The 72,089-nt window shown below is 38.2% G+C and overlaps 1 protein-coding gene and 1 long non-coding RNA gene across 5 annotated transcripts; both read right to left on the bottom strand.

Moving 5' to 3' along the window:
• Nucleotides 1–5,340: 5,340 nt before the first annotated feature.
• Nucleotides 5,341–12,787, bottom strand: LOC149933953 (uncharacterized). 4 transcript variants are annotated; one of them, XR_016472295.1, is made up of 3 exons: nucleotides 12,435–12,787; nucleotides 5,838–5,974; nucleotides 5,341–5,766 (listed from the first exon to the last, which is right to left on the bottom strand). XR_016472295.1 is itself a non-coding variant. In XM_090154134.1 (2 exons), the coding sequence occupies exons 1-2, from the start codon at nucleotides 12,442–12,444 to the stop codon at nucleotides 5,595–5,597; spliced, it is 390 nt and encodes a 129-aa protein (XP_090010260.1). In that variant the 5' UTR covers nucleotides 12,445–12,780; the 3' UTR covers nucleotides 5,341–5,594. The 4 variants fall into 4 exon arrangements, 3 of the variants coding, with proteins under 3 accessions (XP_090010260.1, XP_090010261.1, XP_090010262.1); XM_090154134.1 differs by having other exon boundaries at nucleotides 5,341–5,974; nucleotides 12,435–12,780; XM_090154135.1 differs by lacking the exon at nucleotides 12,435–12,787 and adding an exon at nucleotides 9,051–9,221 and having other exon boundaries at nucleotides 5,341–5,974.
• A 1,448-nt stretch (nucleotides 12,788–14,235) lies between these two features.
• On the bottom strand, nucleotides 14,236–24,748 carry LOC149933952 (uncharacterized). Its single transcript, XR_016472343.1, has 3 exons — nucleotides 24,700–24,748; nucleotides 14,483–14,563; nucleotides 14,236–14,401 (listed from the first exon to the last, which is right to left on the bottom strand). It is a non-coding gene; the product is annotated as an uncharacterized LOC149933952 (long non-coding RNA).
• Between the last annotated feature and the right edge of the window lie 47,341 nt (nucleotides 24,749–72,089).

Here is a 72,089-nt window from a genome sequence, read left to right as displayed (position 1 = left end):
GTGTGGCGCCTGGCGCCACCGAACGGACCAGCCCCTTGATATGCCGTGGAATTCGGATGGTGGAAAGTTCCTCGGTGTATTCTTAGGAAACACCCCCGATTACGAAAAACGGAATTGGCCGGATCTGATGACTCGACTTAGTCGCGTCTTAGGGCGCTGGTACAGACTTAGACATCTCTGTTCGGCCTACGGTCGCGTCCTATTAATCAATCAATTAGCCTCCTCCGTGCTCTGGCATAGACTTAAAGTTCTCGACCCTCCGAAGGATTTCGTCTCCGACGTCCAGAGGTCCATGTCTCAATTCTTCTGGGACAGTTTCCACTGGATCTCGGAGAAAAAACTTACCTTCGATAAGAGGTGTGGTGGTCTCGGTCTTGTCCACATTGAAACCAAAATTAAAGCATTTCGCTTAGCCCTCTGTGCCGACCTAGTAAACGCCAGCGTTCCCAAGCTCCCGCACGTTATAACCGCGGAGGCTGTATTGAGGGGCCTGCGACCTTCCTTAAACTCAATTTCCGACATTTTTCTTTCCATTTTACCTCTGGGTAGTCTTGGCCGCACGGTCTACGCCTCGTCTCTGCGTACGTGGGCTGAGTCGCCAATCGTGTTGCAAACTGACGATCTCTCTTTCGATACTGTCGGAAATCTGCCAATTTTCGACAACCGTTTCATCCTTGACCCGGGCGGTGCCCCTTTTAGCACCGTCCTTCATTCTCGTTTCGTTTCTGCAGATCGCTGTCGCGTCCGAGACCTCATAGATCCTCTTTCCAACGCGTGGTTTCGCCTAGGAGAAGCCATTCCAATGTCCCATCCTTCTCGTTTTATCATTCACGCCTATAAGGCGATAGTTGACGCCATCATAAAGGCTTTCCCGAATCTCTTCAACGCAAATGGCTGCATTCATGCCACTAACGACCCATCCTCCATTTTGAAATTCAATCTAAGGGCCTCTACTTATTTCGGAATAAAATCTTTAAAACTTACTGATTTTACACTGACCCGGACTATTTATCAACTCCTTGTTCACCACGACTTTATTCCTCCCAAACCTTTTTCCCCTATTAATATCGCGAATGGCTTTTACGGTCGGAGAGTCTCTCTGACGTGGATGGTTTCGCGGGTGTCCAGTCTAACAACGCGCATGGAAAACGCCATTCAGTGGCGCCTTCTACACGGAGCACTGCCTTCTCCCTCTCGGCTGTATCATTTCCCGGACGGTTGCGATACCCCGTCGTGTCACTTCTGCCCGGCTTTGGGTGACCTAAGTCATATTTATTTAACTTGCCCTCTTGTTGAAGGTGTAACTGAAATGGCTTTTCTTTGGATCGAAGAGCTTTGTGGTCATAGGCACTCAGCTTGTGATTATTGGCTGCTCGTCCAAAACCGGGAACATAAATTTTGTAATTTCATCTTCATCATAATTAAACGTGTGCTTTTAGAGTACTACTATTCCCTTTCCAAAGAAAATATAATGATTTTTGAAAACTTTTCGATTAACGAAAAAACTGCAAATATTTTTAATAAAATTAAGCGCATTGTGATAAGCCGTGTCTTAATACTCAAAGAACGTGAACCTAGTCAAGAAGCCTTTCTAAAAGAACTTGGCATCACAAAGAACTTACCCTAAGTAATTTCTAAATTAAACTGTATGGTAACCATCATTATTTTGAAATATTTGTTTTGTAGTATTGTTTGAAATCGTTGATAATTAAAGCTTTTCTCTCTCTCTCTCTCTCTCTCTCTCTCTCTCTCTCTCTCTCTCTCTCTCTCTCTCTCTCTCTCTCTGTTTTTTTTTGATATCGCGCTTGTAGTCAGCTTTATTAGATAATAAAAGTTTCGTGCAAACCTAACTCGTCAATTCGCAAGCTTAACTTACGTAATATTCGTCAAGTATTGTATTCTAACATGTTATGGGGCCAACACTCTTCCACTGCGCAGACCAAGACGAAGTGTAAGTTCTACTTAATATTGATCGCCATAGAAATGATAGAAGTAATACGTGAGTGCAGACGAGGTTTAGAAAAATGACGACTCAGTCAGACGAGTTTAGAATCACGAGACTATCGCCCGAGAAAAACCACTATCATGCGTGGGCGATACGGACGAAAGTGGCACTAATAAACAAAGGAGTGGGAGGCTATAAATCCGGGATTTGGACCTACAATGACGCTTGCCGAAATCAAAGTAAATGGTAAAGCACTGTCATTCCTATACCTAGTAGTGGAAGATAACTATTTTGATGCCATTGGAAGGGCTAGCGAAGCATGGCATGCACTAGAAGATTTGCACACGAAGTATGGACTCCTGCATGTACTGCAACTATTTAACGCCAATAAGAAAAGAGACATTCATCGATAATTTCACACGGCATACTTCGATTTACTTGAAAATTTTCAGGAATATAAGAAACGATCAGAAAATGCTCTCGGTTTGAAGATCAAAGCGCTACGAACAGACAACGGTTCTACAACCACTTTGACGACTATACCTAGAAAAGAACGGTATTGTACGTCAACTGACAATTCCAGGCACCCCTCAACCGAATGGAGGTGACACGATGTCTCTTAATAGATTCAGGAATACCAAAACAATTTTGGGCCGACGCACAGTGGGGCAAACTGAGCCCAAACCTGGCCAAAAGTCAAAAAAATAAATCGCGCGTATGAATTTTATTTTAATTTATAATATTTGTTTATAAACCACCGCACACTTTACCGGTGTTTGATTTGTGACTGCAAAATTTTATTCTCCACCAGGCTCCTTAGAAGTAGTAGATTTTTTTTTAGAAATTTTAAGTAGGAGTTTTGGCATAGTTTTTAGTATACATTCAGGTTTGATTTAAAAGGTAAAGATATTTTTTTGCAGACTTTAGTTTTGGAAATATCAATACCAAGTAGATATCGATATTTTAGAGTTATGAAACTATTATAGAAAGCCGCGTAATTCAAATAGTATGAATTCTGGAAAACGACGTTAAACGTCTTAAACTAATATATTCCTTTTAGAATTAATGTGACTTTTAGTTATGAATTCAGGTAGATTAAGTTACAATTTTTGATTTAAGTTAATGAATGTTCATTATCACAATATCGTTTAAATATTTGGCCAATATTTGCCTATTTTCTATTTTTTGTATAGATTTTCAAAAGATATATGAAATTAAAAAGGGTGTCCAATTTAAAAACGATCCATGGCGATAACATCGAAACCGTTTCTTGTGCTAATTTAAAATTTTTGTAGAACTTAACACGTGTTGGGGGCAAATTAAAAATGATAACATCGATGACCTTGAACCGTTTCTTCAAGGTCATTGAAAAATTATCTCGAGTACCATTAGATTTAGAAACTTTGTTCCAATTAGAAAATTGTTCCTCATCATATTTTATGTCTGAATAACTTTAACCCATATTCATTTGATCAATTGAAAGTCGAAAGTTCACACTTAAAACCAGTTGGTCATCAAGTAAATAATGCTAAACTGACTACAGGAAAGTTCTTGTGAATCGGACATAACGTATGTTCTGTTATAATGGATATTAAAAAAAATCCAATTAGAAAAGGGTTCTTCGCCACTTTTTATGCTAAATGGGCGTTGATATGATTCAATTTGTAAAAAAAAAGCCAAGTAATCGAAAATTTATTTTCTTTACAGTTCGTCGATTCAACTTAAAACTATGCTAAGTTAATGGGTGAATTTCTTTTATGAAATAACTTTGTTTTTGTAATACAAAATCACGTGAAATCCCAGCGCACGATAAATTATCACGAGCTATTATTACATATTAAGTTTAAAGATCCAGTTATGGTTATTTAATGGCTGCTAGTTTCCTGCTTATAAAATTATTCAATCCGCCAAACAGCTTTGTTATCCCGAAAGGGAATTTATATCCGTGTCAGAAAATCGCGTTGAAGTTACATTACAAGCCTTGTTTGATTACACTATAAAACGATTACTTTTATCACTGGAATCTGAAATTGAGCATATTGAAAATGAAAAACTTGAAAGTCTCTCTTTAATTTCAAAATGGGGATTCGATGGCTCCTCTGGACACAGTTGATATAAGGAAGCCTTTCATGGTAAAGAAGCTACGGACTCTGCAGTTTTTATAACCTGCAATTGGCCTTGTTAGTGGTGACCTTCCCACTGTCCCTATCTAAATTCCCACTGTCCCTATCTAGTGGTGTGATGGGGTCACTGGAGCCTGTGGGGGGCTCCATACCCGGCTCTCAAGGTCATGTGATCGGGGCGCTGGGTCACTGGAACCTCATGGGTGTTCCACACTCGTCATTCTGTGACGTACTAAGGAGGGTAGTTTGCAGTGGAAGAGGAAGCCACTCTAGTCCTCAGCTGTGCGAGGGTGGGTCTCGGGCAGCCCATGGTGTCGCCTTTTGTTGGGCCGTGATGAGGGCGTTTGTTTGCTATATGTGAGGCGGTCAAAATGGCTGTCTCACTGGCCGAACGTTGTTTCGCAAAGCGCACTTTTGTCCGGGGCTGGTTGTTTTGGTGGCCGCTGTAGTGCTTAAGGCGGAGCAGCGGGGTACAAATACATATACTTATGTTAGTGGTGACCTGATCATTTGGCAAAACCCGCGTCCTGCTTCTGCAAGATATTGCAGACTTCTAAAGCTTGAATTTATCAAAGAGTCTACACCTACGTACCTACTGGAGAAAATTTGGCAGACATGTTTACAAAACCACTGGGAGCGCAAATAGTGAAGAACAGTTGTACAAAAATAGGACTCGACCACCCAAACCCCAAGCACGTCAAGGGGAAGTGTTAGATATTGAATAGCGCGCCCTTTTTATTATGTAGTGTGCCGAGCTCGGGATATAGATGTCGCGAGTTTCAAGGCCACAGCTCAGTCTCTTGTTCTGTTGGAGTTTATGTTTTATAAACTCTAGGTTTAGTGATAACAATGGACTTTATATATTTCTATTCTTCTACTACAATATTGAGTTCAAATAGCTCTTACAAAATATAGCAAAATACGGATTTAAATAAATTCAGTATCCCAAAATGAAATGTTGCATAATCAAATTACACATTTCAAAAAAGAATAGTCAGTTTAAGCTAGTGGCTAGGCTTGAAAAAGTGTAAGAGTGTACACATAGTTTTATTGTGTACAATCTACACACTAACAAGCTCCCCCGTTTACGTTTTCAAGAAGGTAGCTTAACCCGTCTACTATTGTTATTTTCCAATTAATGACCTTCGATTTAAGTTTCTATTTACGCCAATATTAGGAATCTATTAGTTTAAACTAGTAAGAAAACTACTTCGTATCAAACAAACAAAGCCATTTAATCGAGCTTAACAATACACGTTTATGTTTACATGTTCATAGTTGTTCCGATTCTGACGCCGGCTTAGGTGGATTTTTCTTCTATTTTATTTATTTTACGATGTTTCATCATATTTTCCCACGATAGAGTACCCCCTTTTGAAGTCCAATGGCTACGGGCCATCATCCACAGTTTAATTACAAAAGGGATCGTACATGAAAAGTCCAATGTTTTAAGGGTCCAAATTTATTTTTATAAATTTCCGTTTCTTTCTTAACTACTATCTAAGGTAATATTAATTTTAGTCATGTCAATCGTGCTGTAAGCAGTCCTGCATATACGAGGACTCAACATGACTGTAATCTTGAAATATCTTATCCGGCCACGTCTTGTGATGATCGAACTTGGAAGCACTTTCAAAAGGCTGAAGCCAATCGAGAAGCTCCATGGCGACGCAATGCACGAGCGGGTTTAATTGCTTCCTTAAACATTCGGGTAATGGAAGTTGAGGAATTTCCTTAAGTACATCATTTTCTTGTTTTCGTTTCTTCACCATGAACCCCGGGGGTTTAAATGATTTAGTAGTTTTGGGTGTGTTAAATAAGATTCGAACTATTCTATCAAGTGTCAGGTCTTTGAGCGATTGTAATTCCACTGAGAAGTCTACAGGTTTACTCATTACGTTGGTTTCTAGAAAAAAATTAAATATTTTTATAAATCAACTAAATCGAATACTGTCGAATAGTCTTAAGTTTAGGATCCAATGACCATGTAGGTCGGCACTTTCTCTTATAGGGTCAAGGGAGCTGGCCACCCACTCCGCGTCAGCTTCACCGGGATCTATTGAGGCGAGGCATACGCCCCCTCAACGGGTGACGAGGACCGTGGCTACTTGGGGTAGTGGAAGTGCCCCACTCCCCATGTCTTCCAGGGGTGTACGGGGGGACAGGAGCTCCAATGGTGTCTCCTTCGGTGGCTGTACCTATGGTGCAGGGGGTTCCCGTTTGCAAGTCAGTCGAGCCGATTCCGGTTGCTGAGCTTACCCCCCCCCGAGTTTCAGGATCCGTATTCACGATGGATTTGGAGACTTTGTTATTGGGGGATAACAACGTATCTCCTCTCGATAGCGGTGACGAGCACTTTCTCGACGCTTTGGACCACCTTAACCTCACACCCGACGCCTAATTTTTGGGTGGGTGTGTGTAAAGCCCACATTTGAATTAAAAGTATAATAGTATAATGGATTTGTAGGGGGAAATCCAATTGATTTGTACATATTTATCTAGGAACATTTTTGTAATACATAAACTTTTAGAGGTATTTCCCCAGTTTATTGTATAATAAGTTATTAGATAATAGAAAAAGCTATGGTAAAGTTCAAACACAATATTTGTGAAAAACACTACATTTTCGGATTAGAAACGTCGCTCACGACAATTTTTTATAAAAATAATTAACCAGGTCATTCCCCAATTTAATCTTTGATCAAAAGATATACACAGATTTTAACTATATCGGATATATTTTATCAACATTGGAGAAATTTATGTACTCTGTTTTAGGTTTATTTCTTTTAAGCCCGTTTTATTCAAGTAAAATTTTTACTAATTCAACGTTTTCATGAGACAGGTTGAACTAGCGCTCGAAAACGTGTAGCTGGAACTTGTAGTAGGAGTCTAAACGTACCTTTGCCTCACCTATCAGCAATGCCGCTAGATATTTTCTGAATGTACCTTTGCAAAAAACGAAAACGTATTTTTTGTACTTTTGTTATAAAAACGAGGGCGCCACCTATTTCCGTATATTTTAATACCAACAAGGTTGAATAGGTGGCGCTTAAGTTTATTTTTTCAGAGAATTGTTTCATTTTTAAATTAAAATAGGGCACACCCAAATTTTGGTAACATAGAGCATGTGACTCTCAAAAAGCCAAAATTATGTAAAGTATTTTAAATCTAACCTAGTCAGTAGTTTTTCTCATAATTTTGCGGTTTACTAATAGGAAAACTTCCCAAATCTTAAAAAGTAACAAAATGCCTTAAAAATACCCGAAAAGTATTATTGTACGAATTATGGCAACTCTCCTACAAGTGCTGGCTTAACCGGTCTTTTGGCGGTTTTAATGATATTGAGATAATCTAAATTGACATTTTTTAATCAAAAGAATTCTATCGTACAAAGTTAGGAGCTATTAATATACAAGTTAAATTATAAGAATAATAATTACTCCTTTGCTCTGAAAATGTTTTAATTGAAATTTTGTTACACTTGTTCTGTTGGACAGGTAGCTCCTAAATCCTCTCTAGAGCAAGGCTTCTAAACGCCTAAGCGTTCTAGTTTTTGTCAAAATCTTTAGTGGGAAAAGCTACCAATGACCTTCTCAAGATCAAGAAATATCACAATACAATATATGTCCATTGCATTTATAACTTTTGATCTAAAGGAATTATTGGATTAATGTCATAAAATCCACTCTATTCCAGTTGGTCTCTCTCTAGCCATAATAAATTTCCATTTTAGCGTTAACCAAAAAGCGAAAATCTTGCTCTCATGTTTTGAAACCAGTCTAGAACGTTTCGAAATGGGTGATAATTATCCTGAACAAGTATAAGTCAAAGGAAACAGTTGTGGAATGGTTTCTCAAAAAATTTATTTCCCATCAAAAACAATAAAGCGCTTCAAAACCCTGCCTAACGATTTTCTCCGCATTAGGGAACAAACTCAAATTATGCTCCAAAATTAATTGTTACCTAAGACTAATTAAGTGTTGGATATCGTTTGTGTTCGAGCAATTCATTTTGGGTAATAAATAAATATTCTTGGGAAAGGCAAGATTGTTATATCTCCTTTGGTGCCAAATCGATCAAGTAGATTAAACGCAAATTACAGATACACATCCCTCCCAATCAATAGCAGTAGCTTATCAAAAAATTTCACTTTTAACAATATCGTGTATGACGTTTGACTACATTAAAAATAATAGTTTGTGAAATCTATACGAAAATCCTAAAAAAAGCGCATTTTGTAATCGTTTAATTCGAAGGGTCAGCTTCGAAGTGCAATCTAAATTATCTAATACACATTATTTTTCAATAATTTGGCAATATTTCAGCCATATATTAACAAATGACATAGTTTCTTGAACTGTAGTTCTTGTTATTCTTCTATTGGAGTCGATAAAAATATTTTGACCTGCCACCTTGGAGCAGCAAACACAAGGAGAACGCAGCTAGCCTTTAAAGTTTTAACACGCTAACGCAGAGTTGTGTACAAATTCCATTTAACGAAGTTTTACGCTGATCGTTTTACGGAAAGGGGGAAAGACAGTTTCGGAATTTTCCCCTTCCGACTGCAGCAGGCGCTAAAGTACCTAACCAATGAAAAATGTACGCAAGAAAATGCACGACTTTTTACGGGCTGCGTTCTCCTTGTGTGGGGTGTTTGTTGCTCCTAGCTGCCGCCGAGGGGTAAGACAGTTTCAGATAATCTGTACACCGAGTTCGTGCATTAAGCACTGTCAAAGGTACATATTTTCAAGAGTTCGCGTGTTCCATTTAGCACTGTCAAAGGTACGGCAGTGTACACCGAGTTCGCAGAGTGTCTTATACCTCGGCTGCCGCACAGGTTTAGAACTCCTACAGAAAGAAAAGCGTCACTTCAATTCTTCCCTTTCACGTTATTCTTAATGTTGTACATGGCCCACCAAAGATTTCTCTTATTATTGATTACATTGATAAATGTTATATGAAATTGTAATTTCACTTACTTTAATGGTCAAAGAGGTCATCTGCCAAAGGGGGAGCACCAAAATTTCGGATTATTTTTATTTGGATAATTTAAATTCAAAAGGTTAATAAATTAATTAATACATTCGAATCAATTGGTTTCATAAGTCAAACTATTCTGCAAAATTGTCAAGCTATGAAATAGAGGAAGTATTTGCTACGCACATATACGAAAAGATATGTAACTGGAGATCGTAAACTTTTGATTGTTTTAATGAACAAAAGCTTAGAAACAAAGGATGTAAGATTATCTAATCAGTTACGGAAAGCTTCGAAATCTATAATTTAACAGATCCAACAATCAGCCATACGTGATTCGTCCACAACTTAACTTGTCAGTGAGATGAATATAAAAACTTGAGAGCGATTATTACTTGTTGATAAGGCTAGCCTAGCGAATGCAAGCTGGGCCGTCGACCAAGGGCTGCTAAAATTAAGGAATTTTTAAGCTACCCTAAAAAGATTTATACATGTATCAGTTTTCTGGACCTTGACCTTTTTACATACGGTCGTTTTGGCTGGTTTCTGATACCAGCGGCCGGGGTCACAACGACTGCATGCTGTGGTTCGACTTCGTCCACGGGCTGTGGACTGACAACGTCAGCGATTCTGTAAAGTGGGGTGGCGGAGAGGTTAGCACTTTCGCCTCGCAGCAAGAGGAGCCGGCTTCGATCCCAGCTTGTGGCACTGGGTGGAAGCTCGGAGCTTCTCCTTCTGCGTTGGGTTTGCAAGTTTTCTGGTTTCACTGGTTTAAGGGGTTTTCCCCCAAGTTCTTCGGTTTCCTATTCCATAAAAGCTTGTGGAGGTTCACGGTAATAGTTAGTATAGGGAAATGTTGCCTCGAATGGCGTGAAGGGCTTGCCACCACCCTCTTACGCATTGTAACCCGGCCACCTGAATTAATGGCATTAAAGGTCGCTTGATGACTTAGGCCCAAGGTGGTGCCTTTGGTATTAGCCTAACTGATTATTATTATTATTATTATTCTGCCTCTTACGGAAGTATTTTGTCCTTGTACTGGATGGTTTCTGATACTAGCGGCCGGGGGTAAAAGACTGTACGCTGTGGTCCGACTTCGTCCGCGGTTTAGGGATCGATTTTTCTGTTCTGGTATGGAAACTCAGCCATTTCTAGTCATGTCTCTACCGATGGTGTTGTTTTTCACTAAATACGTGGCACTACTCTTCTTGCCCTCAGTGCAAAAGTTCCGCTTCTATGAAGTAATTTAATTTTTATTAGCACATTTTTGAAACCGCCAGATATAGACACAAATTAGATTATAAACAGTCTTTCGTTGTGATCCCTTTGATAATATTACTGACAAGGAGACGACCCGAGGTGTTACACACCGATTTCGTTCAAACTCGAGGGATTGGTAGACCTTCATTTAACTTGAAAAATCCTAAAGGGAATTTATTCAATGGGCAACGGTTTTGCCATGGCAACGAAAAATGTTTTTGACTACATAAAATGGAAATTTTTCCTATTTAAGCCATATCGGTTCATTTTCACCCATTTGGTTCAAATTGATCAAAATGTGATCAATTTTGATTTTCTTCGTCAATTTTTAACAATTGTTTTATAATTTTGGTATTTTAAAATTTTTTCAATTTTTTAAAATTTTTCCCAGGGGGGGACCCTTGGAATCGGTCTAAATCCCATGTTATTTTCAATTTGAAAATTTTCAATTTATGTTGTCAAAAACATTTTTCGTTGCTATGGCAAAACGGTTGCCTATTGAATAAATTCCCTTTAGGATTTTTCAAGTTACATGAAGGTCTACCAATCTCCCGAGTTTGAACAAAATCGGTGTGTAACACCTCGGGTCGTCTCCTTGTGAGTGAGATTAGAAAGACTATTTAACCGGATCAAAGTCAGTAGTAGTGTAGTGTAGTGTAAGTTGGAGCACTAGGGATACCCGGGGGAAGGGAGGGGGAGTCGAAAAATTCGCGAACCTTACTTAGGGTTATTTTTTTATTTTTCAAGGTAGTCAAAATTTCACAGACCTATCCTAGGGTTATTATTTAATTTTTCAAGGGGAGTCATAAGTTTGCGAACCTATCCTAATGTGATTTATGTTCATCGATACTTAGGAACACGGGGTTTAGTTCCGTGTCTTCTATCTTAAGCTTATTGATTATATTATTTGTTTATCAGTACTTAGAGGACAGATATCTAAACTAGAGAACTATACTTATAGTCTAATCGGTACTTAGAGGACAGATAAATAAACTTTAAAAGTTATATTGATACTTAGAAGTCAGTAAATCGTTCTATATCATATATACCAAGTGATTTCTCTCCCCTATTACAGAATGAAACACGTTCGATTCTCTGATAGTACTATGTATTTTATACCATACGAAGATCGGGTTAATAATGTTTTACGAAATAAACATAATTTTAGTTTGCTTATTAAATTTAAATTTGAACCATTATTATCTCCAGTATTAATCAAATTTCAAATGACGTACAACACAGAGTCCGAAACGATAAGGGGTGCAAACGTGCATTTAAGTTTCCATATGAAATAATCAAATTGTGAATTAGCGTATACAAATATGTTTATTATTAATCAAAGTTGGGTACTGTTTTTGTCGCGCGTAAGAACATTTGCACGTTTCAAAGCTGAGTGTCGCATTTTGACGCGCGCTGGTGGAAACCAAGCTTTAGGGGAAGCAGCCGTTGACGCAATTTCTCTGCTGAACGTCAAAAGCGTACACTTTTGAAATCCCGCGTGTAAAGCTTGGTTTCCACCAACGCGCGTAAGAGCGCGTCATAATGTTAATTTTTTGTCGCGCGTAAGAACATTTGCACGTTTCAAAGCTGAGTGTCGCATTTTGACGCGCGCTGGTGGAAACCAAGCTTTAGGGGAAGCAGCCGTTGACGCAATTTCTCTGCTGAACGTCAAAAGCGTACACTTTTGAAATCCCGCGTGTAAGGGGAAGCAGCCGCGCGACACCCTATAGTTTTTTTTACAATAGCTTGCAAAGTTCGATATACTAGTATTTAACCATCAATATTGTTTTTAACAAATAATGCGGCAGCCCATTAAGGTACATATTTCCAGACAAAATGCTAAGCGGCGTACTTAGAGCTTTCTCCGCTTTGGGCAAGCCGTTGTGTTTGTCCCCCTCTCAGTCTCAGTACGCACCAGATTTCAGTCTCTCTCAAAACGGTTTTAAGGTATAAATCACGTAAAACCCGCCACACCCAAAAACAAAATGCTACCCGGGGTGGACCGGCCTCTCCATCCCTTTTAGCGACGCCTGAAAAAATGTTAGAATTCTCGATGCTCTTACATTGTGTAACCACTCGAAAGTTTATTTGACTGTAAGTAAATGAAATTAGTTTGAGAAAGTTACCTTCCACCATTGAAGAATGTTAATCTTGGGTGGTTGAAGGTCGTCCTTAAGATATTTGAGAAACTCCGACCCTTTGACTAACTTCATTGGTCGTTTAGGATAAAAAGCCAAAATTCCAAGATCACCTTCAGTCGAGTTCGTAGTACTAGTTGAAGGAACGGAGGTACATGCATCGTTGTAGAAAGTATTGTAAACAGCGAGGACTTTTTCTTTTATAGATTTTGCCATGGCTTTGGGGAAGTTAGCTTGAATAAAATCCATTTTCAAGGTAGGGTCCACCACTAAAACGATTCAATGTATTAAATGAGCATTTTCTTGCCAATATAGCACCGTTTGCTCAATTAGAAAAGACGTTTTTGGTTGTCACGGAGAAAAAATGAAATTTATAGATTATGACGTTCCATAAAAATTAAATAAATTTACTATCGCGTATTCGTTGCTCTAGGCTTTAAATATAAGTTACCTTCGTGGACTGGTGGACACGAACTTCCCATCAAAGTCATGATGGGTACACACGCATCCGGCCAAGAGAATTACACCGTTTATAGATGTAATATTACGACTGTGCGAGTACTTTATCATGGTGGAGTATGCGCAGGAGCATCGTAAACGCTCTCTGATTTGGGGGAGGCGAGGTCAACGTTAGTCAACTCCACGCAAGGAGGTGCTGACGGAAGCTTTCCGAGTGGAAAACACAGGAGGAGCGCGTGCTGATGAACCCTTCTCGGTTCATCTTTTTCGATTACCAAAAATATTTATCCTCGGGTACCCAGGTGCTCGACTACTCGATTAAGCCATTGTTCTATCGTAACAAAGCCACGATTTTGCCAAATTGTTAACTTGACCACTTCACTTGATCAAAAGTGTGATTACCCACATATCACTAATGTGTTAATGGCGAACTCGATTTTAGGTTAACTAATTTATTACCCGGGTAAAACACTAGAGATCATCCAAACGTTTATCCTTAAGAATCGAGTACACGATACTTGACTCCACGAAAATATTTTTGATATACAATACCCGACTCGATGAGCGAAAACCGTTACTCGCAGAGCTCTATGTACAACGTAACATTTTTAATTCATACAGGGAATTGTACCAATTTATAGTGATTTGAGATATTATATACTTACGAGGTACAAGAAAAAGGGTTGAAATGTAATTTAGGAATATTGCTGTAATGACTAGGGATGCAACGGTTCCACCTTTAAAACTATCTGGGTTCCGGTTTTTAAATTTCGCTTTTATCGTTTCCGGATCTTATATTTTAACTTTATCGGTTCCGGTTATTAACTTGTGATACAAACAGTTTCGGTTTAACTTCCTAGAATTTACCCGGTTCCTCTCGGTTCCGGTTCCGGTTATTAGTTTCATTCCTAATCCCTATAAATTTAGGAAATTTTCGACTTGGTGGCAACCGTATAGAACCGTTTATCATTATAAAAAACTCGGTTTCGGTTATCATCTTTTTACAAACATGGGTTTCGGATACGGTTATCAGATTTTGATATTATCGGTTCCGGTCCCGGTTCCGGTTCCAGTTCCTAGATTTTACCCGGGTCCGGTTATCCGTTTCATCCCTAGTAATGACCAACAAGTCATCCTAAAGTTTAATTTTGTGCTAATCTAATATATCACCTTAGAAAGTTATGTAAATTATGATGTACAACTTACATGTATGTAAATTACATTTCATAGTTAAATATAGTTATTAACGATTTCCATTTGTAGTAAAAGTACCTTACCTATTGCCACCCAAACGGCTTCAACGCGGGACATATCCATGTATGTAGATAGTTTGTTCTTAGCTGCCATACAAGCATCATTTAACACAGAGTCGGTGTGTTTTTCTTGAAGTTTACTAAGTAACCAGAAATATGCTGGCATAACAGCTGAAATCGTAGGATATCGACTCGCCGAAAACATTTCCGTGGCTAGGTCGAAATCCTAAACAAATTCAAGTACTTAACTATTGATATAAGGCTTAAGTAGTATTAGAATGCAGATAAAACATAATTCACCGTTACCTTTAAAAGTGTAAGAACCTTTTCGAGGTTTTTCCATTCGGTTATATTTAATCTGAATTTCCTCAATTCCGCATCAGATTTAGTTATTGCTTCTATTGACTTGGGAAATTGAAGTAACCGTTAATCTTGATCAAAACACATTAGAGTGTAAATGAACGCGTGAAACAATGTCAATTTTAGACCGCAAAAATGGTGTTAAATTACACAGCAATTTACACTGGTTTTTAAACACGGTAATCCATTTTAACAAATTTAAATTGTAACATAGTGGAAAACTTACTGGTTTTAAGTAAATAGCGCGGGATAACATAGCATGCGTGGAATTCCACCTCGTCTTAACGTCTAAAACTAATTTAAGGTCGTCTAATTCAAATTCCGTATTAAAGTTGGAAAGTTCTTTCTCTTTTTGATGCGATAATCTTATTTTCACTACAATACTCCTGATCTATAAAAATAATTGTTTAATAAATATATAACATTTAGACAACGTACTTAATGTTAAAGCGGAAGGCTATACTTTAACCAGTAGCGTGGTAATATAAACCATGAAAACCAACATTTTAGATAAACAAATTTAGTTGAAGATATAAAGCTGTTGTTTCACCAGCAACGACTAGCATCCTTCCAGTAACTATGGAACCTCGGCCCGTGGGGTCACATTCAGTGGCGTTGCTAGGATATTTTAGGCGGCTAATAGCCGCTTGTGACATTTTTTAAGGCTCCTCCTACGAATTTTGAAAAGCTCAACCAAACATTTCGAAGAAGCGCCTCGCAAAATTACCGAAGAGCCGCTTTTGAAAATAAGGAAATATCCTAGTATAATTTTCAAAAAGGTGTCACGAACATATGAGTAAACAATCTCTCGTTCCAAGGTCTTAAGTATATCTAGCATATTAGATTTAAATTTTATAAGAAATCAACCATCTGAAATTTACAAATAACAACTATCTCCCCCGAGAGAGTACACTCTGTTTAAAAAGTCTTCGACAGGTGAAATTTTTGCCCTCTTTTCAATTCTGCTAGAAAACTATAATAGATAGATCGATGAAACCAATTGCAACTATTATTTATTTTCCAATAATTTTCGTTATTTATGGATTTCATCCGCCAAAAATTAATAGTTTGGCGGGATCCGTCATAACTCATTTATGAAAACTTTTTAAATATTGGTTCTACGGCACTGACTTTTGAATTCACAATGGTTGGTTCATATTTAGAAGATGGAAAAATTATCCCTTTACAACCAACGGTTGAGAAGTTATCGTGTTTACAAACTTTCGTCGAAACTAGGAAACACCTAAAATGTATCAAGCGATTATTAATAACGCAACTTCAACAGCGATAAAACAACATTGAAGATATATTTAATTAAAGACAGGTTTAAAAAAACCAAATTCCTAGGACAACTTGGCAAGTGGTTTTAAGAATGTCCCTTTTCATACGCTAAAGCTTTTAAAAAGCTATTTGTGTTATAATTTGTGTATAATAATTGTTAACACAATTTTAAACCAGCCTTTAATTAAATATAGGTTGTTGGATCGCTGTTGAAGTTGCGTTATCTATAATCACTTGATGCATATTTTAGTTTCGACGAAAGTTTTAAACGGGATAACCTCTCAACCGTTGGTTGTAGAGGGAAATTTTTTCCACTTTCTAAATATGAACCAACCATTGTGAATTCAAAAACGTGCGAGTCAGTGCCGTAGAACCAATATTTAAAAAGTTGTCCAAAATGAGTTGTGACGGTTCCCGCCAAACTATTAATTTTTGGCAGACAAAATCCATAAATAACGAAAGCTATTGGAAAATAAATAAGTTGCAGTTGGTTTCATCGATCTATCTATTATAGTTTTCTAGCAGAATTAAAAAGAGGGCCAAAATTTCCCCCGTCGAAGACTTTTTAAACAGAGTGTACATACTGAAAAATTCAAATTTCTAAAAGTCTAGTTTTTGAGAAAAATGCCTGGGCCGATCAAATGAAGACACCCTGTGTAATTACCCTCCTGTACATAATTTACGAACGAAATTTAATTTTCGTCAACATGAATTATATTTGTAGGGGCGTTGGCATTAAGTCGTCGAAGGGGTAGAACTATATGAATGTTACGAAAGGTACGAGAAGCGAGTTAAAATAAACTACCTCTTGTCAACGCCCCTAACTTCCCCTTTCGCAAAAAAAAGTCCCTGGACAAGTTTGCTTCCCCGCTTCCGTCATAGGTCCGTCTAAAGACGGACGCAGGGAGGCAAACTCACCCTGGGACCTTTTTTTAGCGACTGACTGTACATGTGGCTTAAAGGGAATAGAACCTTTAGTATTTCTATCGCCCTCCTAAGGTTACGCTGTTGGCCACTCCCTCCTATGACTTTAGACGTTTCGGCAATGATTAGTGGTTTACCTGAGTGGTAATCCCATAAATTGTAGCAGTCTTCCATAAAGAACGCGTTGGAGCTTATATTCTATTTTAACGCCCCCAAAACTTGAAACCTTGGCGATGACACTGGTAACATAATATTAATCTATGCAAGTTTGTTTCAGCGTCCTTCGCCGAGTGGTTCTATGGTTATCATGCCGAAATAGGATTGTTGTAGTACACAAATGACGTAGATTTTCAAGGGATTCAGTAATTAGAGTTGGCGCTTTCTCTTTTGATTTTTTTCTGAACCGAGGTTCAATTTGAAAACCCCTAAAAACCTCTTCCCAAATTTCGTATCATTTGCAATATCACAATTCATAGAGGCGTAGCGAGGGGGGAGCAGGTTCAGCCGTCTCGGGCACCGGTGGAAAGGAGGGCACCAAAAGACCGTCCAAAATAATAAAATTAAGTTGTTGGAAACCAGGTCTAAGCTGCGCGATGTAGTCGAAGGGGGCAGGAGGCAAAACCCCCGAGCCCAGTAGGAAAGGGTCTACGTAGGATGGATTAAAAAGCCCGGAGACGTAGGGTCACACTGAAGTGTTCGAAAGGGAGGGTTGCAAATCTACAAAAGGTTAAGAATGTTTTTAGGCACGAAGGGGTTGAATTCATTGTTGTTACTTTCCCATTTGGGGTCCTTTTTACAACGTTGAGTAGCTAAGCTCGCAGGATTAGTTATTAATATTTACAAAATACTAACAGTGCGAAATATTTAGTTTACAATTGAAAAATTAAAATTATTTACACGAATATTTGTTAAATAAATTGACATCAATAGGAGAATAATGTTTTAGGCCTCGATGAAGGTGCAGAGCTTAAGGGCTCTCGGGTATAAAATTTGCTCAGGGAATCACAGAAGCTCTGCACGGCCCTGGCCGTCGGAGCCGGAATTCGCAAATTTAGGTGTTTTGCCCTGGGTGCCAAATACCCTATAATTCTTAAACTTATGTCAAATTAAGCCTGGAGGGAAATGCGTATCTACCTCGAATTCGATAACCATGAAGGCTTCATTCTAAGCCCATAAGCGGAACAATTAATTTCTACCATAAAGACATACGTAAATAATTACAGCAAAATTTAAAAAGCGATAGGTCTTATCGTAAGACTATCAAGGCCCCCCTAAGTTTGAAACGAAGGGTATTTTAACGTTAGACAACTGACGGTCCAAACTAAATACACGAATCCACCTTGCATTGAAAAACTAAAACTTAGGCACAAATTCCCCAATACATGCCACCGAAAGCTGCTTCCTATAGAGGAAGACGGTAGGGGTGATGGGTGGTAGCGTAGGCTTTCTCCAACGCTTATCTAGTGCTGAATACCTAGGCTCTTATGGCAAATTCAAACTTAGGGGCCTTGATAGTCTTATGGTTTCCAAAATACTGGAATACCAAGGTTTTTAGGGAGCGTACAAATACGCGAGATTGCTTGAAACTCAAAAAATTATAATGTAGTTACATAATTGACGTCATCCAAACTGAAATATTTTTGAGAGTCCACATGATGTCATTTGCAGACTCCAAAGTTAATGAAACCAAGACAATGTGTCAATTACAATATCTTAAACATTAAGACATAAATCTAATTTTGTCCTCTTTCAACCGTAACAAACCCTCGACTTATACAAATAGAAAACCTGATATATTTACCTTAGCTACAGATGTTCCAATTGTCAATTGATATTTCCGAGTTTAGAACTTCAACTGGCTTTTCGTATTCGAATTCGTCCTCACACTGAGGCTCTGACTTTAAATTTTTCAATACGCTTTGGGCCACTAGGTTTAGGACGTGAGCAAAGCAACGCACACGGGTTTCGGCACTGAATCGAATTCCAAATTCTGCGCGCTTGGCCGCTAGTTCTTTAGTAAACGTTTCATTATTTGCTGCGTTGTCCATCGTGGCAGCCAGAACCTATTTGCAAATAATCTTAATGGTGAAGTCAGAAGTTAACTAAACAAAGTTATCGAATTAACCACTACGCCGTTGTCGACCACCACTGAGGAGTCAGACATTCAAAGAAACGCCGTACACTTTCCAAGACATCCGACCTAGATTTCTGCAAAATCCCGGATTTCCAAATTCCATACATATTTTTGGTGAATGTCCGACTCCTCGACCGCCACACTTTCTCTCGCTATATAGACAGTTCCTATAACTACTTTTCTGTGAGCGGATCAGCGATCCTGTGAGAAACTCTTCGCTGCTGCTACGATCGTTGTCATCCCCTTTTCCAAGGTAAGAAAGTTTCATTTTTGTGTGGTTAAGGGAAAAGGTATGGAGCGCGTAAGGAAAATACGTGTTACATTCGAGATTAGCAGCGAGTAATGGCGACTCACCTTGGAAGTTGTGTTCTGTACCAAGTTGCTGAAAATGGAGGCAATATTCTTTCCCGTGTGGCGCTCAGAAAATGGTACAAATCCCAGAAGCGTGTTCGATATTGTCCAATTTCCGTCTATCCCATGGGCTGTGATGCCAAGAAATGGTTGCCGGTTATTTGATGTCCACGCGTCAAGAGTATATGATACTTGACCAGGAACAGCCTTATGATATCGAATTGTTTAAATCAAGTTATTCCCTTCTTAGACCATTATTCTTCTGGGTGCCTGAGATCAGTGGCGGATTTACACATTTCCCAAAAGTAGGCTGTTCACATTTTGCCGCCCTTACCTTTACAATTGTCAGTTCCCATTTTTTTTTACAATTCAACAACTTGGTTGAAAGTGCGCAAGAAATAGTTTTTGGGTATCTATTTTTTTTAATAATTAACTAGACTAATACCTTAGGCACCACCACAGGCCCCAAGTCGCAAACGACTTTTATTGCCTTATTTACGAGTGGCCCTTCATGCCACGCGAGCTTACCGTCAGCTCCCTACACTTACTATTACCGTTAAACTCCGCAATTTTCCGGGTTTTAAAAAACCCGAGTTCAGTTTTTTGGGGTTTTATTAAAATTTTAAGTGGGTCGAGCCCAAAAGAACTCGCGGGGTTTTTTTTATTTCGAACCCTGCTTACAATCATTTAAAAAAATAACAAATTGAATGAAGCTATGAAAGTTGCTTACAATACCTAAAGTGCACATGTGATACTGATTAAGCTTTTTTAATTTTTAAGAGAATAAAATAGTTTACACGTGTTTGAATTTTCGGTAAAGAATAGAGATAGTAACTACAAGGTGTTAAAAATATATTTTGGTTTAGTTTTACTTTCGGGCGTTTCGTTTATGTAAAATTTTCGATTTCGAAGGTTAATTCAATATGAATAGTGAATAAACTTGGTTAACAATTACAAATACCTATTTATATCAATGCCATGTAAAATTAATGCCGTAATAAAAAATACAGAAAATAAAAAACTTACAAATTTAGGGCCCGTTCCAGAGACGAAGAACTCTCGTAAATTTACGAAAAAGGGGGCGTGTGTAGTAGAAATACGAGACTTTTTCAGAAACGCGTTCCAGAGACGATTTAACGAGACAAAAGTCTAGTATTTTTACGAGAGCTACTGAGCTATCGTAGAGCTCTCGTAAATGCGTTTGGAGGCGAAAATAATCATTTTTTAGAAAATGGCGGTGGAGTTTCTTCGAGCTAACGTGGTAAATCAAGGTGTAAACAACATCAAAACAGACATCCCACTGAAAATAATGCATCGTGAGTGTCCCAATACTATGAATTGATTAAAAAAAGGATTTTGGGCACTACCAATCAAACATTTACCTGAAAGCGCGTTTATTGAGCTACAACTATGAATGGACAAGGCCCGAATCGAAGGTCTCCCCAATAGATTTTGTTACGTAAGTAAGAATTCCTTTACCACTACTTTATTTAATAATAAAATGAAACGAAGAAAGAACGATCTTTTCGTTTTAATATATATATAAATTGTCACTTTTGGAGCTATTTTCTTTATAAAATAATCTTATTGCAGATCCTCATAATAATGTGCTGTATTTGTTTTGGAAAGACGGCGAATTATTATCAAGTTGAGTGTTTGTAGAATCATTCACGGTAGATTTGAATTTAATTTGTATATTTTTCAAAGGTGTTTATCACCTTCCTGTAATTTTTTATCCATAAAAGCCGTTTGGTTATGATGATGATGAAACATTTCATTAAGTATATTTAATCATTGGGTTATCAGGTCAAAAGGTAGATGTGTCCCCCTTTTAGAATCATTCACAGTGTAAACTTCAACAGCCAAATAATTTTTTGTATTACACCTTGATTTTTTAACATATGTTCCACTATAATAAAAATATTTTAATTCCTTAAATAGAGGTATTTATTTATTATTGTAGCTATCATTTAAAGAGAAAGGGGGACACATCTACCTTTTGACCTGATACCCAATGATTGCCTTGGGTATTAGCCTAGCTGATTATTATTATTATTATTTATTATTAAATATACTTAATGAAATGTTTCATCATCATCATCCCCAAAATGCTTTTATGGATAAAAAATTACAGGAAGGTGATAAACACCTTTGAAAAATATCCAAATGAAATTCAAATCTACCGCCAGACTGATATTAAGAGAAAAACAAGCATGAAGATGGAGACAGCTCCGTTAAAAAATCACCAAAACTTTCAAAAGTTTCATTGTTGTGGGAAGTTTTACATCTGAAAGCTAGAGAAAAGGTAATCAGTAATATTCATTAAGTTTATTTTAAAGGAGTAGACATACTGCTGGTAATTGTAATTATCTTTCCGGGTTATTAATTATTCGTTTATAAAGGCGAGATCACTGAAATCTAATTTTCAATTTCCTTTGCAGTCCGAACAAGAGAGTTGTGTACGGCCATCAGAATTTTATTGGTGTTGTGGAAATGACTCAAAAAGGCGAGAGAAAATTGAACATGTTGAGCTACCATTTCGTTTAGAATCATTTCCTAAAGCCCATTCAATCATTCTTGATTATTTACTACAGACAGGGCAACGTGGTCTGATGTTTCGGCATTGCTAGTAGCAATAGGTTCGAAGGACAATGTATGATGTTTCTTATGGATTCTTTTATCACCTTTAACACGTATACCAAATTATTACTTATATGTAAACTTGTCAATCTGGTTTTCATGTCCGAAAAGAGCAACGTTAACAATACCACTTTTGAAATTTTCTTCTAACGTTGGCCTAGGTGAATCTGGAAGTGGTTTTTCAGCCCTTGCTTCTATTTAGAAATGTAACTGAGCAATATCTACTAGTAATTAATATACCTAAACTGATTTTTTCTAAATATACCCATTTCATTGACAATATTTTGCATTGTCAATCTTTGTTATTTTACCATATTGTGTTGTCATCAATATGAGAAGCTTAGTTAAATTTCAATTAAATATTGATAACCTCTACTTTCTAGAAATATTTTGCCACGTCTCTTTAAATCCAAATGAAAGGGAGCAATACCATCCATGCTCGGTGGAGTACTCTTAGAAGTAATGTGAAAACACCCCGCACTTGGTGTACCAATAACAACACCACTTGTTCTGGCAAGTGGTGGACCACCACCCAGTCGCTTTTCTGATCCTTATGATATCTTGGGCTATCACTATTCTCATAACTCTGTTGACCAAACCCATTCTAGCTTCAAGCCCAGCCCAAATTGCGTCCCTTTCGTTCAACCTTGGTTAAACTTCTTTGCCTTTTGCACTCCTTCTTTGCTTGGTTACGAATAATAGATGTAAATAACATATAAAAACAAATGTAAATAACAACAAAATTTGAAAATATATAAATAAAATTTTATATATAAAAATAACTGATAACAAGCCGCTGTTTACAATAAATAAATAACAAGTCGAAGCTAAGGCTTAACTGAGCGATCGAAGTAACTCGCTTCCCACCGAAAATTTCCAACGTTTCTATTGGCTATGGCGGGGGGCGGAGCTTATTAAAAAAAAGGCCAGAGATACGAGAGCGGGAGTTTACGAATTCTTGAAAAGTTGTCTCTGGAACGCGTTTAAGATACGAGAGTTCGGGTCTCGTAGATTTGCTCTTGTAACTTTTTAACTTACGAGAGTTTTGAAAATGTCTCTGGAACGGGCCCTTAAACGTCAGTGTCAAATGAGTGATATACACAGTGTCCGTTTGAGTCCGGAGTCCGTTAATCTAAAAACTACACACGAACGGCTAAAACTGCGACGGAGTAGCACGAACGGCTATTACTACGTTAATAGCCGCCTGACTCAGGAAAACAAAATTCGTATTTAGAATCTTCGATAATACTAATACAGATGCATTTATATTTATTATTTAATTTATTTATTATTTATATTTTACTCCGTAACTTAATTTTTTAACTTGTATCAGATACATTTTGCAGGATAAATGTTTCTATTTTTTAAATTAAATTCAAACAACTTCCCAACGCTGCCACTGCGCCAACTAAAAAAATTTGCTTATTTAATAGTCCTAGAATACTGGGTGTTTTAGCATAGAGCTTATATAGAACTTAGAGAAATTTTCGGTACGTTGAATGTACAATGAAATTGAAAAGGGAAAAGTCACCGGAAAATGTCTTGTAGACTTCTTTAGTTGCAAGACATCAGAAAACCGTTTCACAGAAATCTTTTTGATTTCTGTGAGACGGCTAAAAAAAAATCGCTCCCCAAATTTGCCGCCCCTAAAACCTGCCGCCCTAGGCTCCAGCCTTTTCAGCCTTATGGTAAATCCACCACTGCCTGAGATAATCATAATTTGATGGAAGTTTACCTTGCATTTATCAACGACTCGTTGAAATTCAATATCGTAAGCAGTGGTGTAGTCGGGCCAGGGCGGGGCAGGGCGTCGCCCCGGTGCTTTTTTCAAAGGCAAGGCCCCGCCCCGCCTTGGTTTTTCCTTTTTGCCAGGGCGCGCCCTGCCTCTTTTTTTCAACATGCCAGGGCGCGCCTTGCTTCTATTTCGTAAATCATTTTTCTCGAATAAAAGGGTGTGTTAATTTATGATAAATTTTGCCCGCAGAAAAATACCATAACATACGGCCAACTTCGATCACGCTAAAAATCGAAGTTGGACCTACATTTATAGCAACCGGTACAGCCAACTTCGGTTACGCGCGAAATCGAAGTTGGCCGTACCCAGGTAGCGCCCCGGTTCTTTTCATTTTAGGACTACACCACTGATCGTAAGAAGATAATAACTCTTCTTTGATTTTTCTCGCGCTTTTCGGGATGAAATTTATAATTGCCGTGTTTGTGTTCACGTTCGTTGATAGCAGCATTTGTTTAAAAGCTGGGTGTTCAACCGCCGTGAACGGTTGATCTGTTGCCACAATCCATTTTTTTCACACAGTCCATGGCGTAATCCAAGTCTGTCTTACTGGCCTAAAATAATTTAGGTAAACTTACTTGGGTCAGCCAATGACGTTTAAGCATAAGATTGAGTAGGCTTAAGCCTAAAGAATAATAGTTAGGCTAACATGAACCTACGGTGGACACGAATTAATGAACATTTTAAAACGTGACCCTTAAATAAATAAGATTAAAAATACGAACGCGATACTCGAATCGATAGCCAAAAGACCCGGGAACTTGATTAAAGATAAGGGGACCGATACGAATGCTGCTTAAGCCTGTGGGCCGTGGTGTTGGATAATGCGCCACTGTACACTTTGTAACTATAGTTGTGTTAACGAATATTTTACCGTTGGTAGAACGCTAGCCACTAAACTTATTTCAGGGTGTTTTTTTTCAAGTGATAACGCAGGTGGCTTGTTCCTAGGCTTTTATTTCGTACTGAATATTTCCTAAAATAATACCAATAAATAAATAAGGGTCGTCGATGGAAAAAGAGAAGTAATGGTTTATTCTTACTTGTCACAATATTTACAGCTTGTAATATCGCTATCCACGACAAAGTGACTCCACACTTGGCTTCTAAGTTTACGCCCATGAGGTTCTAGCGACTCGCACTCAACCGTTTCAGCCATGGTTAATCGCAACAATTAAAGGTGAATTATTATTTCAACTACATTACGCATACGTTTTAAAAATCGTTTTTTTTAGTTCGATAAGAAACCAAAAGTCTAAAGGTTTTTTTCCGGTAGTTGATAAATATGAATTTTTTAAATATTACCAACTATAAATAAAGAAAAACTCACGGAAAATAATCTAACAAAGCTTTGGCCAAAAAGTGATAGAATAATATAATTTTTTTGGTGAAAAAACTTAAGGTGAATTTTAGATTATTGGATAATAGTTGAAGCTTAGACCAAGAAACACAGGGACGTCTCACGGTAGATATTTGGCGCCCGAAGCTTCGTTGCGGCTGCCTATTTCCTATTTATCTCGCGCTGTGTCGCTAGTAGCGAAGGTGAGTCAATTTTTATTCGCAATTTGAGTCACGTGCACAGCCCTACTATTTGTCAGCACGTGGCCTGCAACCGCGTGGCTCCAAAAAATGAAATTTCTTGTAGGTTTTTTAATATTTGTGTCCCTAAAATATTAAAAAAATAATTTAAAAATATGTAACTCTTAGCTGATTATTTTTTTCAAGTTCTTTAAAAACGTTATTTTTATCTCTCATGGATGGCGCCTATTGACTATCTGTATCACCTAAAACCCCTCTCCCTACCGCAGCCGCAACAAAGCCCCGCCGAAAAATAAAGCCTTGCGTATGCTATGATCGAGACGTCCCTGTGTTTCTTGGTCTAAGGTTGAAGTAAGAAAAAAAAACTATTGAACATATTAGCTAATAATTACATCAAAAGATAACTTTATTTAAAAAAATATACGTTTTGATCAAATTATACGTATTAATCAAATTATACGAATAAAATTTATCGAAAAATATTAACAACATTTTTATTCAAAGAAATATTTTTCGAAAAAATTCATTTGTGTCTTAGTTACGGTTAAAAGATTAGCGAAACCGATCCCTAAGCTGCTGAACCAAAAACTATCTTCCTCAACTTGGGAGTGACCTGCCCTTGGGCGAGGCGAAAAAACGAGATCGGTTACATCCTACCAACGACAAAAATGGCATTATGGGTGAACGTAGGAAGAGGAGAGAAAAAAAAGGAAAGACAAAATATGATGGGTATGTAAGTTCGTGGAAACGATTGTTTTCTTATGTCTTGTTAGGACGAATACGTTTAGGGCAATTTTTAACTTTATGCCCTAATTTCCAACAGCGCTTAAAACGACACTTGCTAAGATCGATGGCTTAATTACTGGCGGTTGCCTCCTGAGTAGTAGGGTCGGGTCGTTGGACCATTCGTGGTTCTGAGGACGGATCCAGTAAAAGGGTATCATTGTCGGAGTCGTCGTTCAAAGTGACAACGTCGTCTGTTGATGCAGCGGTGAGTGGGGCAATGTCGGTTTGTTGACTATGTTGCACGGACCTCCGAAGGGCTTCGATAACTGGTTTTCGGACTGGAGCTAAGGGTGTAGAATGACGTGGTGATTCCGAGGCGTCAGTCAGCCGTGGTTCGGCATGGGGCAATGGGGTCGGATAGCGACAAAGAGGTAGATCCTTATGACAAGGCGACGATGGAGGTGTGGTGATACCTACGTCTTCTAATTGGTTATGAATGTTCGTGACACCGATGGGAGTAGGAACCCAGTTTAGCAACGGTTTCCTGTGTGGTCGCATCGCGTGGAGAGGGTGTCATATGAACGGAGATCACCATTGGATTCCAAGCATAGCGGGCAAGGGCCATATTGCATACGAAATTGTCTCATGGCTGAGGGTCCAATGATGAGTAGCTCGCGAGCGTCGTGTACTATGACGACGTGCTCTAGCTTGATGCTGACGCTGAAGTAATCGATCGTCAATTCGGTAATCGAGCCTAAGATGAAGCGTGGTGGAAACGTTGCACTTCGCATTTCCGAGAAGTTGGCGCCGCTCATCTGAAACGTCGTTGAAGGGGTATCCCAGAGACGCCGCCAACGCCGAAGTGATTAATTCGACAGGCATTGTGAGATCAATGAGCACAGATTAAGTGTGAGTTATGATGCCGTCCAATGGAGCGGTGCCGTAAAATATCATCTGATGAGTACCACATAATTCCTATAACACCTGCACATCTCACCCTCTCCCATGGTGGCTGCGCTATAGCAATACGTTCGAACGAAAAGTTGAGATGTAAATTTCGCGCCACGTCCGGCTGCGATCGGATCGCTCTCTTCGGGTGAAGAGGGGAATAATAATAAATGTTAAGGGCAGGGCTTTTTGGGCGGTCAGTCGACCGATGGCATATTTTGCGGACCCAACCGAGACGAAACGGTAGTTGCAGAGGATCATCCGTCGAGGGGTAAGGATCAACTACCGCCCCGGCTCGTGATTCGGCCATCGGGGCGTCCTCCTCTGGTCCTAGATCACCCAAAACATCATTGGTCCCTTCCTCGGTTCGTTGGTCCTCCTATGCATCCGGTTGGACTCGATCATCGTCGGAATTCGTAACGGGCGTCAGCAGCAGCGCCGTCTTCTATATCAGGAGTATTGGCGTCGTCTGTGGCCGGAAACGATGGACCCTGCAGGTCATCCGACCCATCTCGTGACGTGGATGGTCTTGCTTCGTCGAGTAAGTCTTCCGACGCTTCGTCTGCCACAAGGAGGTGACAATTGTTCCAATACAATTTTAGCTCGCTGAGTGTGCTTCATCTCTTGGTTTTCGCCGTAGACTACGTCTACGAGCTCGTACACCAGAGGTGTCCTTTGGCGAGTGATCCGATATGGACCGTCCCATTTTCCACTTAGCTTCGGACTATGAAACGTCGCGCCTTGGGAGAGGTCGTGGGTTTTGGTCCATACCAAGGAGCCCACCGGAAGTTCCAGATCTTCCCGACATCTGTCGTAGTATTTCCTCTGGTGTTCCTGCACTCGAAGTATCATGATTTTGGCTCGGCCCAGTTCCTCGTGAAGGGTCTGCAATGCCTGGTCACGCTCAGCGGGTTCCGGAAGGTCAGCGTCGAGTTCGTCATCCAGATGCCAAGGCAATCGTGGTTCGCGTCCCAAGTTAAGGAAGAATGGTGAACGATTGGTAGAGTTCTGGGGAGCCGAGTTAATTGCGAATTGCAAAAACTAAAGCGACTGATCCCATTGACGGTGCTCATTACCAACATACATCGACACCATCTCCCCTTTGACACGGTTGAGGCGTTCCACGATGTTACTCTGTGGATGATACCCGCTTGTCATCTTGCAATGAACCTTCAGCAGGCGGCAAGTGTTCTTCCAAAGGGTCGAAGTGAAATACCGTCCCTGATCGCTGAAAATGTGACGAGGAGAACCCCAACGAAGAACGAAACGCTTAAAGGCTTCGCAACAGATGTCAGCCGTGATTCTTCTGACCGGAACCAACTCAAAGTATTTAGTGAAATAATCAACAAAAACGATGAGAAATTGGTTTCGTTTGACACTAAGCGGAAGGGGCCCCATAATATCGACCCCGACCATGCGAAACGGCGCCACCGGTTCCGTAGACGTCATTAAACCAGGCGTTTTCGTGTTTCGACTATTGTAGTAGGCGAATGGCCTCGCGACGGAATCTTTTAGGAAGATAAATTTTTCGAGGCAGCGTTGCCCAAGCCTTCCTATAAACCGGTCCATCGTGAATCTCGAAACGAAGATCCACACTGTCCTCGATACGATCGAGGATGCGTCTAATGGCGACGTCATCTCTCTGCGCCATTCGAATATCGTGTAACGTGATGAGTGGGAGGTGACGGAAGGACTACTCTATCGTCTTCCGTACTTCCGGAACGAAGTTCCATAGCACTTAAAGTAACGGGAGCTCTGGAAAGCGCATCCGCTACTACATTTTCGACCCCTTCTTATAAACTATCGAAAAATTGAAGGTCTGAAGATACATGGCCCACCGTACAAGACGAGCGTTAGGGTTCTTGACGTTGAATAGCCAAGTCAGGGATTTATGGTCGGTGATCACTGTGAATGGTAACCCTTCAAGATAAGGCCTGAACTTCTTAACGGCTCACAGGATAGTGACACTCATTTTTCGTTGTTGAGTACTTCTTTTCAGCAGTACTAAGAAGGCGGCTAGCATAAGCTAAGGGCTTTTCGACTCCTTCTTGAACCTAAGAGAGCATCGCGCCAAGTCCCAAATCACTTGCATCCGTGGTTAAAACGCATGGCAAGTGGGACTTGTAGGTCGTTAATGGGCCCGCGCGATAAATCGCATCTCTTAGCGCCTCGAACGATCGTTGTTGTTCCGATCCCCAAAGGAACGGAACCCCCTTTCGTTTCAACCTATGTAAGGGCTCGGCTATCGATGAATAATGAATTTCGAGTGCCACCCTGTGAGACCAGGAAATCGTTGTACCTCCTTCAGGTTACGCGGGATGGGAAATTCAGAAATCGCCTTAAACTTAGAGCGATCTATGTGAATAAATTCACGATATCTGCGCGAAGTGACATTTCTCCGCCTTCAAGGTTAAACCGGCGTTTTTTAATTGTGAAAGGGCATATTCTAATGATTCTAAATGCGACTACCAGGTTTCGGAGACGATCATGTCATTAAGATAGACGCAAATGTCGAAGTAGGCTCCGTCGCGAAACAACTCGTCAACTAAGCACTGAAAAGTTGACGGAGCCGGGCTTAAACCAAAACTCATGACGTCAAACTGGTATTTTCCAGTATCGGTCACGAAAGCAGTTTCGCTTGAGCTATCCGGGTGCATTTCTATCTGCCAATACCCGGATCGTTAATCGAGCGCCGTGATATATTACGCATTTTTTAAATTGCGCAACATATCATCGATATGTGGCAACGGATACGGGTCTTTTTGTGTTATTTTATTCAAACGACGATAGTCCACACAAAACCGAATCTTGTCTCCCTTCTGATAAACGTGAACGACAGGTGACGCCCATGGACTGATCGAAGGTCTTCTTTCAACATGTCACTCACGTGTTCTTCTATTATACGCTTCTTCTCATTGCTGACCCTATACGGTCGACAGCTAACTGGAAGAGCGTCACCTGTTCTGATTTCATGGTAGACAAGATTGGTCCTACCTTCTTTTAGCGTAAAAACTTCAGGATAACGAACTAGTAAATTCTGAAGTTCGTTACGTTTTTACGGACTAAGGAAGGTGGAATTTACCGCGTTTTCAATAGTTTCGAAAATAAGCGGGGAGGGTCGCTTCTTACTTTGCTCTTCAGCGAACGGAATCATTAGATGTCCAAATCGACAAGTTAATGCCTGGAAATCCAAGACAGCCGAAGTTCGCTGCAGAAAATCCCGACCCAGGATGAAGTCGCATAACAGCGTGGGTACGATATGAAATTCGTTTTCCCCGTTGGAGTTTGATCCTCCTCTATTGTAACATGCGCGTGAAAAATGACCAAAACCCTTACATCGGTAACGTTAGGACCGCCGCTGGGTCTATTCTGCGACCAAGAGCTTGCGTTTTGATTAGCGCGCGTGTCGCTACTCGGTCTAGAATTACCGGCGCCGCTACTATGATTGTACTGGGGGTGCGATTCCAAGTTCAGACGGGGCTGTGGTTATTGGGATTATGAGGCCTGTTACCTCGTGGTTGTAAATTTGGTCTACCTTGATTAAGGGCGTTTAAAGCCGCTTCTACGGTTAAACACTTTGTAAAACGTTCAATTGCGTAAACTCCGTTAACGCGATTTGGTGACGAATTTGCGGCTTGACGTTGCGTTTCAATGGCGAGGTCAAAGAGTGCTCGGTTTGCGGGACTGATAATCGTTGGTTCAATCTGATTATCCTAATGAAGAAATCCGTGACGCATTCTCATAATTGTCATTAAAGTGTCCTCCTCTTGATCCGGAGGGAAGAAATACGCCCTAAAGGCTAATTGAAAGTAATCCCACGTTACATTATATTGGGAGATAAGAGGTGTGATCGTTTGCCGAAACCACGAAAGGTCTCAGTCTTTCAATATTAACGGAAGCATCTTTAAGATGGCTTCATCAGTTAGGGTTTTATAAATTCTATACTCATTAAGCGACAATAGAAATTCGGCGGCGTTGTCGTCCGCGCTACCGAAAAATTTGAGAACACGTGGCGGGGTCGGCGGGCCTTGGTGTCGGGTCAATAAAATCGTCCACCGACATAATTCAATTCGTAATTTTTACCAAATAAAACTTTAGTTAAATGCCTGGCCCCAGTTCGGGCGCCAGTGTAACAGTTTGTAGCAACCTAATCATATCCTATGAAGGATGCAACACGATTAGGCTAAACCGTCACAATGTGCAGAATTCGGCCAGGCAAGTTTTATATGTAAAAAGATAAGGCACGAGAGAATGAGTTAAAATACATTCGTTTAATAAAGAAATGGAACAATGCTTTCTTATACACTTACTAATAAATCCAGGCCGGTTCGTTCACCCATGCTTAGCGAAGGGGTCTAACTGTAGCCGCGGAACCAAAATCTATCTTCCTCAACTTGGAAGTGACCTGAGAGTCTGCAAAATACGTGGCGCGGGGGTATTTGTAACCGCTACGCTAGAGCGTCAACCCCCTGGCGGCTGACGCCAAAATTACCACTAAAAAATAAGATAATAAAACATATTGTAGCCGACCCAAACGCCATACGGCGATCGGATCGGTTACAAACTTTTTGAAATTTTGATACTCTGCACCATTATCATTTATTTAAAACTTAAATTTGAAAAAGTTGTCTAAATGGAAATTTCCCAATTCTTACCATAATCGATGGGTGAACACAGACTAACAATGCCTTTTTTCAACTATATTTAATGGCAACTTCCCTTATTTTGAATTCTGAAAACACTGAAGCTCCGTTCAACACATTATACCCTTCACAGCCTGTCAGACTTGGTTGTTTTAAGTAATGGTTTAAATAGAATGGGGGAAAAATAGCTTTTAGATAAGTGATATAGCCTATAGGTACTTACCGTACTTTGCTACCAAAATATCAAATTCAAATTTTAAAAAGTTGTCTACATAAATATTTTTACTTTTCTGGCAGAATCAATAAGTGAACACAGACTAATAATGATTATTTTTAACTATATTTAAAGGCATTTTCCATTACGTTTAATTCTGAAAACATGTACTGAAGATTGTTCAACGCAACAACGTTAATTTATGCAAATTTTTCACACCAAAGCAGAATTATTGAACTCAAAAACAATTTCACCATTTTCATTTTAACCTACACAGCGATTCAGACTTGGGGAAGGTTGTTTATAGGGAGGGTTAGTTTAAAATCTCAACTAAGTTCAAGTTTTTTTTTCGAATTGTAATATAACCCTCATTAAAACAACCTTCCCCAAGTCTGACTAGCTGTGTAGGTTAAAAAATTAAGTGGTAGCATATTTTTGGTGAAAAATTTGCATTAATTATAGTTTTTGTGTTGAACGCAGATTCATTGTTTCCAAAATGAAATGAAAAGGAAGTTGTTTTTAAATAAAATATGCATTGTTAATCTGTGTTCACCCATTGTTTATGTTAAGAGATAGAAGAAAGCTTCAATGAAAATTTTCCATGTGATAACCTTAATAAATGCAAATTTTAACCCAGAATCGCAATTATTGAACCAAAAACATGTTTAACCACTTTTTTAACCAGTGTTTATAGCCGGCAATTTAAGGGAAGTTGCCTTTAAATATAGTTCATTAGTCTGTGATCTCCGATTGTGTAAGGCACCATGTAAAAAAATAATTAGGATTTCTTTATTTTTAAATTTTAGTAGTTATTTAAATCTGTTATATTTGCGTTAATTTAATTACTCTTGAGCCTGAGTTTAACAGTGAATAAATGAATTAAATGAGAGTCAAACAGTATTACATAAACTAATGATTTAATAAGGCTATTAACGAAAGAGATTAACATTTACTTCGAGCATTGTTACAGCTTATTCATACAGCGAGGTAATGATGAGATAATCGCGCGTATTAGGGGTCACGGGTGTAAATACACGGGCGTTTAGAAATGGCGGCGATGGCGCCATCTAGAGATCATAATCAGAACATAACAATTCCTCCCTGTTGAAATTGAAAGTTACACATCTAAGAAATTGCAAATTACTAATACCAAAACCAACTAAATCTTTTAGTCAGTAGCCCCGCCAAGAATTTTCTGCACGTAGGCCCAGCCTGATTTAGAGGCCCCATCTATAATGTTTTTTTTCCAAAATTTCCTGACTTTTAAGGATTGTTTTTAAAATTTCTATTTTGACATGATTTCTAAAAGTTTCCCCTGCAATGGATTTTTTATAGGCATTTTAATCAAGGAATGACATTCGTCGATTAGATTTTTTCCGAGGGGCAGGTCACTTCCATTTTGGCTGCGTCTTAATCATAGTAAAATGATTAAATCAGGGTGAACGTCATTAAATGAGGGTAATCAAGATTAAAAAATCTAATCTAGATTTAATCAATCTGATGTGTTTGTTCTTAATAATTAAAGTTTTAAGTAAGAGTACCGAACATGTCGGCAGCCGGTAGACCACTGTTTAGGTGGTCATAAAACTAGAGCTCCCTCAGCTTCCCCACCCAGTAGCGCCCCCTGGCTATTATAGTTCATAACATCACCTCTTTTTTAAATAGACTTGTTATAGTGTCTTTTAACTACATTCACGATTAAACATTTCAGTTCATAAATTAAGTCTTTTAATTGATTTACGTCTTCGACTGGATCTTCGTACGTGTGGTCTGTGTTTACTCGACTGAAGCTCTTTGTCGAAATATTGTCTAATAAGTATCCTTGATCGGGCTTCTTCTGATGATGTGGCTACACTAGGAATAGAGATGCTTGTGGTAGGCCATTGCTCTGGTCTCGAGTCTTGTCGTGGTAATAAGATAGGATTGCGACTCGGTGATCGACTTGGTGATGATTTGCTACTCCAGCTTGGAGATTCATTGTCAGGACTCAGGATTGGTGGTTGCTGATGACTCTGGATCGGTGGTTGTTGATGACTCTGGATCTGTGGTTGTTGATGACTCTGTATCAGTGGTTGTAATACTGATCTGTACCCTGCATCTGGATTTGGATTCATTTTACTGGCTCCAGTTGTTGATGTCTCAGACACGGTTGGTTTTAATAACTTCTCACTCCTTAGTCTCAATTGGTTCTGATGTTTTCTAATAATACCTCTCCCAATATCAATCCCATACATCATATTTCCGATAGATTTTTTACAGTTCCCTCTATCCAATTTTCTCCCTTACCATAGTTTTTTTACAAAGACTTTTTGATTAGGATGAAACTTACAGGTAACATCACTAATTTTTACTAATGGTTTTATCGCTATTATTATTTACTTCTATCATTTCAATTATAGGTTTATCGATGTTGATATTCTCATTACCTCTCTCCTCTTTAAAGTTCGTTGGATGGACCATGTCAAGTTTGGTGCGGATTTCTCTTCCAAACATGATTTCCGCTGGAGATTTACCACTAATTTGCGGAGTGCGGCGATAGTTTACGAGAAATCATGCTAGTCTTACGTCGAGAGATCCATTTGATAATTTTTTATACCTTCGTCAATGACGTCAATGGCAGAGTTAGAAGTACCATCTATTTTTTTAATGATGTCTTCACGGTACGCACCACCCTTTCAGCCGGACCATTTGAAGCAGGGTGATACGGTGCAATGGTCAAATGCTTGAAGCCGTTATTCTGCGTGAAGATTTGGAACTCGTTACTTGTGAAACAAGTGGCATTATCACTCACCAGGGTCTTCATAATTCCATAACGTGCCAAATTTCGTCGTAATAATGTGATGGTTGTTGAAGTGACTCCGATTTCCATCCATTTCGAGGTAGAGTCCACTAATATTAATATATATTTCCCATTTACCGGTCCGGCAAAGTCTATATGGACACGAGTCCACGGTTGGATCTCCTCGGGCCACTTCAAGTATTCAGCCTTTGACATGGTTGCATTTTGCTGACAACTTGAACATGCTCTAATTCTGTCCTCAATGTTGGTGTTCAATTCTGGCCACCAAACTTTGCTCCTGGCTAATCACTTTGTTTGCACCATTCCCTGGTGTGAACTATGCAGTTCATCTAGAATAACTTCTTGGCAAGTTTTCGGTATGACCACCCGATCGGTAGCTAATAAGACTCCTTCATGAATAGTCAAGTCATATCTTCTCTTCCAGTATGGCTTGAAATGTTCTTCTAATTTGTTTGGGCACCCTTGTTGAACAAATTTGTAGATTTGCTTCAAAATATGGTCTTTTGCTGTTTCTTCAGCTACTTGTATCGAGTCAAGAGGTCCTTGATTGAGTTGACTAATTGCGAAGACATACTCGGATGGTATTGGTGGTGTTATTAGTTTTGATAATAAAGGTAAACGACTTAGTCCATCGGCGTTAGAATGATTTATACCTTTCTTATATCTACCCCTGTAGCAAATCGGAGTCGGGCCGACGTCGGCGGGAGACGCTATTCGCGGAGTCGGGTGGACGTTGGCCCACTGCACTATTTAGGGTCGAAGTGTCCTACTTGATTTAGGGTCGGCCCGCCGTCGTATGTTCGACTTCTGCCGACTTTAAATGTTCGTCGTATGTACTCCGAAACATCGGTTTGCCGGTATGGCAAAGTAGGGTCGGGCCGACGTCGACGATCAAGATAAATACCCAAAATTACCGACGTCATCCCGACTAAGAATGTACTGTATAATTACGTCGAAACGACGTCGGCCGGACACCGTCAGGTAGTCGGGCCGACTTCCTTTTTGATATTTTATATGACTGAAAATGACCACGTAAAGTCATATATATAGCTATATAAATAGCTATATACATGTATGTAATTGGTGATGTCCCATGAACAGGAGTGAAGCAATGAATTTCTTACCGTTGGAAAGCTCTTGAATCTAGGGTACAGAGTTCTATAGTTTCTTGGGGCTTAGTAAAACTAACTAGTAAATCTTCATTGAAAATATCTTACCCTAAAATATTTAGCTATATGAATATAACCTAATTGAGTTGAGAGATTTTTTAATCAGGAAACATTCTCAGATTGAATATACGATAAAATATAATGCAGAATAGATGTTATTTTAAAAATATTTCAATTTGTTTTATTAAATCGCCAAAGTTTCACAGTTTTGAGGGATTAATTGGCAAATAAAATGTCGGATATAAGTCGACCGTTGGTTGGGCTATAAATGTGTAATGTCTTTTTCAAGTCACGACAGCTATAACAATTCAAGGTCGGCGTTCGGATTCTAAATAGTTCCAATGCTTAGACTTTAAGAGTCGGCTAGTGGTCCAAAATGTTGAATCGCCATACCGACTTTAAAACGACCGAAAACGTTTTTACAAGGTACCTATTATCTCACAAACGTTTAGGACTTTTGGAGTTGGTATTTGGACCAGGACCGAAAAGCTACTTTTCGACCAAAGATCGACTTTAAATCGACTCTTCGTGCTACAGGGTAAGTATTATTTTCGACCCAAAAAGTACTTAATGGTGTTAGAACCAAACGAGTGGTGTTTAAGAATTAAAGAAAAATAAGTCAGTTGAAAAGTATGAAGATAAAGATTTTTGGTCATTTTGTCGATCACGGTGTTCGCCAGCTCGTTTTATCTTTAATCTGTACACGATTAAAAAAAAGAAATTTGACAATGCATATAACTTTTTCAATAAATTTTATTTAAAAATAAACAAAATTTTAAAAGCTAGCACTGTATATTTTATTGATTTAATCGTTTATCTATATACGTATTCAAAATGTTAGCACAGTATTTTTGGTAATATTTTGGGTTCATGAAACCGATAAGATTCCCAAAATCTCAATTATCAGTGTACTTAAGGTCTTTTTAAGTCGGAAATTGCACTATTAATTTCGGTCGGCACCCTGACTAAGAAAAGTCTGAAATACGTACATATATTTTTTTAAAGATTAAGACTTTTTAGGTCGGGTTTTGGTCATGGACTTAAAACGACTTTTCAACCAAAGACCGACCCGTAACCGACTCCCATGTGCTACAGGGGTAATTTCATAGCTGTACGCTCCTAATGTTAACCATTCTTATTTGCAATATACATCAATAGTTAACCTTCAGCTGTCGACCATTCTTTCCCCAGCCTCTTTGCAGATGACACAAAACTTATCAAAATTCTTAGTACAAACACATCTAACGCCGAGTTACAACAGGATCTCTCTAAAGTTGAATCTTGGCAAAAAATTCCGGTTTATCCTTTCCTAAGCCTTTTTAGAAGGCCCAAATGTAAAAATCTTACGAACTGAAAGTTTATTTCGATTTTGGAGGCCCAATCATAGCCACCTTTTTAAAAATTTGGAGGCCCGCAAGTAGGCCTACACTTTTTCAACGTAGGCACGTGCCTACTTGTGCCTATTGCTGGCGGGGAGCCTGCTTTTAGTTAATATTGTTTAGAGAACATAACCATATGTAATAAAAAACAACAACAATGCGTTAAAGTTCTTCGTTAGTTAGAGATTAAGCTTGACAGGGCGTTTAATCATTCGAGTGGATCGGCGTATCACAGATGTTGCACTTGGGGAAATCGTCCAAATGTCGTTGAATTGAAGTCGAAGGGTGTGAATGTTTTAGATCTCGTTTTAGGGTTTGTACAAAACGTTCAGCTTGCCCATTCGTTGAAGGATGAAATGGAGCTAAAATACGTGTTTGATTCCGTTACCATTGGTAAACTCAGCAAATTCGGAACTTGTAAAGTTAGATCCATTGTCACTGACAATACACTCAGCCAACCCAAATCATGAGAATATGTGAGACATAAAATCGATGGTTCGTTCAGAGGTGGAGGAGTCGGTTATATAAACCTGGCCATTTCGAGTAGGCATCAACAGTTACAAAAAACATGTGATTGCGAAATGGACCAGCATAATCCTTATGAACTGTTTGCAGTGCTCTATCAGCGTATATCCAAGGATGCAAGGTACTTTTCGTTGGACTTTTGCGAAGTACTTGACATGATTTAACTAGATTTTCAAGGTCGTTGTCTATTCCTTTCCAATAGACAAAACTACGAGCAATGGCTTTAATATTTACAATACCAGGATGGTTACAGTGAAGTTCTTCTAATACCTTAGGTCGACACTTAGGTGGTATCACTACTCTCATTCGCCGTAATATACAACCTTGAGATACCGTAAGATCTTCCCTCTTAGAGGAATAAAACTTAAGATCGACCTCCTACTTCCTTAAATTAGGCCATTCATTCAAAGTATAGTCCAATACTCGTGACAAAAGCGGATCATTGCGGGTTTCTTGCGCAATATCGTAACTTGTCATAGGCATATTGCTTATCTGATGTACATTGAAGAGCTCTGCACCGTCCTCTGTTTCTGGTAACTGTGTGGATAGAGGTAAGCGAGACAAAGCGTCTGCATTTGCGTATCCTGGGGAAGGCTTGTATTTGATCGTGCAATTATGCGCAGAGAGAATAACGGCCCACCGTTGTAGACGAGACGCGGCTAACGTCGGAATACCGGAATGATGTCCAAAATTCGAGTTAATGGCTGTTAATCAGTATATAGAGTGAAATGTATTCCGTAGAGATTATAATGAAACTTCTTAATCCCGAAAATCAGTGACAGCGCCTCTTGTTCCACTTGTGCATATTTTTGCTACGTTTTCGTTAGCGTTCTCGACGCGAAAGCGATCGGCCGTTCGTCGCCATTGGTGAAACATGGCATGACAGAACCAGGGGTAGATAAGAATTATAATTTACCAGCACGTGATTTGAAGTCAGTTAGTTATTCATGCTCAAAAAGGTTTCATCGCATTCTTCGGTCCAATTCCACTCTTCCGTTTTGGTCAACAGTTTGTGCAAAGGTCGCAGCTTCATACTGATATTTTGAATAAATTTCCCATAATAATTTACCAACCCAAGAAATGAGCGTAATTGCGTAACGTCAATCGGTACAGGCGCATTTTTAATGGCATCAATCTTCTTGGTTGTTGGGTGTAATCCTTCAGAGTCTATAATGTGTCCTAAACACTCCACTTTTCTTTACGTGCTCTCAAACCATAGTCTTCTAATCGTTGAAGTACTTTATCCAAATTTCCCAGAAACCAGGATATCATCTTGGAAATTACAGGTACCATTTAATCCAGTTAAAACTTGTTCAAGTACTTTCTGGAATATGGCAAGTGAATAGGCCACTCCATACGCTAACCTGTTGACTTTGTATAGTCCTTTTGCTGTATTTATTGTTAATAGTTTACTGGTTTCGTCATAAACTGCGATTTGCATAAAAGCTTCACTGAGATCTATTTTAGAGTAGCGTTGACCTTCCACTAATTTCTCGAACATTTCTTCTATGCGTGGCATAGGATACTGGTCGACTTGCAAAGATCGATTTACTGTCACTTTATAATCACCACACAGTCGAATGGAACCATCTGGCTTGACTATCGGGTCATTCCATGACAAAACGCCTGCCACAGAACACCCGACCCCTTTCGATTTTGCCCAAATTTTGTATACAGGGTTTTTTGGGCCTAGGAAAACGATTTTGACAGTTTCATAACGGTCGGTTCAGCCGTTTACGAGATACAGCATACGCGTTTTTTCAAAAGTACGCCTTGACCCCCTAAATGTTTTCTACTATATCTTAAGACATAATTATCGCAAAATCACATGTAATACCTCATTTTAAAGACAATGCGCACCCTAATATGAATATTTAATCAGAGTTGTCATTTGACGTAAATGTCATTAAAATCTGGGCCTTTAAATAATTTGACCTTTGACCTTGCCCAGACACCTCAGTCGTAGGTCAACGATTTTAGCATTTTTAAAATTCCCACTATCGAATACATAATAATCACTCAAAATCTCAAAGTAATATTTGTAGTTTTCGAGATATTAATTTTTGAAATTTACCCCTCAAATTAATGAAAATGCTATTTTATACACGAAACTAGTTGACCTACTAAATAAATTAAAAATATTATTATTTTGGTAATTTTGAGTTTAGAATATCAAATACACTAATTCTTAAATTAAGTTGAGTTATTTACATATTATTTTTAGTTTTGCATGTTATCTGTAGACAGAAGACATCACTAAATTGCTTGTCCTTAGTATAGTCTGGCGTTCAATATTATTGTAGCGTATCTTACTGCACCCTAAAATGGAAATGTGCTAGATATCTCAAGAAAACCCAATATTGCTCTTAGTCATATCGATTACGTTTTTAATAACGTAAAATGTTTTAATATCTTTTTAATATATAATAGTTATAATTGAGTAGTTAAATATATTAACAGCGATAATTGAGTAGTTAAATATATTAACAGCGATAATTGAGTAGCGAAATATAATTTATTTAACTGTATATTCTCGAACAAAGCCCTGAAATGGATCGAAATTGTTCGTTTTGGAGAGACAGTAGTAAATGTCATTTGCAAACACTTTCGAAAACAGTTGGTATCAACAACCATCTGTCCGAGGATGACAAATTAGTTCTTAGCAGCCGAACAGCTATACCTATGTCCAAAATAAGAAACATATGTCGTCACCATGAAGAACTTTTTATGAAAAGGTATTCAACGAGTCAAAAGAAGTGTATGAATCCTTTTGGGACTCACGACGCTGAAAGAAAGAGTGGACTAAAAACTATTTCATTGGATTTGTTCAAAAAATTAAAGTTACGAGGAATTGAAGTTATCGCATCCAGTGTTTTATGTCTGCTGGAAAAAAAGTAAAGGATGAACTCCAAATACAGTTGGACGTTTCAGAAGTTCACACTGCACAAGAATCACAAGAAAGCGATTCTTTTTCATTTAGTCAACCTTGTTCATCGGGAGATGCGACGCAAGACGACAAAGCTATAGCTTTAGTGGCAGTTAACGAAACTCTAATAAACTTGGGAGAATCTCCTGTTAAAAGAAGTAAGAAATATATTCAATTTGAAAGAATTTATATATGTATACATATATTTTTTAACTTTTGTACAGAAGGTTTGTCATCTCGCCAAAAAACAATTCTAAGCAGGACTAAGTTAAACGCTGTGAACAATTCATTGAAACGCAAATTAGAAGAGTCAATGGAAATTTCTCTTGATGAAACAGACGATAATATGGTTACGGACGATGTTTTTAGAAAGCTCGAAGAACATCGATTATATGAGAATATTTTGAACGAACTGAGAGAGAAATTCAATAACTCCAAGACATCATACGGCGAAAAGCTTCAGATCCTGACCTTGTCACCATTTGGAATACAACGCACAATGGAGGAATTTGGAGCACCAGAATACATGGTCAAACGAAGCAGGAATCTTAAATCTAGTCAAGGAATTCTTTCGCTACCAGAGAAACAATCGAAGGGATTAATATTGACCGAAGACGTTAAATCAAAGGTCGTTGAATTTTACGAAAATGACGATAACAGTCGTATGACACCTGGACAAAAGGAGTTTGTGTCAGTTAGAAACCACGAGACAGGTCAAAAAGAACATCATCAAAAGAGGCTTGTACTGCTGAACCTGAGAGAGCTCTATAACAAATTCAAGGAAGAGCATGATTTGACGTTAGGATTTTCGTCATTTTGTTATCTACGACCACCTTGGTGTGTATTAGCAGGTTCGTCAGGTACACATTCAGTGTGTGTCTGCACCTATCACCAAAATGTCAAGCTAATGATATCAGCTCTACCGTCTCCTTGTCCTTTAAAATGTGATATCGATTTCATGGCGCTCACCGTGTGTGACACTCAAAACAGGAATTGTATGATGAGGGTGTGCAAGGACTGTCCTGGGAAAAATGGTCTACTTGAAAATGAATATTTAACGAACCTTTTAGAAGATTTTGAAAATATAAAGTTCATGCAATGGGTGACAACTGACAGCACAAAGCTCATGACCTTGAGCGAGAGTGTTGAAAACTTTTTCGACTCTTTGGCCATTAAACTACTTGAACTAACGCGTCATCATTACACATCTAAGTCGCAATCTAATTATCTTAAAAACCTCAAAAAAACTCTAAAACCTGGTGACGTAATTGTTCTCGGTGATTTTGCGGAGAACTATTCCTTCGTAATTCAAGACGAAGCACAAGGGTTCCATTGGGACATTTCTCAAGCGACAGTGCATCCCTTCGTAATCTACTTCAGGGTAGTCGAAAACGGAGAACTTAACCACTTAAATTTTTGTATTATCAGTGATACCAGAACACATACAACCAATACTGTTCACAGTTTTTTAACTTATCTAATTCCAAATATAAAAACACATGTTCCTAATGTTAGAAAGCTAATTTATTTTACGGATGGATGTGCTGGACAGTATAAAAACAAATACAACTTTTCTAATCTCTGTTGCCACAAACAAGATTTTGGTTTGGACGCTGAATGGCATTTTTTTGCCACATCTCATGGCAAGGGACCTTGTGACGGAATTGGCGGAACAGTGAAGCGTAAAACAGCAAGAGTCAGTCTTCAGCGACCAGTGACTGGACAGATTTTGACTCCAACAGATATGTTTAATTTCTGCCTATCAAACTTCGAAAATATCAAGTTCATCTATGTTAAAAACGAAGAAATTGAGCGACAAAAGGAACTTTTAAAAGAAAGGTTTTCTAAAGCCATAACAGTAAAAAGAACTCGAGGGTTTCATAAATTCGTTCCGAAATCGTTAAATGAAATCATGGTTTCTCCGTTATCTAATGACGATTCGCTAACCACAGTTAAGGTTTCGACTTTAGAATTGTCAGATACTCGAAATCAAGAGGCTGAAAACTTTAAAGTGGGAAATTTGGTAGCCAGCGTCTACAAAGGCCAACTTTACGTTGGATTAATTGAGGAAGTATCAGAAGAGTTTGGAGACTTCTTTGTAAACTTTTTGCGTCCCCCTGGTATTTCGGACAAATACACATGGCCCAGAAGGATCGATAGCAGTTGGGTGTCAAGTGAAAATGTTCTATGTGCATGTGCAATTGAAATTCTTGTAGGTTTACCAAATTCGAAAGGCTATCAAATCAAAGAACACGATAAAAATAAAATTACCAAAGCCTTTTCCATGTATAAAGAAGTTTAAGCTGTTTTGTGTAAATAAAAAATTAATTGGTGTGTAAACTATAAAAATAAATGGTTTTGGTATTTCATTTTGTGTGTGGTGGGGTAAATTTCAAAAATTAATATCTCGAAAACTACAAATATTACTTTGAGATTTTGAGTGATTATTATGTATTCGATAGTGGGAATTTTAAAAATGCTAAAATCGTTGACCTATGACTGAGGTGTCTGGGCAAGGTCAAAGGTCAAATTATTTAAAGGCCCAGATTTTAATGACATTTACGTCAAATGACAACTCTGATTAAATATTCATATTAGGGTGCGCATTGTCTTTAAAATGAGGTATTACATGTGATTTTGCGATAATTATGTCATAAGATATACTAGAAAACATTTAGGGGGTCAAGGCGAACTTTTGAAAAAACGCGTATGCTGTATCTCGTAAACGGCTGAACCGATCGTGATGAAACTGTCAAAATCGTTTTCCTAGGCCCAAAAAACCTTGTATACAAAATTTTGGCGAAATCGAAAGGGGTCGGGTGTTAAAATTAAAAAAAACTAGGTCGTTTTGTCATGGAATGACCCTATCGGCACTACAGGTGTAGCCCAATCACTAAAATTTACGGGAGCGATAACGTTTTCTTTTGCAAGACGTTCCAATTCTTGGCAACGTTATGAGGTTTATGAAATTGAGGATGTTCGCCATCGCGAAGGTTAAGGTGCGCTTCGAAATTCTTCATTTTTCCAAATGAAGTATCAAAAACTTTCTTGTGTTTTTCCTATATTTCTTTGAGCCTATCAGGCTGATCATTGATATTGTGTAAGTTCGATTCGGAACTTTGAAATGGGCGCAAGTTTTTCTAATCCAAAACAATTTTTCTTAACCAGTTTCTACCAAACAGTGGAACTCCGTCTCCTTTTAAGATATAAAGCCAATTTTTAATATCTTGAGATCCATAACGAACGGTAACCGGAATAACTCCTAATGGTTGAACTATTTCTTTCGTATAAGTTGCAAGCTTTAGCTCAGTTGGAGTTAAAGAAATATGGCTGAAAGTTTTATCGTACACTTTTTTCGGTATTACAGACACGGATGCTCCAGTATCTAGTTCCATCAGAAGAGCCTTCTCTTCGACTTGTAATTCTATAAAATTTGGTGTATCAACGCCATGACCATGAGAATTTACCATATTCATAGTAAATATGTTCCCTCTGAAGCTGGCATCATCTTCATTTTCGGAACCTGAATAACCTGCAGTTGTGTACTTTTCTTCGCTAAGAGAATGAACATTTTTCTTATTTTTGTTTTTATCTGGCTTTGAATTGTTCCTACGGTTAGAATTCTGTTTGCACATTCTTTTAATGTGGCCATGTCGTTTACATTGATTACACTGAGCACGTTTAAATCGGCAAAAGTATTCTCAGTGGTTTGTTCCTCCGCATCGAAAACAAGGTGCGTTTCTTCCGCCTCCACTACCCCCTCCTGAGCGAAAATTGTCCGAGCACGACTTTTGAGCAAAGGTGCCGGAAGTAGAACGAGAGGGAAAAGAGCGCCCAGAAAATCAAACGGCGTGCACGGCGCCAGGTGTTGCCGATGCAGAACCGCCGAGTTCGGCAGAATCTTTAGCGTCAGTTTCCATTGACGCTGCTAGAGAGACAGCGGTATCAAATGTTAAAGCACTCTCAGACAATAGGCGCTTCAAAATAGCTTCATTCGACAGGCCAGAGACAAATCTATCCCGTAGAACATATCAAGATTTGCCCCAAAATTACACCGCACCGATAAGCGTTTGAGTTCTGCTACAAAAGCATGCACCGATTGCCCGTCCTGTTGACGGCAAGTGTTGAAGCGAAAACGTTCGAACACTATCAAAGGCTTAGGCGATAAATGATTCTCGAGGATTAGCTTAAGGTCATCCAACGGTTTCGATGAAGGCGTGTCAGGAGCGATAATACTACGAAGCAAAGTGTACGTCTTTGGGCCTAATAAACTGAGGAAAGTCGTGTAACCCTTCAGGTTCATTTTCCCCCGTATACTTATTTTTTTTTTTACTTTTTCTGTGTTTTATTTACTTTTGTTATTACGTTTTCCCCGCACTCTTGACCCTCTAAATTTACAGTTTTTGTTAAGTATTCGTAAAGCCCCATACATCAAATTTCTTAGAATTCCGAGCTCTATTTAATGAAACTAATCCCCGTGTTAAATATAAATTTAATTTAATGATAAACTAAAAACTTAAATAACTTTTGAACCATACATACAAATTAATTAGTGTTTATAAGCCTTATAGAACTCGATCAAACCCCACGATAAAATATAAAATTAAGATAATTAATTAAACCATTCTCTCAATATAAATTATAAACTAAATCCCTGCCTTCGGCAACGCTAAAATTAATCCCTCGCTAATTAAAGTGTTTTTATTTCGGTCACAAGACCATGGTGCAATACATTAAGCAAACTTTCCCAGCCCAGATTTCCCTAAAACTTTCCGAACTAAACCAGTAAAGCTCCCTCAGCTTACAGCGATCCCATGAAGTCATTTTAAGTCCACAAGCTTCATATTAACTATCAGGTAGCAAGATCCCAAGAAAAGCGGACGTTTTCCAAGGTTGCCGCCATAGGGTCAAGAGGGCGCCCGGACGTTTCCGCTTGGAGACAGAAAATCGGGAACCTCGAGACTCTCTGGCATTTCCCCCCCGCAATCCCAAGCGAACTTTCGTAAATCGGACAACGTCACCACCGCATGACTAGAGTCTTAAATACACCAATGACCTAGGTAAAATGGGAGGTCACCAGTTGCTTTTTGTTTCAACCCCGCCCCCCCATAATCCGAACAAAACCAAGAGACAGGGCCCCAAAGAGAGAAGTTGAGAGAGCTTGAGAGAATGGTACAGAACGGATAGAACTCTGTTTTTGGCAGACCTGGACAGAACGGTACAGAACTGGACAGAACTCTGCTTCTCGGGCAAGAGAAACCATGTCGAAATAAATATAAAATAATGTGCGATGAAGTCGCGCTTAAATATTAATTAACCCTCAATGCAAACCACATGATCGGAACAACGCTCCATGATTGCCTAGATGACCCACAGCCAGGACATTCCGGCCGGAAGAACATAAGCCAAGCAGTAATGAGTCTGAGAAGCGTAATGCCCTCAACACCCTCGAATCACCTGTTGATCACCCAATATCTAGCCATTCCGAGAGAAGACAGCCAGATGACCGAGACCGATTCCCTAGCCTAGCCGGACATTTCAGACTGAAACCCGAAGTACCTACGCCCCCGTCAGCTTGTGAAGTAAAAGAATATAGGAAGAAACCCGCAATCCGGCCGCCAAACCGTAGACGAGTAAATAAAGAGAATAAAAAGAAAAGTGTGAATAAAGAAAACGCGTAAACAAGCAATCCCCAAAGACGTCCCGTTCTGTGAAGTGCGTGTGTCGGGCATCTTACGTAAACCGAGGAAAGAGAAAACCCGTAAACGGAGAGACGACAACGTAGCGGAGGACACCGAAACCAAGTGATGAGTAGAATTTCCATCATAACCCCCCCCCCCCCTTGTAGAGTACCCAGGGTCGAAATACGAAGTAGCCAGTGAAAAGTAGAGAAAAAGTTTTAGAAAAGAAAGCTTAATCCCTCGCTATTGTCCGAGAAAAGGATTTAAGACAGGTCCCCTCGAGGTTGAGAGTTCATTCTGCTTCTTGTATTTATACAGTTCGGATTACTTTTTCCGTTCGCGTTGTGCCCTCGCCGTTGTTATTATTTTGAGTTAATTATTGTCATTGTTTAATTGTAGAATCTCTAATTTTAGTACTTTAATTGTAGTGTTTATTATTTAGTATAAGTGTATTTTTGTTTCTGCCCCCTCCATCCTTCGAAACCAAGATGCCTGAGAGTAGGGATACCGGAACTGATCCCATAGAAAATAGTAAGAGATAGTTTCATTATCAAATTTAAGGTCAAAGAGTGTATTTTTAGTGTTTAAATTCCCCTCGTATATTGGAAAAAGCTAAAAGAACCATAGTAGAGATGGCCTAACCATCACTAGAAGCGAAGTAAGATTATCCCCTCAGTTCCCCCCGCAATTTTGTTCATTTGTTTTTGTATTTTAGTGTTATTTATAAATTTGAGTGTTAAATAAAGATTTTGTGATTGATTAACGACAAAGGGTTTCCATTCTGAATTCGAATCTCCCCCTCTTTTTTATTTTATTTTTTTCTTTCCCCTGTATGTAACCCCCCTCTCTCAGATTTAATTCACTCCACGATAAGGCCACGACTCGCATTTTGTCGCCATCTTCCCCCCGCCTTGGTGAATTAAAATCTATGAGCAAGGGTTAGGAATATTTCCGTCCATAAAATCTATGACGAATTCCTTAAAAACCTTACAGTCGGTACTTGCTTGGCCGCTGGTAAGTCGTTTGCGAGAAAATAAAGGTCGACCCGCTCCATGTACGTAGGCCAGTCGCACGAGGAAGCATCAAAGGGCGTTGAAACGGCGGGTGTAGTCGCCATTGTGCAAAGCGTCGCTGAGGGATAGTGAAAATAATCCGTCGCCAAGTTTTTGTTATATTTGCGTTAATCTAATTACTCTTGAGCCTGAGTTTAACAATGACTAAATTAATTAAATGAGAGTCAATCAGTATTACATAAACTAATGATTTAATAAGGCTTTTAACGAAAGAGATTAACATTTACTTTGAGCATTGTTACAGCTTATTCATACAGCGAGGTAATGATGAGATATTCGCGCGCATTAGGGGGTCACAGGTGTAAATACACGGGCGTTTAGAAATAGCGGCGATGGCGCCATCTAGAGATCATAATCAGAACATAACAAAATCTTTTCTCTATTTTTTGCAATTGCATTTAATCATAACTGTCGGAAGAAAAAAACCCGCCTTATACCCTAGTGCTTAAGGTTCATTTATCAAAATTCATTACTTGTTTAGCTGCAGTACACTCAAAGAAGACATTGAAGAGTTTCAATTATGGAACATTTTGGCAGTATTTAATAAAATCAAGATTGAAGAATATTAAACTGGTAGAATTTGTGTAATGTTATATGAACTACTAAATTTTAAATAGCTAGAAAAGTTAAATTTTGTTGAAATAAAAAAAAAGTAAATGTAATTGATGTTAACTAATGTGGGCAGCATTGTGAATCTATTTACCACGTCTTTGAAATAAATTAGTTCATTCAATAATTTACTTTTATATATTTAAATCGAAAATTCCTATTCACATTCCATGTAATAACTGATATTTAAAATTTTGGTTATGCCTATAACAACAGCGTAATTCCTTGTCACAACAGGATATTAAATTTAAGGTTCTATCAGTGATGCCAGACGTACGATAATTATCGTACACGTACGCGAATTTCGTTTCAGGTACGATGTACGATGTAAAATGTATTATCGTACGCGAAAGTACGATAATTTTGTCTATATTTTCCAAATTATTTTTAGACTGTTACAACACCACATATAATAAAAATAGGACTAGAAAAAGCTTATGCAGTTAATCGTGTTTCTTCTGCCGTTGCCGTTATTTTCTACGCGCGCAGTGAAGGATGGAGCCTGGAGGGGAAAATTCCATACCTCTATAGTGAACTCTTTACGGAGGCTCTTTCCCCCATCTAGAAGCCGACTTCCGAAGAACTCCCAGAATATCTAGCGCTTTAGCTGACCCCTATGAAACGGTAATGTACGGATATTTCCGAAACGTGGCGCCACTTACACGCGCCTACCGGCTACCAAAGGCTTATGGGTAATGTTTTGGCTTACACATCGCCCCGCCAAATTTCCCCACTTCCGTACTTGGATCTTTACCCGGACTATTTTATTTGAGCAACGGTAAGGACCAATTTTACATTAATCATATATAAGTTCATAGAAGCCGTTTAAGAAGTAAAACATTTATTTAGATAATTATACCAATAAGATAAACGGTATATTATTAGTTATTTCAACAATAACATTAAAATATACACTTGCAATGCAACGTTAGAACTTAGGAGGCTTCTAGTGCCGGCTTTACTTTTCGCTAGGCCACATGCAAGTTACCTTGAGAGGTAGAAACTAGAAAGTTTTATTTTTTGTGTGATAAAATACAGTGTATTTTATCACACCAAAAATAAAACATTATATACAATGTTTTTTAAATTTATGTTGTACTTGTTTTTACTCAATATAACTTGTAAAAAATAGCTTTCCAAACCGCCCCTTCAAAGTCACATGTAGAATTTTTGGTGTAATGTTTTTACCTCTCCGAGGGGACTTTGTACCCTAGGAGGGGTTATACAACCACCGTGTCTGTCTGTGGGTCTGTCTGTCAGGCCTGCGAACGCGTTCGCATTTTCGGGGCAAAGGGTAATCACTGCGTACGCAGTTTCTTAGAATCAGGGAAAAGGTTTTTCCAAAAGCGCCCTCTTTTTGTCATTGGGTGTAATATAATTTTTTAATCGGCCGGGATTCGAACCCGAGCCCTTTTGCACGACAGGTGAGTGTTCTACCGCGGAACCACGGATACAGTTACGCATCACTGAAAATTAAAAACTCTTCCGAGGAGAGGTATATTTTGGCTTGCCAACTTGTCATTGGGTGTATTATAAATATTTTTCAAGTTGCGTTAGCACCGGGCGGGATTCGAACCCGAGCCTCCTGCACGTCAGGTGAGCATTCTACCACAGAACCACGGACACATTAATTATTTATTTGAAATGTCTAAAAGCGTGTAACTTCCCTTTGTCTGTTTCTATAGACATTTTAAGCTATGAACAATTGTACCGTTTTTACACGATCCGATTAGTTGGGCGAATGAAAAATTTAAAAATTTCACCCCAAATGTCGCACCAAAAATTTCGCACCTACTTATTTTCAAATTTTTTTCGTATAATTTCACTGGTCGTGAGTTTGAAACTTTCATACAAATCTGGTCTAGAGGGAATCGAAACTCCAGTTCTATTAAATCTAATTTTCGAGAGAGAACCTCTTATAAAATTTTTCCGTAATTTTTACTTGGCATGAGGTCGTCAGGGAACGTAGCGATTACTTTTTCTTAATGAAAAAGAATACAGTCATGATGGTCCTGCATGGGCAAACCTATGGAGTGGCGTCAACGTGGCCAGCCTCTTTGAGCACTTAGAGCACCAATTGAAACTCCTGATGGTGCCTTTCCTTTTAACAATGTTGAACGTCGACCACATATTATAGGTTAATTTAAAGCCCAGTTCACACTATAAAATTAATTGGGACTCTTTCGAATAGGCCAAGCTTAAAGGGCTCCACCGGCGTTTGAATTTCGTCAGTTTCTCGCGAATTACGGACATAGGGAAGTTTTGACACTTCGTCTGCTACCTGATTTTCTGGGTGAATTTTTCAAACACCGGTGGGTGCCTGCACCAGTGTGAGAAATAAGGCACTATCACAGGCCAATCGCCCTGGTGACCACTTAATTAATTCAAAGTTTTTTCCCTTCAAGATTTTAGTTCATTAAAAAAATGTTATATCAATCCCTAAAATTGTTTGGTCTTTGCTTCTATGCGGTGTGCTTGGCCTTGTGTCAATTGTGTGTATGGGTGGGTGACTAGGGGAGTCTGTCTCCTCTACATTATAGAAGAAGCGAATTTAGCAGTTAGCAAAAAGAAATATAAACAGTCTATCTCTCAGTAGGCTTGTTCGGGTCGGGTCTGTAGCACATATTGTCAAGAATAGGTAATTTGACCATAAATTATGAAAGCCTGATTTTGCAAGGTTAAAAGTGGTAAGTGGCCAGTTTTTTAATTAAACTACCTAGGGTAACTGGCCACAGGTCCAGTTTTAAAAAAATCGATATTTCTCACCCTGGCCTGCACGATTTTACTACGCATACGCCCTCTTTTAGCTACAGTAAGAGGTAGCATATAAGCAGACGTTACCAAGGGCGTATCCAGGATTTTATTTCAGGGGGGGAGTTTTGAGGGAAAAATTTCAAGGGGTGGGGGGTGCTGACGGAGGTTTCACTGATTTTTATTAGGCACCACGCCCCCAGTCATCAGCATTTCGGGGGGGGGGGGTTCAACCCCCAAACGCCCTTGGACGTTACTGATAATCAAAGTTTTAAAACTTTCGCGGAAATATATGAAAATATATTTTTATCCGTTGAAATTACTTACTTTATTATTACAATACAATAAAGAAAAGCATTGACTACCCGATATACGCATTTTCCATTCTAGCAGACGCTACACACCCAAGATGTGATATGAAACCTTGAGCGCCGCAGCGCCACCTTGAACCGTTTCGGTTGCGAGCTACGCGATATACCTAGTGTACGATAATTTTTCATTTTGTACGATATTTTTACAAAGTTTGTACGATAATTCATTTTAATGCTTCTGGCAACGCTGGGTTCTATTATTAAAATACTGTTAATTTCTCTTTATACATCCAAATGTATATTATATAACTGTAGCAAACGGTTTTTACTTGCTACTTTGTAAAATGTTCTCCATATGTTCGTCTGATGTTCCACTGTATTTTTTTGGATAGCGTTCCACAGATGTGAAGTGTCCTGTAAACGTTACAGATGCTCTAATTTTGGGATGATCTCGTTCCACAGGCGTTCCAAAAGAAGGTCTGTGGGAACGGTTCAAGGGCATTTATAGCACACCTAGAGTACACCATAAGAACACATTGGTACATCCGATAAACTTCTAAAGCATATCTATTAAGGCGTTCGAATGGTCTCTTTCTGTTTTGATTTGGAATGACTTTCCTAGAGAGTTTAAGATATTCTAAATATAAATTATGGTTAAATTCGTTTAATTTTGAAACAAGAGCGTCTACGCATAACCGATTGTAACACAGTGCCTGCCTTTTTAAACCTTTGTTGTAGCCCTCGATGTGCCCCTGGGTGGTTGCTTCCTGGTCTATGTAATTAACTTGCCCTTTTAAAAAATCATTTCGAGGATTGTATGACGACGGAACCTCATCTGTCTGAAAGTGTCTACTTAAATCCCCCGTTAAAACTCTGCTCCATAAAACCAAAGTAGGAAAATAATTTTTTTTGCATATATTCAAAATATCTGATACCATAACTAGGATTATCGACCGTATCATTAGCTGTCACGTGTTTCTGTATGTCAGCGCGTACCGTTTCTACAATTTTGTCGCGCATAACTTTAAAAATTTTGTTACTTCCTCCCCGCAACCAAAACTCCTCTTCGTTTTTCGGATAACGCGGCTTAGCGGTGTCACCAGCTTCAGCTAAAACCTCTTCAAATCTGACTTTGAAAAAAAGCTCTTCAGGTGTATCAACACCCACCAATAAACTATTTTTTAATTGATAATATCCGAGAAAATGAATTCAGACAGAAATTCGTTTCTTTTATCCGAATGGGAAAGCTCAATCAAAAAATATAGAACGCCTTACAGTAAATTTGCTAATACCCATGGACTCTATTATACCTAAAGGGACGGGTTATCCAGCGATTTTGTTGTCAGTACGTGAGACCCTTTTTGGCCAATTTCGTTGTGTGAAAACTAGTTGGCTGTGCCTAAAGTTAGGTTTGTCAAGATCAATCAGAATTTCAGAAAATGGCGCGGGCAGTGAAAGTGTTAAATTCTCAAGGAGCAAGAAAAAAGGGAAACGAACCTCATAAAGATCATTTTTACTCAGAAACGTTAGTATTTTTTTATACATAAGTTAATTAGAAGGTTGTTTTTTTAATGAATAGTGCATACTATATTGGCAGATTTAAAAAAAAATCGTCTTTCATACTAAGCCTTTGCTAAATGTAATGTTTTCTGTTTTTATCAGTATATCTCTACTAGCCCCAAATTATAACTCCAAAGAAGAAATTTTTTATGGAGTGACCGATTTAGACCAGAAAAGTTCAGACTTATTCATACAAGAATATGTAGATTTAGATGTATCAGCATTACTTGAATGTAATGATGAATTTCAACGAAGCGAGCTGCGGGGTTCTTCAGAATGTCTGGTAACGTTAGTAAACAATTCAGAATCAAGTTCTCAAAAGAAAACAACCAGAGTGAAACCGACTGGTATACTTCTAGGTAGGTATTTAGTCTTATTTCTAATTCTTTAAAAATATTCTAACAAACCTTTTTTATTGAATTTTCAGAAGATCAGTTTAAAAAAATGGTGAATGATTGTTTAGCTAAATTTTCAGATTTACTTGGTTCGCCAAATGAAAATTTAGTTACTGTTTTGGAGGAATTTATCAGTATTGGTGAAAAAGAGAGAGCTCCATTCTGGGCCCAAGGGTATAGCATGGTTTATGAAGAATTTTGTGATATTAAAACATCCAACAATTTCTGGTCAAGAGCGCAGAAGGGTCATTCAAACGCCTATTTCCTAGAAGAAGCCATTACTTATATTTCTTCTATAGCACCACCGGTAAAAATTTCCTTATCTAATGTATAATTTTCAATAACTTTTCTAATAATATTATCTTATTTCAGATATTTTCTTGCTTCTCACGATATCTGAAAAGGTCATGCGCTGCTGAGTTTCTCCGTTGCATTTTAACTTTAATTCAACTTAATGTTGAGAAAAATGAAATTGGAAAAATTACAGAAAGTAAGGAAACAATGAATTCTCCTGAAATTTTCCAAACCTCACCAAGAGAGAGGAAATTGAAAGATGAACAAATATTATACTACGTAGCTGGGGCTACTGTCAAATCAGTATTTAATAATACAAATTTTTTTAAATATAGAAATAATCTAGCATTAAAGGGGTCTTAAGGCTAGTTCCCACTTGGCGAATTTTCGAGACGAATAAAATTTTCGCGCAACGAAAAAAGACGCGTTTTTTTCGGTCGCTGGCGAAGCGGTTCTCACTTTAGCGCGAAAATTTAAAAACGGTGAAAACAACTCGTGCGAGTTTTTAGTAATGTTTTAGGCCTAACATAAATCAACATTTGAAAATGAACCAAATGGATGTTCCTGTTGATAATTTCAATAAATAAACGATTCTATTCGTGAGATAATTACCTTTACTTCCGTATCTTGGTCAAGTTGGCTGAGCTGCTTTTCTAAAGACCTAGGCTTAATAAGTGACGGACGGGAGCGGAAGAGATCGAGGGAACGCGTTTTCTGATTGGCTGAAGCTTTTTATCGCCAAGGTGTGGACGTCAAAAAATAGAACATTCGCTAGATACCGCGGAGACGCGACTTTAGCGGCGAATTTGAAAAAAATCGCAAATTTTATTCGCGAGCTTTATGTAAACAAAAATACATTTGAATTTTTCCAATTAATGGATAAATTAGTAGACAACTATTATAACGGTAGGCATGGAATAAATTTGTTAATTTTAATTCTGAAAGAAAAAAGAAAGCTGTTGATACCCTTTTCGAAAACCAAACAATTCAAGATAAATGGAACCTAATTAATGATTCTACAGCACCTAAACAATTATTAAATAAATTAATTGAAAGTTTCCTGAAAGTTAGGGGGAAAGGGTTAATGTTACACTTGCGGGCAAAGCATTTCAGCAAATTACCTAAAAGACAAAAATCAGAACCTGCTTTGAGAAAAGGTTTAAGTGAAAGTGCGAAAGGAAAGAAATAGGTAGTGTGCATGGTAAGTGGGTAGGTTATAAGTTACTATTTTATGAAAATTGTGATAATAAATGCCAAAAAAATACTTTCATATGAATTTGTTAGTTGTTCCTATAAAAGTAAACTTGTGAATTTTAATTTCAAAATATTGGAAAACCATAATTTTTCAAAAATAAAATGTTTATTTGTTTTTAAAGTACTAAAGTATTACCCGCTTTAGGGGCAGTTATTTCATTTTCTAGCTGCATAAAACGGTCTACATTTTGTCCATAGTGCATTACGTCTGGGTTGGTGTTACCAGCACAAGAACCTCTATGTTTACCGAACTCTTGTTCTAGTACGTCTTGGGATAAGTTATATGTCATTACAAACATTGCGTTCTTTGATAAAAGGAAACGAACAATTTATGGAACAGATTGAGCTGAAATTAATGAATATACCACTATTAGATATAATTCTTAAGTTACAGAAACTAGTTTTTTTTACAATACCTGTCATAATTAGACCTTCAATTGTCTTTCTACTAATTATCATCTTATTCCGCTCATGTGCTGTGAAATTGCCTGGTCTATTTTTCACTTCAGTTTCCCAATCCTTGAAATACTGAATGAAGTTATTTTCTAGCCACTGAAATCAGATTAATATGAAAGGTTTTAGGTATCGACTATATCTATTTTTGAACTTAAATGATTACTTACTTCTAAACGTGGATCAGCTGAATCTTTGTATGGTTCCAAATCATCATTTCTTTTTAACAAACCAGTTTTCCGGTTTTTTGCATTCATTAAATCGAAAAACCTGTTCATTATTCTAATGAACTTGACAGTTTCAGAATGTTTGGAACCATATTCATTCTCGAGGGCATCGGCACAAGTTTTCGAGAGAACTTGCGCAGCTAGCCGTACCCGCATTTTTGAATAACTTTCTAAATAGACATAGTCCTTGGTTATCTTTGGAAGAAGCCTAAAAGGAGCCCTTGCACAATCTTCATCATACGGAATTAAAATTGTGGTACACAATATATTTTGACCATTGCGGTACAAATATTTCGTTTTTAAATGTAAATTGCTGTTTGAAAAAGCGTTTCGAGCAGTTTTTAGCAAATGGGGCGGGTCACAAATAAAATACACCCATCTTTCTTCATCAGCAGCATAAATGTTCTCCCATTTATAACCGTCCTGAACAAAATTTTTTACGCTCTTCTGTTGGTGCTTGCACCATCCGCGATGACTGAGATAAATTTTATACAGTGGAATTCTAGTTTGCCAATAGCTTCAGAGATAATCATATGCAAATTGTCGCTGTCCATGTTTTTGCATGGGAAATAAGAAATTGGGAATTGGAATTTTCCAGTTACACTCTTGATCATCAATTGCAGAACATGGGTTGCGACTTCTGGAATTTCGGACTCACTTGTTTCGAATTTTAATTTTAGAATCTCATTGCCAACCTCATCAAGGTTGCTGAATCCAATTAATTCCCCAGTATGAGCCTTGTAAATAATGTCTTCTTTTATTTTCATTTCGTCGATAATTAAGCTCACGTAACGCTGATGTTCTTTGGGGCATGAACTATCAAGCATCCTTTTTGATTTTCGAAATGCTTCTATATTAAACCCTGATTTCAATCCTATATGGGATGAGTGATTGTACAGTGTCTTTTTAGATGGTAGTTCAATGACACCTGTTGACACAATGGAGCGATACGCAGCAGGTGACTTCCTATATAAATAAATGCACCATTGCAATATCTTTGAATGCCACCTTCTTAGTCGTTTATTTTTAGCTTGTAACGCAGAAATTTGCTGTTCCACAAATAACCTTTTAAATGTGTTCTTAGGAAGTTCATTTTTATGCTTTTCTAGCAAGGTGGTAAAAAATTTTAGAATCTTCACAGGATAAGGTTTGGCCATTTTTCTTCAATTGCAGATGTAATCTATTCTTAATGCTTTTAATTTTTCTTTTTAATTGCAAATTGATTTGTTTCTGCTCTTTTAATTTTTTGAAATATTCTTTGAATTAATAGATTTAAAAGTGTGAAGAACTCTTTCACAGTTTTGAGCATGCACAGCATTTGTACATACGTTTTTGACTCCTTTCATGACCTTATTATCAAAATGACCCACAAGCTGTGTCTCAAATTCCTGAGCATAAAGCCAAGGAATCTATTATTTCTAGTAAAACAAACAGCATGTCGACATTATGTATTTCTGGACGCAACTGCTGTATAATAAGATTATTTTCCAGGCTTTGACCATGCACCGTGAGAACTCCCCGAGAACAAACATTTTTAATTGAGAATGATTTGATTATTAGGCCTTTTTGTATGTATATTCATTTGGGAAAAAACAAGACAATCATCTACGCTAGCTACAACCCATTCATTGGGCATTGGTTTCCCCGCCAGAGAGTGGTTGATGTAATTAGTGCAAGAAGTTGTCAAAGGCTCGTTAAATTGTGACACTTTATCCTCTGGTATAGGGAAAGATGTTGCATATTTTTCTTCAACCTTTATGAGGTCTGCACTGCAAAAAATGAGCGTGCTTTTTGCGTTCAAAATTAATCAAGGTCATTTATTTTTGAACAAGCCATCATCGAGGCGTTCAGATTTGTACATGATCATTCAAATTTGAACAAGGCCACATTTTGATGTTAAAATTTAAACAGACTCGTTCAATCTTGAACCATCCCCGAATTTTTCCGCTCAAAACTAACTAGACCCGTTCAAAATTAAAAGTTCGTTCAATTTTGAACAATCTCAATTGAAATAAACAATTCACTGCTGGAATTCATAAAGTCAAACATATTTAATTCCTCGCCAAGTTTTAATTTTTAAAGAAGCATTGTTTTTTTTATATTTTTGTAATTTTTTTTTTACCAGGGCCGGATCCATAGGGGGGGGGGGGGGTGATCGCCCCCCTTAAGATACTTTAATTTTTTTTTGGCATTTTTTGGAAATCGGAATAATACTAACTTCACCCAGTAATACAGCTATTGAACCCAAACATATTTCACCACTTTATGTTTCACCCACACAGTTAGACAGACCAAGGGCGTAATTAGGGTGGGTTTGGGGGTTCAAACCCCCCCCCGAAATGTTGATGACCGGGGGGGGAGTTACACTAAAAATTCGCGGAACCTCCGTCAGCACCCCCCCTTGAAAAATTCACCTCCCGAAATGAAACCCTGGATACGCCCTTGAGACAGACTTGGGGAAGGCTATTTTAGGTGATGGTTCAAATTGAAAGGGGAAAATATCTTGAGCTTTTAAATAAGTTACATAAATACTTGACAACCAAAATGTCAAATTCAAATTTGAAAAAGTTGTCTACATGAATATTTTTAATTTTCTAGCAGAATCAATAAGTGAACACAGACTGATAATGATTATCTCATGGTTGGAGAATATCTCATGGTATAAGAAAATTAATTTTTATGTCGTGTTTCACGAGACGATGTTTTCTCATGAGGCACGTTTTTAAAACGTCGGGTTTAAAAATAGAAATATAATTTACTTTTTCATTAAAATAAAAAAGTAGGTTTAAAATATCGGATTGAATATTCAATTTATTTGTCGAAATTTGTACATTCCGTCATTGCAAAACAAAAGAGTAGTTCGAATTTCGAAAAGGCTTTTAATCTGACGTCACTCGCGCGTGGAAAAATACCAAAGCTTACTCTTGCTTTGTCCGCCCAAGGTCGTTTGTTTTTTTTTAGCCTAAAGAATTTGTTTCGTCTATTTCCCCAAGAGGGCGCGGGGTCAGTGACTAGAAATTCGTAAGAATAACGTTGTCCAGTACGCTGAAAGTTTTTCTTCTCGCGCAGTATCCTTTGTTGCTCAAACAGCTCGACATTCATCGAAGAAAGTGGGACGATTCCTGAACGTTTATTCATTCCGGATGATAAAATTTTTAAATCCAATAAATTAAAGTAAGAATATTTTATTATGTTTTGAAATTGCATCTTGGTTTTAGCTGTAAATTGTAATAGGCCGTGCTTATATAAAAATAAATACCAGAATTCATAGTAGATTAATTTCGGTAGCCTTTAGGGGTATAGAGACTTGGCACTCCGTAACTTTGGCCATGGCCGCCATTGTGGTAACATTTTTCTCCCCACGATAAAAACTATTGAAAAAAAAACTGTGACGTAGCACTGCCAAGTCCCTATTAAAGGGATAATGAAAAGCCTATATTTTATCGATTCCTACTCCTAAAAGAAGTCCAAAAATGATACTCACGTTACGAGATAGTTTAAATTAAATATACTGCAGTTGGCATTGGTACACAGTTGTTACATTTGATTTTTTGATGTTAATAACAGACTTGATAATTTTCAGAATTCTTAAAAACAATATAATAGATTAATAATTACTAATCAGTTCGTATTTCCAACTCGTACATTATTTACGGGCTCATTCGCCAACAGTAATTTCATCTTCACTACTATCTCGTTGTCTTCTGTTTTCATTTTTTAACGACTTTAAAAATTAATTAAAAATTTAATTTAAATTATCTCGTAACGTGAGTATCATTTTTGGACTTCATTTAGGAGTAGGAATCGATAAAATATATAGACTTTTCATTCATACAATACTTAGACGATTCTTAATTTATTTTCCCACTAACAGTGATACCCCATTGGGTCTCTAAGAACTCTCCCTTCTCTCACTAGACCCATAAAATAGCTGGAGGGGGGGGGGGTGCAAATTAACATTTTTAGCTGTATATTTTCAATGGTGGTCACGTGGTTAACTCGTACTTAAGCCATTGTGTTTATTCCAGAACGTATGTGGTAGAATTGTCCATAGTGAATCCTGGCCATGAAATTGACAGCAGGCCTATGCAAATTTACAAGCTTAAACAAGATGATGTTGTGTGTCTAAATCATAAACGATTGGTCAATACTGACAACTACTGATTTGTTGTAGAATGGCTCTACTTCAATATCATGTGACGTGTGAAAAAAATAAAAAAATAAATGCAACGAAAAGTGCACAAAAGAAGAATTTTTAAAACTGTTAAAAGATTTGTTTAAGATAGATTTGATAAAAAACATGCACGTGTTTGAAAGTGAGCTTTTTCAAGAGTGGGTGGATCATGATATAGAAATGGATGGTCTACCCCAACCAACTCCAACCTTAATATAGTTTTGGAACAGAAAGAAGATACTGCTACAACTAATGTGTGAGTTTATTAAGCAAAAGAAAATAGATGAAAAAATATGCTTCTAATCTAAATAAATTTTAGGGTTTCCGAAGCTGGACCATCAGGATATTCCTGTGGATACAAGAGCGACACACCTTCAATCCAGGTGGCAGAAACAGCTCAATCTACTCTTAGCGATTACGGAGACTGCCAGGCTTATGGAACACTGCCTAGAGTATATATTTTGCCAGTCTTAAACAGAGTCGTCATGGAACTAATTAAAAACAAAGATGCAACCATTTTTCATCGTAAATTTTCAAGTCAAATTATTAAAACCTTATTTGAAGACGTAAATAAATATACCTGGTGAGTGGTTTTTGAAACCTTGTAATTGGTGGGCACAATGGTAAAAGCGACAGGTGTGATATTTGCCAAAATCGCATACGGTATTTGTGAAAATTAAAATCTTAGAATCTTAGATTAATAAAAGAATTTATTTTTAATATCTTTATAGATTAATAAAATAATTTATTTTTAATATCTTAAATTTAAATTACGAATATCAGTGTGATGGTAATCCGATTAAAAAATAAAATATATTATAGGTACCCTTCAGGAACTGAATATCAGAGAATTGGAGAGTCGTTAATTGAAAAGCATCCCTTTTTAAGAGACCGGCTGATGGGCACCAATGGCTTTGTACAAAATAAATTAATTTATCATTATTTGTAGACGAACTAGCCAATTGTAAAACCAAAGTAGAGCTCGGCGTTTGGATAAGAATTAATCACTTTATTTTTATCCACAAATTATCCGAAAAATCAATTATTTTTAGTCTGCATAATATCCGCGAATAAACAGTTAATCGTAATTTTTATATGGTTAATCAAAATTTTAGCGGTTAATTTATCTGTTTCGCCGAGCTCTAAACCGAAGACATTGTTCTATATTCATTGAGAAGTAATGATAAATTAATATTAGAATTGGCAGGAAACTATATAAATATTTTGATATATAATTTTCCGCTGTTAGTAATTTAAACGTTTCCTAAATTAATTACCAATATCTGAATTTTTATAGGGGAGTTGGATTACAGCACTTCAAAACCTGAAATCAAAGCAAAGAAGGGGTTATATGCCCAAAAAAGACCATTACCAGAGGTAACTGAAAATGTGCTGGAGTGTTCTAAGGACAACAACAAAAAGTTAAAAAAGAAAAGATTAATTCCTTTGGTATGAACTTTAATTTCTCGAATGAACTTTTAGATGTGTTCAGGAATGGCCGAGGATGAAGAGACAATTGAGTGCCATCTGCAAGCGCTCAACAGAGAGTTAAAAAATTCAACAGCATCCAGAAATGATTCTTTGATTGAAGAAAAAATGTTCCGCACAGCAGTCTATAGGCAAAAGCTTGCTTTTGAAACTAGAGTTCAATTAATGACAGAAAAATTTCCACTCTTCCTTGAAATAAATGAGGTAGCGTAATAAAACCTAAATTATCTGATTACATTGTTGTTTAAGCTAATTTTTCATTTCTATTATAGCTCGTAAAGGAGTTCAATCTTCTTATCAATGTGAGGCCGTCAGCCGATAAGGTTTTGGTGCACCATGTAACAAAGATTTCAAAACGCATAATCACACTGACTAAGAAATCTAAAGACGTACACTGTAAAAAGATTCATTCATTGCTAAAGAATAGCGAAGAAATTTTAAGCAGTACTGCCTTTGAAGGTAATTATGAGTTTTAACTCTTACCAAAATTTAAACATCGAAACTAAATTATGTCAATAATCAAACTTTACTGCGCAATCATGTTGGCTAAACGCATCTAGTGTCTAAAATAAGCAAAACTTGCGTCCAAGCCGGAATATTAGTTTTCAGCTATATTCGGGAGGCGAATAGAATAAATCATAGAATTAAATCATTGAGAAATTTAGGCCAAGCGAGCTCTAAGATTGTCAAAAAATATATAGACAAAGACAATCGTTCTTCCTCAAGGATGATAATGTACTACTTGGCTAAGATTGTCAGTGCAAAAAACGGTTTTCGTTAGTTAATTGACATAGGTTAGTTCTGATAGTATGAAACAAAAAATCTGTTTCAAGTAAGTTCTCCTTTTAACGAAAGACTTTTAAAAATAATTCGTTGAAATTTCAGAGAGAGAAATGTTGGCTAGTCTACTTTTGTTACCAGGAATTTTCAATGATGACTTTGGATATTGGTTTGCCATAGGAGTAAGTATATATTTCAGTGTATATATCGATGCCTATAATAAGTCTATAATATTTCCATAAATATAAACTTTTAATTTCCATTTGATTGAAATTACTATATATATAGAGACACGATACTATGACTTTAGTTTTATTTAGGAACTGAAATTTTAGTATATAACATAGATTATTTAATTTTCTGGAAAATTAAAGCCTTGCTTCCTCCGATTTCTAAAACGTATCTACGATACTTCAAACATGATAAAACCGTTTTAATTTTATTAACTCTTGAAACTATTACTTTATGTGATTCCAAATTTCACGATTATTTTAGGCAGCAAAAAACAGCACTCCCACTATGTGTATGAATCAACAATGCAAGTGCACATCGAAGGAGTCAAATTTGAAACTACCTCAATTGTTATGGGCATAACAACTCTTTTTTCGGGGTATTATGCCTTTCAGATGGCATATCCAAAAACTCTTGAATATATCCAAAAAATTATTTTTAAAATTGATTATGTAAATATTTCCCCCTCCGTAGTCAAAGCGGTGAATAAACTAGCTTAATGAAAAATAATTTTTAAGACTAAAGGTTTGAAATAAAAATTTTATTAGTAGCCTAACTGTCATTTTTATTTCAACTACATTTGACCGCCAAAGCGCTCTCATTTGAACGCTGACACGCATAATTGCACATATATGTGTTCAAAATTGAATACTATATCATTTGAATTTGAATGCTAAAGCAATCAAAATGCACGTGGGAGCATTCAATTATCAACGCTTCTTAAGCATGCAATTTTAAACGCAACATTTATCGTTCAAATTTGATCAAAAAAGCGTACCGCCAGGGTTGCACGACATTGAACGCTAAAACGTTCATTTTTGAGTGACGGAAGCAATAGATCTGGAGCACGGATCATTTCTCTTAATGTTACGCCCAAGGTGGAAGGCTAAACATGACATTTAGAAAAATAATCAACAAAACTTTACAATGAATTTCTGTTTCAAATAAAAAATAAGTTCAACTAGATTTACTAAGTCCAATTCTATTTTATTTCCACATCCTAAAAAGTATTTAAGTACTTCAACCTTAAAAGTATGTTTGTATGCTGTAGATTTAAACGACTTAAGCTAACGTCATTGATATTTCGCTCAATTATGGAGCTCCCAGAATAAAATTAATTTTAAACGAGAAAACATTTAAAGGTATACAAATGACATTAATTTCATTAACCTGTCCCGCGTCAATTTTTAAAAAATTCAAATAGAATACTACCCTATGCGGGTCATGGACCCGAAAACGGCGCGTTTTAGGGTAAGCTAACGTCCTTGGATCATACAACCACAATTATCACAGCTCTTTAAAATGTAAACCAGTTGACGTTTCCCAGGACAATTCGGATAAAGTTTGGAAAAATGTATATGGGATTAATTTTTCCCCGCCAATTTCGTTTCCTTTTGCTATCGGAGATATTGTTAGAATGAGTAAAAATAAGAAAACATTTGAAAAAGGTTATTTGGCAAATTGGACAGAAGATCTATTCCGTGTAGTGGAAAGAGTTCCAAGAAATTCACCGGTATATAAGCTAAGTGATCTCAATTCTGGGCTCATTTCGGGTATTTTCTACAAGGAGGAAATACAGCGAGTCGGTAAAGACCTCGAAAGTTGTCCATTTTTAATTGAAAAGATTTTGAGAAGCAGACTTACTCCCGACGGACAAGTTGAGAAATTAGTACGTTGGAAAGGATATCCTCCCTCATTCGACAGTTGGGTCAAAGAAATTATAGTAGTATGAGTTTCTACATTACTTTACCATCGGATTCACCTTCGAAGTTCTTCGAGGGTAATGCCATGAGCAAATTCCATACGTATCTCTCAGAATGTGTACAACTGGGTTGGACTGGCCGAGATCAGTTATCCAAGAACGTGGAACCACTTAAGAGATGATTGTAACTCTTCCGAAAAGCCATGAGCGCGAGTTTCCGATTCATATCGACGTACCTAAAGGGAATGACGAATGCGTTACGGATCTCCTTGATCTAATTCCATTCGAATTTGATAATAAACGCGCTACTGTTATAAGCGCCACAGTGTCAAATGTGTTACCACTCACATTCAAATACGTGAAACACTTGAGAAAGGTTAACGTGAAATTGGACAATAAGGTTTATTTAAAAATGTCGGGGATCCTAGCAACAATACTTGGATTTACGAGAAATATCGAATAGTATTTCACTATTAACAAAAATGAAACGCTATCTAAATATACCGTCGATATGGATGTAGTCCTTCATTCCTTGTTCGTATATTCCGACATAGTCGAAAATCGTGCTGTATAGGCGACTTTAACACCCCGCTTTTAAGAATTGTGAGCGTTCAGGGTAAAGACGGTGACACCGTAAATAGAGATTTTATCAAACCGCATTACATTCCGGTGGCTGCAACGGTTTAATCTCACCTCTATTGGTACGCCACGCTAACCGCTGTCATTTAATAGACGACCACGAATTATCGAATGTTAAGAGCTAAGGGTATGCTAAATGACTACGAGAAATTACCATGCCAATGGTCATTTAATACACAAATTAAACGCTTAAACAAATACAATACTAAGCACCTACACAAATTCAATCAATATCGACTTATAACGTTGCAATTCCCCGACAATCCCAACCCACATGCATCATCATTCCAAACCCTCATTAAAATAAACCCCGACACTACTACTACTATAAAAATCATTAAACCGATACTTGTAAAATCTTATAAAAACTATTTGCCAAGCCAGCCATGTATAACTTATAATTGTACTTATCACAATTGTCGGTACCGACCGCTGATGCGTCACCTTTGGAAACGGAATTTCAAGAGTTGAGTACAGTTGGCCACAGAGGAAGACTAGACGATTGAAGATAGCAGCGACGAACGAAGGCTCCGACAACGAGATAGGTGGTGTTCGCGAATAACTTATTTTTTTTTAACTTATGGTTCAACTACGAACTCTTTTAAACGTACATTTGACCCTAAGGTCCAACCCCCATAACTAGGGTTTTAATTTTACGGAACACTGCAAGTTGAGATTCCGGATTGATAGGAAAGTAAAATTAATAACAAGGATGCAATTTTCCCCAGAGTTCCGTGGTTTTGATGTCAAGGTTCATACGGGAATCTTGGGTAACGTGTAGGTGACCCATTCGCTGACCATGGGTGGAGTTTATACTACCCAATCCAAAAATTACGAGTAGTTATGATACAGTTCTACAATTATTTGTGATTTACAACTGTTACTAAGAAATTTCAAAAGTTATTCGGAAGATGGCTTGGCAATTACCCCAATTACTAACCCACCAAAATACACGAATAAATTATATAAAAAGTAAAATCCCCTGACAAGTAAAAATATTCTCGAAAAAGCCAAGCATACACTTTCAAAGCTAAGTCATAAATTCGTCACCCGCACGAAAGTTAAAACATTTTTCCCGAGAAACTCGGACGTTTGGTGGTTTGACCATCGGCACGGTATTTTTTATGAAGAAATAATTAAAAAGAAAGGTTGGGGGCTCCCTGACGGCCATTAAGTGAGGGAAGGGGGAGCACTTAGGACGGCGACCAACAAAGGAGAATCTTATCATCGCCGACCGAGCGGGTTCCAAGAAATGGGCCCCACACCACTTTATCTCAAACGTAGGGAGGAGTTATTCTACTAGTTTTCCTCCCCGTATACAATTAGAACTCTTATTTCAGTAACTCTATTTAATTAAAAAATTTCGTTGCATTCCGTCCCCTCCAAGAGCCGAACGGCCCATAAAAGGGAACTCCCACCTACAATACGCATGCTTTTAAAATAGATTTGAAACCATCGCAATTCAAATTTTGACAGAAACGGGTGTACCGGTTCAGTTTGAAAGAGGAAAGGTTCATATTACTCTACATTTAAGACCGAGACGAACGTGGACATCGTTATAAAAGAAAACCCGAGTGCCTAGCCCTCATTTCTCAGTAAGATATTGACCCGTGCGCACCATGAAAACCGCATTCAGAGAAGACGTTTCCGATTACGAAAAGTATTATTTAAATCAAGTTAGGTTTGGTGCGAATAATACCATCGACTTTGACAACTATTAACCAATCGCAAGTTGTGAACGGTTCATTCCAATTCTATCGAGGCTCCTCGACGCAACGCGGTTAAGGACTCGGATATATACTGGCGTCTGCTTTTCGCAAAGCTGTCCCAATTTTAAAAAGGGGCGCTATATTCTTATGGAAAAAGTTTCTGAAAACCGGCACTAGAGTCACGGACGATGTTGCTAGTGGTTTTCCGAAATGTTTTCGGAGTTAAAGGATATGGTGAAACAAAAAATGTCGGGAAACGGTATAAAAAACCGTAGAAAGTTCAGTCACGGCTAAGAAGCGAGCGAGACGCGCAACTAAACATTTCGATATATTCTTAAAATAATGGCTCTAATTCATCATCATTTTCGAGGTTTCTCTAACGCAAACGGGGATCGTCAGTGGAGAATGGGTTGAATTCAATCCAGTCTCTAACGCAGACGAAAATTTGAACATAAATTTCGATATTCCCGGAAACTCCGAGACACTCCTCCACGTGCAAGTGAGAATAGTGAAATCTGGTGGCGCAGATCCTGACTATGATAAAGAAACCGTTGGTCTCTTAAACATGTTCCTTCACAGTTTATTCAGCGAAGTTCATTTAATTATGAATGAGAGATCGGTCACCACATCAGCCAAAAATTAAGCCTACAAAAGCATGATTCAAACTCTACTAACGTTTGGAGGGCCGGCAGAAGAACGCTTTTTGACTAGTTCACTCTTCTACAAAGACACGGCCGGGAAGTTTGACGTGCTGGCAAGAAACGAAGGATTTCAGAAAAGGATGACGTTTTCGAAGAAAGGTACAATTGATATGATTGGAACCGTTTATATCGATATGTGTCAACAATCACGCTTTCTACCGAATATGCTTAATCTCAGATTCAGTTTATCAAAACTCCAAACGAGTTTTGCATACACCCGTCCGGCGATGTTAAATTTGAAACAGCGTCCTTGTATATCAGAATAGTAACTTTTTCCGGATATTATTCAGGCACACGCCAAAGCTCTTGAACGCGGCTCCATGAAATATCCAATTATTAGGAGTGAGTGCAACACCTACTCCATTCCGTTCGGATCGAAAATGTCTACACGCGACAACTTATTTAATTCTCAAATTCTGAAGAAAGTCGTAACTGGATTAATAGAACAAAGCGCTTATTTAGGTGATTATTCAAAATCCCCTTTTAATTTCCAAAACTTTAGCGTAAACCATATTGCTTTATACGTTGACGGCACCTGTATCCGGCATAACCCCCTCAATCCAAACTTCAAGACCGATTTATGTATGAGATCCTACATTAACCTATTTCTGCAAACTGGACAATTTAATATTGACGAAGGAAACCTCATTAATCGAGAAGAATTCGCAGAAGGAAATTGCCTTTTTGTATACTATCTCACCGCGGATCTCTTTCACTTGATGAGGAACGGAAGCTTGAGATTAGAATTGAAGTTCGAGAAAGATTTACCCAAAACAGTTACCGTACTATACCACGCTGAATATCAAAATCTCATAGAAATTGATAAAAATAGAACTGCGGTTTTTGATTACACCTGCTAATGGACACGTTACAATTGACTAAAATCCCGCGAAAAGATCCTCACACCAAAAGATTATTTCGCGGCCGATAAATTACCTAAATATGGAAAAATATTTCCGTCTCTTTATATTGTTAATACCGGATTATCGAACACGAACGGTGAACACTGGACTGTGTTACATTTCTCGTCGCGATACAAATCCCTTTAGCCGTTTTCTTTTCCCCGCTCTTGGACAGTAACGAATACATTTTCGGACGAAGTCCGCAAAACTCCTTGATGGGGACACCGGACAGCTTGTCCTTGAATTTACCGAGCACTTTCCAATTCGTCAAGCTGAAGAGTGGATGGTTCTCAGGATAAGAGGATAAATCGTACTTTTCGGCCTGCTTAGCGAAATCAGCGTACAGATCTCGGGTTTGAATGACGTAGGTTAGGCTGTCTGTAATAATAATAATAATTATAACGTGATACATTTGGAAGAGTTTCGCTTTATTCCCGTATCGCTCTCTGATAACATCTACATTAGCAACTTTGAGAGTTCCAGAATTGCAAAGCCGGTATAAATTGGGCGGTCCAAGGTCAGGCTCTTCTTTTTAAGGTGGATACCAACAAGGTCCTCGTTAAAAATTGTTAAGCGTTCGAAAGCGTTCTCGGGGGTTTGGACGAAATAGAAAGTTATCCTACTACGTAAATTTTGCATGGATTTTCCTGTAATATAAACTAATAATTATATTTTCTGTATATAAGAAAAGGAACAAATACACATACCAAAGACGGCATTATTTTTTAACTTCAAAATTGTTAGTTGCGGTTTTACGCTTCTCCGTATTGAAGTTAATGTATACACTTAGCCACGTCCCTTGTTCAAACGAAAGTACTTTATGAATTTTCATCCCTTTGGTGACGTAATATTTTAAATTCCGGTAGTGGACAACGTAGATTTCCTTGGTGTTTAAGTTGGGCACGAGCTTAGGGAGACTGTCTTTTACCGGAATTTTCAAGTGTTCGAGTTGGGCTATAGAGTACGGAGAAAGTTCCGTCGTTAAGATTGGACGCTTTTCCGGAGCCAAGGGATAATCGCTGTGCTCGTCATGCAGTTCACTGGGGTAGGCTACATCGACCTCGAGAATATAACCTTTCACGTCATCGTCAGGGTGATTCAGGATATTTTATAGACTTTCAGTACACCATTCAAAGTTTTTAATGGGCATGGGGTCATTCATGACTGTACCATAAAGATTGTTACAGTCTATGAGTCATAAAGGAGGTAATTAAAATACAATTAATAAATAAAGTTAAAAAAAACGTTATAATTACCGAGATACGTGATGAACGTGTCTGGTAAATAAGTGTTATTAGCCTCTGCATGACTGTGGGAAATTATCGATAGACCACATCGTATGCCCCGCTCGATCATTAAATGCATATCGATGTCTAAAAGGAGATCCAGTTCCACACCCGTCATGTAAAGCGCGCTTTCCCACGCAAATCCGGGTCCCGTGAATGCGTGCGCAGGGTCTAAAAGGTATATATTTACCAAGGTTCATAGTGCGAAACGTAGATTACATATTTCTGGCGCGTTGAGAGTCACCCTCACTTATGTGTTTCTTAGTGAGAACACTGAAGAAAGACTCCTTCGGTGGTATGGTTGTCTCCTTAAATTGGTCTATGTGGTCGACGAAATCGTAGGGATACACACCTTTCCGAAGAAGAAGCGTAACCTCTTCCGGGGCAAAGTTAGAATTCAAAATCGGAAATTTCGAAGGACCTCCTTTTGCCAGGTTGGAAACGAGAGTTTCTAGGGATGCAGGCAGAAATCGCACCAAATCAACTAATCGTAATTAACCGAGAGAAAACGAAATATATGTTTCGGAATTAGTTGGAATGCAGTTGATGACTTTGTTAGTTCCGATGTGCTGCATAATCAAATGCGCATCGTATGAACTTAGATTGTGCACGAAGACTGAATGTGGTTTGGAGCTTTAAGTTTCAGGTTGCAACTCTGATGGCAGGAACCCGTTGTAGTGGTCGTGGTCACGAACCTTCACGTCCTCCGTGGTAAAACATTTTTTACAGACATAACACATGGTAGATATTTGAAACGATGCCATCTCATCGCGGGAAAGACTCATAGGTGTAACCTCCCTGATTTTTACGGAAATAATCTGTTCCTACATTGTCGCTCTATCCCCTCTGAAAGTTATGACATAACTCCATCCGCATGCTATGTGAAGGGACAACGTTGTAGTGCTTGAAAGTGTACGTCTTCGGAAGAATCACCTCGAAGTCGGCGTAAATTGTATAAGAAAATTACCTTTTGACACCATCCATGTTTCTTGAATTTAAGAATTGGGTTTTTAATCGGCATGTTGATTAGCTGCGGATCATGAACTTTGCAGTTATTGACGTGTATATGATTTTTGGTTTCAGCATTCGTACCAGCGGAACGGTGGAGGCAATAGCGCCGATAGAATGCTCTCCTACAGTTCTTGGTATGGTCACTAAGGAGACGGCTTAAGCTCCTTATTAGGCAATAATGAAATTTACCCCCTTCGGCTAGAAGGAGTAAATCTATTTGGCGAACTTCATCAGCGATCTTCGTACTCACGTAAAGCGGGAAAACGTTGATGGAAAGATTGTTGTTTATCTCGAACTTCTTAATCTTGTCCGAGTTTACTTCAAAAGGAAATTTCACGCCCGAAAGATTTAATTCTTTCTCTTATCGTAAGTAGTTACGCAGGAGATTTGGGTTACGATTTACCGGATACAGTTTGGCTAAAATCGACCAAATAAAGCACTTTTGGTCATTGCTTTTTACGTTAAATGATAGCCATTTTTTTGGCAAGTTTTGCTGGTGTTTCAATGAACGAACCACCCACTAGAGGTGCGTAACTTATTATGTTGATTTGAAAGAATGCGGTCTAAAACCCATCCCGATCCCTGGTTTTCAAATTCCGCCATTGACTGTACTATTTTCTTTATACTCTCATCGATTTGTTCATTTATCACTTCCTGATCTAATAATGCGTACGTAAGCCCTCAGAAATACGGTAGGACCTCTGATAATCCCATTTCGTTAGCCAAGAGACGAGTATATCGACACCGAACAGTCAAGTACCATTTTAGCCCTTTCTTGATTTGTAACTTATTTCATAGGTTGTTTTCAATGGCGTGTCGATGACGATTGATGAAAAGCTCCGCATCAGTTTTTACTCTTGAAGGGGTGAACCGAGCAGCGAAGACGCTATCATTCATGGCGAATATCTCCTCCAATTCGTCCTGTTCGGGGACGTTTTCGTCGGGATTTTCAGGTTGACCAGCTTGATTTACCTTTTCCCAATGCTCCATAAATCTCTCCACATTTTCGTCATTAACATTGTCTATCATCTCTTGCTGGTTAACCCTTTCCAAAAGATCATCGTCTAACTGACTGTCTCCGAAATCAAATGAGATAGTTCTCCGTCTTTTGGTCGGGGAAGTTTCAACAGTTTTTGGTCTATGTAGTCCGGCCTCTTGACTCCAATGAAACCCGTCATGGTAATTTGGATTAGAAACGGAAAAAGGCGGAGCGACATCGTTTGGCAATTCAACGTGGCGGATTCAGCAGGATCGGCGTGGAAAGTTGACGCTGCGGGAAGTACGGTAGTCGGATTAGGGTTGGAAGCCTTCGGCACGGCGTGTAAAGACATTGGAGCAGCGGTGGGGGGTGGCGCAGATACGTGGTTCTGGGTTGTCAATACAGCAGGAAGAGCCATCGGTAATAAGAGGTGTTTTGGCTGACTGAAAACTCCACTAAGTTGACTGACGGTTTGGATAGAGTGGACGACTCCTTCAACAGACGGACTGGAACTTTGATGAAATGGTTCTTGGCTATGCGAAGAGTTAGGATGATGTTTCTCGGTATGATAATTTTAGGCGGCCGGTAAAGGCAGCTCCACATAAGGCACACGAGAACCTTCCCTCGTCATGTTTTTCACGAATATGACGAAGAAATTCTTTTTTGCGGTAAACTTGAATACACATTGATCGTAATTAAACATCATTAACTTTAAAATAATTTGTAAAAATAAAGCGTTAAGTGAAGACTTAAGAAGCGTGTCGACAAAGAAATTTCAGTGAGGATGGACGAAATATAATTAGACTTAAAAATATATCATAAGGTGACGGCATACAAATATACACCAGAAATGGGTTATCGTGAAAGTGTAGGGTCGATGTTGCAAAGTAAACATGAGTCATCACACTATCTGTAGATGGTTCGTACAATCATTACACAAAATGACGGTATACAGATAAACATCGGTATCATAGAAAGGGACGATCGAGAAAGTGGTGGGACGATGTTGCAAATTAAACATGAGTAATCACGCTATCTATCCGATAACACTTGGACGGTCAAGGATGGAAAACTATTGACTAATGGAAAGTTTGGATGAAGAAACAGCATTAAACCTTCTAGAAAGGGTAAATTCGTTATCACGTGCAACTTTTACCGAATAATAAATATGTCTAAACGTGGGGCGTACAACAAGGTGAAGTTTATAGAACAAGATGGTTAAACGCCCAAGAACAGATTCCGGGAGCTCCGGTGAGTACAGCAGAGACATCGACTTCGCTGTGAGACACGATCAGCCTGAATATGAGTATGTATAAAATAATTTATTTAATTATCCTTCTCCTAAATTGCGAATTTTATTTGTTTAGTTC

This window comes from Leiobunum rupestre, chromosome 7 (assembly GCF_980474605.1).
Source record: "Leiobunum rupestre chromosome 7, qqLeiRupe1.1.hap1, whole genome shotgun sequence".
Classification (NCBI taxonomy): domain Eukaryota; kingdom Metazoa; phylum Arthropoda; class Arachnida; order Opiliones; family Sclerosomatidae; genus Leiobunum; species Leiobunum rupestre.
Note: the sequence above shows the minus strand (reverse complement) of the source record. Positions and strands in the feature narration are given on the sequence as shown.